Here is a 67069-nt window from a genome sequence, read left to right on the forward strand (position 1 = left end):
AGAGAAACAGGCAAAGATCGCGTCGGAACAGAACGCTGTAGAAGCCCGCAAAAGCAAGCACTCGCCGAATAAGGCACACGACGTAAAAGTCATCAGCAATAAAAATAGCCGTGTACAGAAACATGTGAAACTCGTCGAACTCAAGCGACAACAGCAACAACCGAAGGACCAGCCCGATGCGATCGTAAAGGATATAAGGCCACAAACTCTAGCTCATCCCCCCTCCTCACCTTCTAACTCGTCTCAGGTTGAACAGTCTTCTGTCGAAAAAGGAATGATCGTAACGACACCGCAACGCACTAAAACTCCTCGCAAACAGCAACTCATCCCTACGAAGCTCGATTCAGAAAACAGCTTTATTCAACCGACCCCACAGAAGGCTAACCAGAGAACCGCACCGAAACTATCGGTCAAAACCTACCATCCGGGAAAGCGGACAGCTACTGTGCCCCTGGCAGCATCATTGAAAAGTGAAAAAGTACGCGCCACCAAAAAAGCAACCAGCAAGGTGCCAACGGCAACGGCGAAAGCCAACGTGGCAGACAAACAACAGGAGAATGCACCAATGAACCTGGTGACGGAACCACCACTCTCGAATCCGCCAAAAGAGATGAAATCAAATGTGACCGTTCGCCAGGATGCAATATACGCCGTGTTGGAACAACTTCACGGTAAATAGTTGCAATACGTCTCACGAAAACTTATTACAAAGTTATTCGGTTTTTATTCAATTTAGTTGTTTTTACGAAAGACTGGCTTGTATGTTGCATAATTGGTTATGTGCATCATCATGTTTATTTATATGCAGTTTTTTTGTGAACATTTTTAAATTTTCTTTATAAAGTTTTAAGTTCTTTCGAGAAAAAAAGATCATCCTTGCATCGGGCACTACAGCTAATCAGTCTCGTCCATAATTCGTCCCATTAGTAGTCATTCTAAGTCGCGTTATTACGGCATGCTCCATGGTGCCGTTATGGTCCAGTTCGGATTGTGCGATATTCCATTGCACGACCAGGACACCGGCACCAGATAGTCCACGATCGAGTCGCCAATGTCGGGACAATTGCGGCGCGCGTAGTATTCCATGTTGTACAGGCTCAGGTGGAGCCCGTTGCCGATACAAAGCATTAACCACAGCAGTACGTTACCGACGTCCTTGTTCAGACCCCGGGTGACCACCATCAGCAGCAGGCCCATGAACTCGAACTGCACAAACATGACCGGGTAGAAGAAGCGGAAGCAGAACGCTAGTATTAGTTCGTGGAAGACCGACGAAACGGTAAACACAGCCACGGTGGCCAGCGGGCGACAGTTGCGGAACACGTGCTCAACACAGTCCTTGTACACGTACGTGTACAACCAGTCGTGCACGACCACATTCCAGGAGCGGATATACCCGGCGAAGGTGGACTCGTTCCACCAATCCCGGTAGAACATCCGATCGGCAAAGCGCAACAGTTCTGCCGCCCCGTTCATCCACGCGTGCAGCAGCGAGTAGAACGCGCACAGGAAACACAACGACCCGGGCATGATGCTACCGAACAGTGAGAGCACGAAGCTGCCCGAGCTGATCTTTGCGTGGCCAAACTTCTCGAACAACGGTGCCAGGAAGCGCTCCAGGATGAAGCTGATGTAGAAGATAACGCCGACGACCTCGAGCGCGTGTCTGGCTACGATGCGCCAGCGGATCTGCTTGGTCCGAGGATACTCATCCCGATAGACCAGCGTGGGTGCGAACAAAAAGTATGCATACTTCCCGAACGAGGGCAACTGTCGCCCGTACGCATCCGCACTGGCCGGTTTTGAGTCGGCCGTTTTCTGCCCTCCCATTCCGAGGGCCCTCGGAGCGTTACTGCGAACGAACGCGTGTGCCTTCATCAGGAAGCGTGTCATTTCCATTAGAAAAGCCACCGAAGATGCCGGTGGAAGATCGTACAGCAGCAGTGCCTTGATCGCGACAGTCATGAAAGCACACTGGTACATGAGAAAAGTGACCAGCGCAGCCAAATCCCACAGTTTTTGCACGCCCGAACCTAAAACGTAAAGTAAAGTTATATTATTTCATGATGAATCGATGGAGATGATTCTTAGGTGCTCTCGTACCTGTCGAGAAACGTTGACGAGCGGACGCCCACAGCCGGAAGCATGGGTAGAGGAGGAACGTGGACAGTTGCATGCAGGCCCACAGCATAAGTGCCAAGTGAAATTTTCCAAATCCGGCCACTATCGGACGGAAGCCAAGGTTGATACTGTAAATAAATAGAAATAAGACCAAACATTGGTTATTCAAAATGCTACTTCTGGTATTTGATCACGGCAATATTTTCTCCCACACATATGACACACACCTGCCAGTATCAACAAAATCGTGCACGACCGTGTTGAGAAAGAGGATGATCAGGATAACAATAAAGATGTGGTAGATCGTCTTGATGTGCTTCACCTCGAAAAGATCCGTCAACAAGGAGTTTCGCGCCACAAACTCCTTTTCCGGCAGCTTTCCATTCGTTCGACCCTTCCGATGGATCGTTGCGCTTTTGATGGACGATTTCTCGTTGAACAATTGCTTTAATTCGTAGTTTTTCAAATTAAACTGTTTCACCTCTGCAAACAAATCGTCTACCGCAATGTCCAACTTTTTCTCGACGTCCTTGCCGACTCTGGCCACAATTTCCTGCGTCCAATACAAAAAAGAGTAATGGGGTAATGTTTCGTCTTCAGTGGACCCGACAAAGGGACTTACATCCATCTTCTGTTTCATTTTCTCTATTGCCATGTCCTTAACTATCTCCTCCTTGTATTCGCGTTGAGCTGAAATAAAAAAAAGTAGCTTTAATGAAACATTGTAAAAGTGGAGCATAGAATGTCTTCAATGTAAAATCTGATCTACAAAATCTATGTCTATGAAACAATAGTTTGTCTTTCGTTCTTTTTTGTCAGTCACAAAATCGAGATTTGGTTGGAAAAAGGTTTCCTTCTTTTACTTATGAAAAGATATCTTTCTCTTAAGCTGCAAAACAAATGTTAAAAGTTCACAATACTGTTCCAATTGTTTGCCCGCCTTTTTCGAAAACTTGTGATTTTGTGAAACGACATCAGCTCAATTTTGTGTCATATTGTATAGCACATTGTATGAAGTTGGTAATGATTTAAATACGAAGAAATTAAGCCGATTTCACGGACAGAATAGTAATGCAATAATCTAATATATTTTACCAACTTGATAACTAAGCAACTTGATTGCATAAGAACGTTGACCAAAAACACATTACGAAGCCTTATAACTAGATGGTTTCTTCTTTATACATAAAGTGTCTTCTTACCACGATTATCGATAGCATTTTGTACACCAGCTCCAGAAGAGCCAGAACTTTCACTTCCACTGCCGGTATCGCTCATGGTTCCCAGTACAAACGAGATACGACAAAAAAGTGGCTTCAACAGACACAGAACAAAATCACAACGAGGAGACGAAAATGAAAAAAATGTCCGACAAAAGATTATCCTCGATCCTCAATTCTCGATCTCCTATAAGAACGAAACTACAGCGTCGTTAGCTGGCGGATGATTCTCGACCCGTCGACGGCCAATCTACAACTAAATCTGCTTCGACGCCTTCCCGGTGGAGTAACGTTTCCTGGCCGATGACTGATAGGCCGTAATCGACTTACATACACGTCCCCATCAGTTCTCCACTCATCCGCCGTCTTGCTATTCGCTGGAAGTTACGATCGATGCGGGCGACAGCTTGTGGAGAATGAGGACAAGGGGATATTGGTGGTGGTCGGCAAAAGGGCCGGGACAATGAGATTAGACGTCCCACTAGCACCGAGTGCAGATGTACTCGAGTTGTTTCCATGACGAAGCTCTTGTGTGCGGGCACTAAGCGACATAAGCACTTGCTGTTGGAGTAACCTTGCACTGGAAAGGATGGAATCTAAACATACAGATGGGTTGGTTTAGTCATCGGATAACGCGGACATTGATAAAACTAAGGTATCAAAGCTGATCACCCGCTATAGCCTCGTCATGCCGGTATTGCGCCAGATTGGACTTTGCCTTTCGGGTTAAGTACATAACACCTATGTTCCCAAAATAATCACCGTGGGAACTTGACAACTACCTGGAGGACGTTTAGTGCACCGTTAGTACTTCAGTGCTCAGAGCCTTACGACCTTGAGAGTCATGTTATATTAAATCAAACAAATCCAAATCAATTAAACAATTCAAGAACCGATAGCAAACAAAAATGCACGCGAAGAATTATGCACGCGTGGGATTCCTGTGGCGCGTAAAATCAGCTGTTTTCTTGCGTACTATGAATCGAGAGAGAAAGATTGATCGTAAATCAGCGAGCATAACCTGCGAGAGCGACGAGAGAGTTTACAAGAGTTTTGTAAAGGAAAAAGAAATAGCAAACACACAACATCATACAGTGGCTCGCACAAGTGTTCTTACAAATGAACTTTCTTAACGGTCTACGATTTCGGTTGAATTTTTATGCCTATGAATCGTCTAGCCTTATCTGTGGATGAGTTTCATATCTACTTTACCATCAGTCCGATACTCGTGCCGTTGCGCGAAACCCCTAACCGCAATGGCGTTCCGTGGGAAATAAAATCAATACAAACGGAAGCCGGCACCGACAACGGCGTTCCGCGCAGGTGTTGCAGTTGGCAACTGGAAAGCATGGCGAGTGGATGGAGGGTGCCGTTTGCTTTCCGTGCGCATTTTTTTAAGGGCCATAGCAGACTAGCGCCGGCAAGAAAGCTTCAGTCGTTCGTTTACTTTCGATGGGCTCGCATGTTTAGCGACTGGTTCACGGTGACCTGGTCGACATGAAACGATCGTAGTTTTTGCTGGACGGAAGTTTGCACAGGCATCTAGTGGGCTATGTTTAGGCGAATAATGCTAGTGTTTGCTTGTTGAGTGAATCTATTAGCGCCTGCGGAAGTCGTTCCTTCTCGAGGAAAACCCAGCAAATAGGGTTGGCCGAAGTGAAATCAATGCTCCAGTGATTTTATCAGCGTTTTGTTTAGAAGTTGTGTGAAAATGACTATACCAGAAAGGTAAAAACTTGTAGTAAACAAAAACAGTAGTTTGACATTTAGATGGTAAAAAACGGAGAAATCAACAAATGACGTCATCGATTGTTGTGCTGTTAAAACTTTGTACAACTTCCCCAAAATAGTATTTGAATCTCAACAGTTGTCTTTGCAAAAAAACGTTTGCCTTCCGCAAAACTCGTTTTCATTTCGAAGCGTTCACGCATCGAGCGCTAATGCAAGCAATGACAAGGCTGGTTTTACGATAGAAAGCACCTTCATCAAGCGATTTGATGACGACAACCGAACCCATCTGTTAATTGGCCAAGGTTATTGGTTGATATCTTATCAGAGCACATTGGTTTATTGAAGCATCGATTGAAACGTGGGCTAGAAAATGTGACGGTAATGTTCGCTGCGATTAGAAGACTGAACGTATCCTTCCTCTGTACCTCTTTTCTAGCCACTACACCACACCGGAGGACCGATGGAGGGCGGAGGGGACCACGTATCTGCAAGAAAACGAAATCATGCCCGGTGATGGTGACTCGATGACATCCGGGAATCAGCAACAGGCATTCCAAACCGGTTCTTCGTTGGCTCCGTATGGCGATAGATTCAGCGGGAAAGGATCAACCCCCGAGGAGAAGGAACCGTTGCGCTATGATAAACAAATGGAGGCACTAAAAGACGAGCGATGCCGCAGGGAGGGAAGTGAGAAGCGGCAGCTAGAGGAGGTGGTTGCCGTATCGACCACGAGGGGTGTATTTCATCAGGTTGGTACACTGAACAAGATTGGGCAATTTGCCATTGAGAGATAGTTTGAGACATTTGAGGGCTATCGGAGGGTTCTCTGGGAAGATAAACCTTCAATTCTTTGGTTTCATATCAACAAATGATTCAACCCACCTGATCTGACAAAAAAAACAACACTATCACTAAAACGAAATGTCTCTCAGCTACTTAATCTTCGCTCTAATAATTTTATTTGTAGGATATAAGGTATTAAAATATCAAATTTGCACTATAATTAAAAAGCCTACAGCAGTTCAATTACCTTAGGACCGCACACGAACGCAAAGGGTAAACAAATTTATTGCATTTATACTAGACCAGGGCGGCATCGAGCCGTAAAGATAAAAGCTTATTTGCCAACAATCAGAAAGATCATAAGAAATGCTTCCACATCGTTTCATGAGAAAAGGTTCCTATCGCACAGGGCGGAGCATTGTCTGGAAAGAGAAAGGTAATCCGCAAAATCACGTATAGGAAGCAAACAAACTACTTGCCAGTTCCGGTGCAGTCTGGGGTTTAGTTCCGCACAAAGAAAAACAACATTGTAGTATAGGCCATCTTTCCTAGTCATAACAGTGCCGCTTTTGTTGTTATGTATTGATTTTTACCTTTTAATGCTCAATCAGCTGTTCGTTATCGTTAAAGTATTATCAATGCTATTTCACAATCATCTGGCGCATGCAAACAAGCGTTCGCTATCAAACACGTGCGCATTTCTATCAATTTCAGGCACTCTTTTCTCAAGAGTGGAGGCTTCGCAAACGGCATCATCACTGTGATGACGTAGAAACTTTTATAGACTGTCCCCCTTTAGGTCAAGCACGCACACTTACTTTACAAAAAAAAAAAAACATATTCGCCCCCGGGGGCGAATGGCTTCGTACGGTCAGAGGAACGATCGTTTATCAAAGGCAGAGCTGATTTGCCTTAATTGCAGCAATCAAACAAGAATCAACAGCAGAATCGAAAAACCACAAGCAAAATGTATGACAACGGTTGATTGCTTTAGATTGAATGGTGTGTTAAGAGATAGTGCCACGATTTTTTGCGCGAAGGTCCAACTGAATTATTTAAATTCCCAAATCTCACTTCTACTGATACAATGCGGGACTATGTCTTAAATACGAAACGAAGAACATTAGTTATCCCTTTGCCTAAAATATCAGTTCCATGCATACTTAACACATGATTTTTATAACATTCTAGTTACTTCTCACTTCCGCCGTGCTTTTACTGGCGGCGGGTTGTGGTATGCCAATAGGATACTCGGCGGTGCTGTTGCCGCAGCTGTACGACGTGAACGAAACACTGACCATCGATATCGAGATGGGCTCTTGGATCGGTATGTAAACGGATCTATATTGGCTAAAATGAATGTATTTTATCATTACTCTATGACCCTTCCTGCAGCCAGTGTCCACAGTCTCGCGACTCCAATCGGTTCGTTCGCCTCGGGACCGATTATGGACCGTTGGGGTCGCCGTCCAGCACTCCTGATGGCTATCGTACCGCTGTTCACAGGATGGATTGTGCTAGCGACTGCTTCTTCCCACTTTCTGCTCCTTCTCGGGCGTGTTGTAGCTGGAATTTCGGTGGGGCTGATTGCGGCCCCCGCACAGGTTAGTTTCATCCGCAAATGACAAACTCGGCAAAGGTTGTACATTGGCTTTCGTTGCTTTCATTGTAGGTCCTCCTGGCAGAAATCGCCGAACCTCGGTTACGTGGACTTCTGGTCGGAGCACCGTTCGTTTCATACTCGATGGGAATCCTACTGGTGTACGCACTGGGAAGTCAGTTGCACTGGCGTGCGGTCGCCTGGGGTGGAACCGTGCTACCATTACTCTCCTTTTTGGCCCTGTTCTTTGCCCCGGAATCCCCAGTCTGGCTGGCCCGCAACGGTCAGCCCAAACGAGCTTCGGATGCCCTAACGTGGCTGCGCGGTTGTCCAGCGCAAGCGAAGCAAGAACTGCACAAGCTAATCGAGCGTTTCGAGGAGGAACAGCAACAAAACAATGGCAGTCCGCAGAGCTTTTGGCGTTCACTTAGCGAGATCTCCATTATCAAGCCGCTCGTCATTATAAACGGGTTCCACGCGCTGCAGATCCTTTCCGGTACCTACCTGGTGGTTTTCTATGCCGTCGACATCATCTCGGATCTCGGAGGCAGTGACATCAATTCCATTCAGGCGGCGGTATTGACCGCGATCGTGCGCCTTGCTTTCACCTTCCTCTACTGCTTCCTGCTGCTAGCGATGCCACGACGTACCATGGTTACCCTGAGTGGACTCGGTTCGGGTATCAGCTGTATTGCGATAGCAGCCTTTATGTACATTCGAGCCGGAGAACAGAAAACGACGCTCGACATGTACATCGCGGCCGCACTGATACTGGTGTACATCGGAGCAAACACCGGTTTCCTCACGATGCCGGGAATTCTGATCGGGGAGCTACTGCCTGCCAAAATCCGTGGCCAAATTGCTGGCTACCTGTTCACTATCTTCAACCTGCTACTGTTCGGGGTGGCGAAAGGATTCCCGTACGCGAAGGCCGCCCTCAAGACGCAAGGCCTGTTCCTGGTGTTTGGTTGTGCATCGTTCGGTGCATCGCTGCTTCTCTTTCTCCTTTTGCCAGAAACGAAGGGGCGCACATTGCACGACATTGAAGATTACTTCCAGCAGCGTAATTGGTTGTGGATGAGTCGAAAACGGGTGGCTACTGTGCACGATCAAGAACCTACCGAAGAAGGTCGGCGATTATCTAAAAAGTAGCGATTTTCTCAGTGTTCCAAAAAAGGGGACTGGAATTATCACTTAGCATCAGGTCGTAGCGGAACGGACATATTTTAAATGTGATATTTTAGCTGCATAAGCGGGATCTTAAAGATGAACACTACATATTCCTAAAGATAGGTCATCTGATGGTTCGATGTAGGGGTAAGCAGTCGTTCTATTGTCGACCATCCTCGAGCATATCGGTCAATGTTTGTAATGCTAAATTAGAACATTAGAACTGAAAATAACCAAGACCTTTCAGGCAAAGGACATCATTTTAGAAACTCGTTGAGTTCTTTCTGTCTATCCGAAAATGAAATAACGATGGAGGATGTTTCAAACCCCGCTTCTACTACCTGTAGCCCTGGACATTGGTCTGTAGTCATGTGAGCGCCAGGGGCGCGACACTGGTACCATGAATGGTTCACAGTTCGGAAAATATGCAGAAAACGTGCGACGAAAGCGTTCCACTCCGGCATGATACGGAACCATGGTGGTCCACCAGAGGCGATTCTCCTGCACCTGAACGTTGTTGAATCTTCGGTAGAATTTTTGCATCAACTTGCTAGCCTGAGGAAATTACATAAACATGTTGAAGGCAGGCGTGTATAAAATCTTCTCCTCGGAAAACTTACCATTTCTTCAAGCTGAATTTTGTAGTTCCAGTTTACTGTAGTTTTCAATCCAGTATCTCTCCTTGTGGGCCACCGGACTCCAGTGACACGTGGGACGAGTGTGTCCCAAAAGATTTTACTCTCCTCCAGGGCGGTTGCACGTTCCCGATGGCTTACTGGAACCCCGTACCGATCGCGTGTCCATGCTATCAAAATGGGTAACTTATCAACCTCGGGAAAAGTGGCCAGTATGTACATCGGATGATCGGCAAGCTTGCGAAGGGCACGCTACGAAGGAAGAGCAATATGGAAGAAGAGAATTTTCGATTTTTAAGTTATGTTACTCACTTTCAACAGTTTCTGCAAAACGGCTACGTCTTTGGTGGTAACATATTCCATATCGAGCGGATCTTTTTCTACAGGTTGCTGCTGGCTTTTCGCCATTTTTTCATTCATCAGCCGTTCGTTTTGTTGCTTCAGCTCCTCTTGCCACGTGTTGCGCACAAAGTTTACGATCAAACGGTCGATGTCAACGTTGCCGACGTCGTCCTTCCCGCGTAGCGCACGTTGGATGGCACGTTTTATGGGACACGCGAGATTTTCCTTTCGTCGTTCATCATCGTCGAATATTTTAGCATGATCAAATTCATATGGCTGAGCTTTATCAATGCACATTTTGAAATACTGCTGCGTTGGGTGAGCTTCCGGTGGGGTCGGAATCGTGGCCAAGTCCTCTGAAATCGCACAAACACACTTTTGCCCGCTACGAAGCTTCTGTTGCATGTCGAATCGTTGCCAACATTTGGGGCAACTTCCAACAGGTTCGAGTATCGCCAACGCCACAGCTTCATCGACTAGCCGTCCCAGCAAATTGTTCACCTGTTGTTTTCCTGCCGTAAGGAGCTCTTCTTCTTTCCACTGTGCACACTGAGAACGCACTGATGCCATCAAGGCCTCGCGGACGGTGGCGTTACCCTGCAAGTGTTGCAAAATATTCGAACATCCTTCGCCCAGTTGGTGGTGTTTGGGGCACAGAATTTGGCAACATTCCACACGGTCCACCATGTTTCGTACATGCTCATCTAGCAGTGTCTTTACGATTGCATTTGCACTTTGAAATGACTCGCTTTTGATTTCCGATTCCATCGTATCGTCCGTTGCGGAAATATATCCCTGGTAGGAAAACTTGTTTCTCCCAGATCCACTGCATCTCGCAAACCATCGGGATTCTTCATTGCGGACGATAAACTCCGGATCCCGGTAATGTGAGTAGCGTCCAAGGAATTCATCTCGGTGTAGTTGTATGTCAAGAGGAACTGTGTATCCGGTTAATTTTATCATTAATGGTTTTTCATATGGCGACCTACGTGCAGACGTTTTCGATGCAGGACTTTTTGTGCCGCTTCTCTTTTCTTGTGGATTGATATTTTCAACTTTCCTTGGAGGAGGCAAGACCATATCCAAACCACGTAATGTAGTAACCATATCCAAGTGGGCAATGGAAGAGATGAGTAACCGTTCGTTGATGGAATATCCTGTCTCGTAGGGGGCTTCCGACTTACGAGGACGCCGTATGTACCATAGTTCGAGAAGGAGCCACAAGAAGGATATATCATTACGATTGCAAAGTATCAACGCGGTTCGAATGATTCTGTCTTGACAAACAGGAAAGACGCCTAGCTTTCGAAGAAGATTCTTCGAACGATGAAACGTAGATTCGTCCAAATCATCCCCGATAGCATCCAACATCTGGTCGCAAATCGAACATTGCTCATCGGTCAGCTCTTGAAACCACATAGGACTGCTTCGCTTACGGAGAATTTTTAACATGCTCCTTTCTGAAACATGGATACACGGAACCATTACAGACTTGTTATCATGTGTATCATTGTCGTTCAATACAACGACCAAGTACCTTTTTCTTTCAGTACCAAATGTAAACCTTCCATGTAATTATGGTATGATTTAACAGCTGATTCATACTTCCTATCGAACGAGTCATCCTTGCCTAGCGATAATTTGTGTTTCTTTGTCTAAAACATATTTTATTTCAGTATAGCGATTCAATCCATCAACCCAATGACTCACCTGTGAGAAACTGGCTCTCTTTGTTTGCTTGGAACAATCCTGAAACATATTGGTTCTTTACGCAAATAAAAAGACCAACGACTAGTTAACCAAATAAAATAACCAAATGATGGAATTTGTACTGTAGAAGGAATGTTGTTCTTAGAAGCCGAATGATTTTAAAAATCAAGGCCATCTGTATTCCTTTAGTCTAGCATTTTTAAAATGGTTGTGAATATGATGGTCATGTTTTTCATACATATTAGCGACAGTTTTCCTGCTGTATTCGTGATTAAGTTTTTTGGTAATTTGTTTCAAAGATAACCGGTGTTTAACCGCTTAAAATATAAATAATTTGAATTGTTTGAAATTTCGCTGGTATGTGCGTGACATTGTGCCAACCGGTTATTGTGCGTGAAATTGGCTCTTTTCTTTTCAACTTCAAACTTGCATATTGAAAATACAATTTATGATCTATTACTATTGATTTCATCAATAATATTGAAGCGCAGCGTACTGCTACTCCTTTATAATATACTCAACGTAATAAAAAGTCTCTTATTTTGTGTACAGTTGCAAATTATTTGCACTCCAACTCTACGATTGTCAAATAGAATGACAGCGTAGTGGAGGCTCACCTGCTAAACTATCTCTCCTTTCCGCGCCAAGACATAACCTACCTGGTCCCTTTTGTGTATTCCTCAGAAAATCAAACAATCTGCCGCCAGTAGCGATTAAATCGCATTTTCAAAGGTTTTTAAGTGCAGTGGCACACGAAAAAGCTATTTAAAGGAAAAAGGTAGTAACCCGTTCTGTATTGGACGAGCTAGTTGCTCAAAAGCAGCAGAAACCATGGCAGACTTTCTTGAATATTCCTCGATCAGCTCCGAAGTTCGCGGCGCAATGGTATGGTACCCTTTCCTTCGTTAAATGGCGTAAGGAATTTCTTTTACATCTACTATAAATGTGCTTACTTTCTACGGTTACAGTGCCCAGGAAAGCTGAAAATGACCGACACAGCGATCGTATTTAAAAATGACAAAACCGGCAAAGTCGAACAAATCAACTCAAGCGACATCGACCTACTGAACTACCAGCGCTTCGTGGGAAGTTTCGGTTTGCGTGTGTTCTTGAAGAACGGTTCATTGCATCGCTTTCTCGGGTTTACCGGCGACGAGGGCAAGATTGCGGAGTTCGTAAAGAAAAACTACAAACTGGACATGCTGGAAAAAGAACTATCAATGCGCGGCTGGAACTGGGGATCGGTACAATTCAAGGGGGCGGTGCTCAGCTTTGATGTGGAAAACAAGACCAGCTTCGAGATCCCGCTGAATCACGTATCGCAGTGTAACGTCGGGAAGAATGAAGTGACGGTCGAGTTCCATCGGAACGATGATGCGCCGGTCAGCCTGATGGAGATGCGGTTCCACATTCCAACGTCCGAATCGGCGGACACCGACCCGGTGGAGGCGTTCCAAGAGAACGTAATGAAACAGGCATCCGTTATATCGGTGTCCGGCGATGCGATTGCAATCTTCCGTGAGATCCACTGCCTTACGCCGCGTGGTCGCTATGACATCAAGGTGTTTCAAAGCTTTTTCCAGCTGCACGGTAAAACGTACGATTTTAAAATCCCAACCTCCTCCGTACTGCGGCTGTTCCTGCTTCCCCACAAGGACAATAGGCAGATGTTTTTCGTAATTTCGCTCGATCCCCCAATCAAGCAGGGTCAGACCAGGTACCACTTTTTGGTAACACTGTTCCAGATGGACGAGGAGACCAATATAGAACTACCGTTTACCGAGGAGGAGCTAAAGGAGAAGTATGAGGACAAGCTGACGAAAGAATTATCCGGGCCAGTGTACGAGGTTCTGGGGAAGATAATGAAAGTCATCATCAATCGTAAGCTGACCGGTCCCGGCACGTTTATCGGCCATTCCGGTACCCCTGCGATCGGCTGCTCGTTCAAAGCGGCCGCTGGCTATCTCTACCCGCTGGAGCGTGGCTTCATTTACGTTCACAAACCACCGGTACACATACGCTTCGAGGAGATAGCGTCGGTAAACTTCGCACGTAGCGGTGGATCCACGAGGAGCTTCGATTTTGAAATCGAGCTGAAAACAGGCACGGTGCACACATTCAGCAGCATCGAGAAAGAAGAGTACTCGAAGATGTTCGACTTTATCACGTCGAAAAAGCTGCACGTCAAGAACACGGGCGGCAAGGCGAGCTACAAGGACGACTTTGCCGACTCGGACAACGAGGGCGAACCGGACGCGTACCTTGCGCGGGTGAAGGCGGAAGCGAAGGAGCGTGACGAGGACGACGATGGTAGCGATTCGGAGGAGTCGACCGATGAGGACTTCAACCCGAACCAGCAGGAATCGGACGTGGCCGAGGAGTTCGACAGTAACGTGGAATCGTCGTCGGACGATTCGGATGAGGATGGCAGTGGCGGTGGCGGGGACAGTGATGCCAGCGGCTCCGACGATGGGCGATCGAAGAAGGTCGATAAAAAGAAGGAGAAGAAGGAAAAATCTCCCGTAAAGAAGAAGCCCAAGGAGAAGAAGGAGACCAAACCGCGTAAAACTAAAACGAAAGACTCGGGTGCACCGAAGCGACCGTCCACGGCGTTTATGCTGTGGATGAACGCAACCCGGGACCAGATTCGAAAGGACAACCCTGGACTCTCGATCACTGATATCAGCAAGAAGGGAGGCGAACTCTGGAAGGAGCTGAAGGATAAGAAGGAGTGGGAGGCAAAGGCGGCGAAGGCGAAGGAGGACTACGCGGAAGCTATGGCCGCCTACAAAGCGTCCGGCGGGGGCGGCAAAGGAGCGGATGATTCGGATGGTGACGATAAGGGCAAGAAGCGGAAAAAGAAGCCAAGCCCAAAGAAGGTGTCCGCCGGGGCGCCGAAGAGTGACGATTTCAAGAGCAAAGAGTTTATCTCCGGCGACGATTCGTCCAGTAGCGAGGAGGATAAGAATAAGAGCACAAAGAAGGCGAAGCAACCATCTTCGGACAAAAAGGTAAGCTGACAAGGGCCACAGAGTATGAATCGATTCAGCTTCACTTTCACTTTTTTTTTATTTTTTCAGAAATCAAAAAAATCAGAATCGGAATCTGAAATGTCTGAATCGGAAGAGGATGATGAAGAGTTGAGCGAAGGAAGTGATTAAAAACGAGACACGTGTTACGAACATCCCTAGGATCTATCGCCGGGAGCGAATGGAAAATATTACATGAAGCATCAGTTCGGCCCTCACAACGCTGGTGGGTGGCGTGTTTGAATTCCATCATTTGTATTACCTGCAGTACCTTTCATGATCTGTTGCCCATCCGAGATGATACATACATGTGACTGTGAAATTAAGTCGCAAATGATTAATCGTTTAAATGGAGAATAAATTACCTTCTACTCACAGTACATACGTCATGTTCTAATTTTTCTTGTAAACGATTTTTTTCCGAATAAGACTACTTATGTGTTCTGGGGTATAGGAAGTTTGATTTATATATGAATATCAAGTTAAGTTAAAAAAATTGCTAAAGATTTTCATCTGTACCCTCTATGGGACAAATAACAAAAAAACGATGTAACGGCTGCATCAACCGGCGTCTGACGCGCTATTACGCGCGCCATGAGCCTCAAGCGCGATCACACGGCGTAAAAATATCCTTTCTACACAAACACAAGCATAAGTAAGCCAACTGCCGAACCAAGTTCTCACATCCCCTACACAACTGGCTTGACAAAAAGTGTTTACCAACGAATGCCGGCCCCTAGGAAGAAGGGCAAACGATAAGGGCGCATTGGAACGGACGAACAAAATAACAGTAACCACCACAGCTGGCCTTAGTTTTCGAAACTTCCTTTCTACCTCCGAGATTTTCTGAGGTACACGGTATGCACCAACCCTCCGTTGCATCGGCTGCGTTCGAGAAAAAAGGACCCGCTTTCTTCCCTCGGAGCTCGTTGCAGAGGGCTCATCGTAAACGACCCATTGTAGACCCTTTACGCCGAAAAGCAGTGCCGCTTTGTAATTTCATATGTTTCTAGTTTGCGCTTTTTTGCTTGGCTTGGTTCGGTACAAGGAAGGGTCCTTGTTAGAGATTTTCCCATACCACCGATACGTAACCGTTTTCTCTTATTTTGGCGCAAAGAAGCATCGTCAGCTCGAGCGTGATAATAATCTAATTTCTTAAATTTTCGTCCATAAGACTAATAACTAATGTTCGTCAAAGTACGGTTAATAAAAACACTGCAAAATATACCCAAAACCAGAACGTAAACGGATAGCATTTGTTCAGCGTTACAGGAGGTCCACCAAAGTAAACTTTCCAACGGACTGTTAGCTGAAGAGTTGTTTCCTTAAAAATGATGAAAATTGGTTAAAAATAGAACTTTGCTCTTATAAATATGCGAATCGAGCTTATTTTGTAAATTCTAATGGTTTTGAATTCGTCATGAACAACATCTTTTCTAGACAAACATACGTGCCAAAGACCATCTTTAGAAAATATTTATGAAATGCATGATTTTTAACATATAACTGAATAATTTTGCTTTTATTACAAATTTGGAATTCGATGACCGTTTCCAGTTTGTTGGTAAAATTTGAATTTGCATCTTCAGTTCGCTTTGTTTCTGCAAATTAAATTTTGTATGCCCTCAATTGCATGTACCGAATGCATTCTCCCTTGTGGGGTGCAGCGCATCGATACCTTCACAACATTCCGCATTGCTAGCGGCAGCGTGCATTGCATATGCTGTGCGTTCAACAACGCCAAACATATGCGAAAGACGGCGTCAGTTGTGTGTTTGACAACAGCACACGCGATGCGATCAAACTGACATTCGCCGGTTCGCCGGTTCGGATGCCCTTGAATTACCGGTTCGCCAACCGACGGCGAATAAATCCCGTGAAACCAGAACACATTTTACCGTTTCGTTCGAATGAGGTGTCAGCGACGCACACAGCGGCACGCACACACACCCCTCAAACGGTGGTGCGCCTGTGTGCGTCTGGTGCCACACACGGCCACATCGGTGAAGCAGACAAAGCTGAAGTCCCTTTAGCTCGGGGTATTCGAAGTGCTCTAGCAGTTCAGTTCGGTTCGAAGTAAGTGTTCTCCTGTCCATAGGAAAAAAGTGGTCATAAATTAGTGCATTTTCTGCGCCCAATTTCTCCAGGAACTTGCTCCGGTAAGTCTAAAATCGCCTTCCACGACTTATGGTGACACTATTCAAAGAGTATTTTTCGCGCTGACCACAAAAATCCATGGTGGTTAAGGGGTAAAAAATCGCCAATTTCCGAACGCTTCGCTGGCGTGGGTTCGCTCAGAAAATCTTCTATGGCGGCATATTGAAAATGTATGGCGGCTGCGGTGGCCGAGAAAATGGTCCGATTACGTGCGTTTCTCGCCCGCCGTCGAACGGTGGCGATTGAATTCGTTTGGTGAAATGTTTTTCGCACCCAACACGTCGCTTTTTGCGTCGTTTCGCTACCGTCGGTGGAACAGAAAAAATTACCGAAAGTCAAAATGGCTGGGTCGCCCGAACTATGGCTTCCACTGGTACGGTCGCAGTAAATATGGGTGGGATTTTGAAAAATAATTTTCCTCTACCGATCGCGTCGGAGCGGCGAAGTGTCTTCCATAATCGTCCTACTTTTGCCTCGCGCATCGATTGGCATCGGTACCCCACGGGGTACGGTGCAAAATTAGTGAAATTGGCCCTTTTCGCGCCAAAATATTTTTCCCATATATTGGCTTCCATAGGCGAACATTCGTCCATCTTTCTATGGACGAGGCAAAAAGGCAGATTCGCTCAGGTTTTTTCATTGAAGACCGTCACTCACCGTCCCAACGATAAGAGGCGCTAGAGTGCTCTTTGGTAAGGTAACTCCGGGAATTTTTTATGCTCGTGTTAGGTCACGTAGCAATTGCGAGCTGCGCGTTCGTACGAACCACGGAAGGCCGCCGTGTCCCAGGGCCCATCGAGTTTGCGTGTGTATGAGTGCGCTTTCGCTTTGCTGCTGCTGGCTAGCGTTACTGTGCAGAGAAGAGTTGGCTGGGTATCGAGCACTAAATGGCGTCGGTAGGATTTTGAATTTGGCCGTCCAAAATCGGTTATCAATGGCGGTGCGTTGTTTATGTGTCGCAACATGAATGATTTTTTCAAGGCTGCCAAGCAGTTGGTAAAACTACTTATACATTAAATAGTGGGAACATTATTACCTTCATTTGTTTAACATCAACGCAACACTGGAATCATAACAAAAATATTTTTAAAACAATTGTACGCATCCATCGTACGGGTGATGTAGAATTGTAATTCAACAGAAAGTAGGGATAGTTGGCTTTATTTGACCAGATCGTAGATTATTTTGATGAATCTATTTTTCCATACGATTCGCTCCGTTGTAATTGTTACAGGAAATTTAGATTATTACCCAAAATACACCCGGTACCAGCGCTCGTTGGATGCCATTTTCCCGCTCTTTAATGGCTCTTGTCAGTCGAGCATGCGTTGCCTGTGGTCTTTTGTACGGCCAAGCAAATGGCTACCAACGCCGTTCAACGAACGGGACACAGGTTAATTCATAGCGCTTTGAAGAGCATCTCTAACATCATCTTGCGTGCTTGCTATGGGGATGAGAGATCTCGATGGTGTGCGTGCGTACTGTGCGTACTGAGTTCCTTGGAAGCAACGAAGGCTACCAACCGTCCAGACCAGTTCGAACAAGTCAGTTGCAGCTCAGAACGTTGCTCGGAACGGTTGTGTTTTTTCCAAAGTGAACGGTGTCTTTGAGGTGAAAAAGTAAGTGTCCATTCTTGAACCAACTCGGTGTCCTAGAAGGAATAATTGGATACATGCTTTAATCTTTTGTAAATATTTTGTAAATTCACGTTGAATTTTGAACTGTGCTGCATATGACCGGCTTCGATTGTGTTTCCTTGTGTGTGCGTTGCTGAGTTTTCAACTTCGAGTAGCGTGTGCGTCTCTGTGTGCGTGTGTGCCCAACGGTCTCTTGTGAAATGTATGACGCGCACGCAGTGTTGGCTCGATTTTGAATTATTTTTACTTCTGCGAATTAAACGCCTGAAAGTCGCACAATACACTTCAAAGCACATTTAGCAGCCAGTGGTATAAACAAAAAGTCCAAGAACGGAAGAAAACGCCTCAAAAGATGGAAATAGGCCAGCGAAAGTTACTCAATACTGCGTACCCGCAAAGCGGCATCTTCATCAACGGCGGCTTGGGTAGCGTCGTAAAGGCGCATTTTCAAATCGCCTCATCGTTCCGAGAAAAAGATATTTTCGAGTTCGTGGAAATGCTCTTCCTTGCTGGAAGCGATTTTTACACAGATTCGAATTTCCGGCGAATTTTCATCGATTTTTGACATACTTCCGTAAGATGCTAGGAAAAAAGAGCGCGAGTTGACGTTCTTCCAAGTAGTGCGACCGTTGGTCGCGGCTTGATGATGCTGGGTAAATGTGTGCGAGACCTGTGGCGCGGCTTCTCTAACACAAACGCGCGCGCACGCTTGGTTACGGGTGTGTGATAATTTCTAACCGATGCTAACGGTAACGCCATGAAACGCCTTGTGTAACGCTTCTGATGGTTTCATGAAAATTCAATTTATTTTGAACATTAAGTAGAGCAATGTTTCTTTTTACTAGCTAGCTAAAATTAATAAATCACGCGTCAAACAGGCGTGCTGTAAATATAAATAACGCTTCAATGCGTGTCGTCCATTTTGTTGGTGTACACATGTATACGCTATTGGAAAGGCATCTTCTTCGAAGTGCCGTAACCTCGCTTTTTGGCGTTATTTTTCAACAGATTCAAAATAAAATCTATTCTCATAAGATTCTTTGATGGTGTTTAATTATGTTAGCTAGTGATGCCGACGTTCAATTACATTAAATGCGCCATCCCATCTGCAATCAGATGAAAGCTGTTGTTAGCAGCGCGTCTTGATTTGAAAAAGCGCGCGCATTTTCCCGCCAGTTCCTTTAGTTCTATACTGCATTTCAATTTGTGAATGCCCGAACTGTATGAGATTTAACGAACGTTTGTGAAGCAATAATTTTCATCAGTTAGTTTCTCATAATAAACGACAATCTTTGTGCTCATTTTTGGACAATATGGAGGATGAGCGATAATTTTTTCCATACGTACACGTGTCGTGTAAAATTAACCAGATTGGTTGGTGGCGTTTGAGTGCGAAGCACTAAACGGAAATGGACACGACGCTCAAACTCTGTGCCCAGAGCTCAGTCTCTGCCGTTCTCCAATTTCATCATCGGAAGGTGGCAGCAGTAGCTCGATGTGTCGAATCAACGACGACCACAGCACACCGCGCACAGGATATTCCTGGTCCATGTGTTAGTGGTGGGTAGGGGGGGACAAGGAGAGAGGAAAATGAGAGCGTTTATACAGAAGTACCACCAGGGAGGACGGCTGCGGAGACCCGGCAGCAGCAGCTGCGTGTGCGCGTCGCGTCCCATAGCATCATCCATCGCATCATTTTTAACGCGCGTCGTCCCATTCCTACCTCCCTGCCAACTTGAAAGCATAAAGTAGTAGTATTATCAGCGACCTAAGCGCCGATATACATACAGAGAGCCCGTCAAGAAAAGGTAGAGGAGCGCACACGAGAAAAGACGCAGCATATTCCGATGAGTGTTTTTCTTATTCCTGTCCATATTTCTTGCCTCTGTTTGCCTTCTCTTCACGGTGCCCGAGCGCTTCTGACTCTGTGGTGTTGTGTGGTTTTGGGGGGGTTAAGTGTTCGCCTTTCAGCTTTCATCGATGGGTTTGGTTCGGCTTGCTCTTTTCTGTTTTCGTGGACACACACACGTATTTTGCTTGGAAGAAAACGAATTTCTCGACGGCCAACTTCGATGGCGACGGACACATCAGCATTGAATACCACACCACCATCGACGTCATCATCTTATAATATTTTCTCTGCGATCATTCGCCTTGTTTTTTTTTTTTGAAGAGGGAGAACAGTGAAATTTAACTCTTGTCGAACCCACTGTCTCATTTGTAGTATGTTTTAAATGATTTTTTCTTGCACCAATAATACTTATGTTTATAAGTGTTAATTGGTTATAAGTTGATAACAATAAAATCGGGGGTGCAATCCGTTCAAAATCGATTGTTCCTTCGTTTTCATGGCTGCGTACTTACGCGGGAATGTGGTTTAATAATGACGCAACCATTCGTTCCATTTGGAAGGCGTAACGAACGCCAGATAAAAGAACGACTAAATTGTATGTAGGGATGGAAAATTGTATGGAAAATTAAGCACCCTAAAGGAGGACCCTAAATCGGCCCATGAGCGCCGGGGCTGACCACCTCGACGGCGTGGGTTCGAATCCCAACCGAGACCGGACCCTCCCCTGTACGAGAGAACTGACTATCCACGTACAACAGGGAAATAAGTCTCGTAATCCCTTAACGGGCACAGTCAAATGACATCAAATCTAATTTGGATATTTTCTTCATTTTCCCCAGGATATTTGTTTGTGACATTCGTCCCATTAACTGTTAAACAAAGAAAATGGCAGAGAAACCAAAACGCCCGCTGTCGGCGTACATGCTGTGGCTTAACTCAGCCCGCGAGCAGATCAAGAAGGAGAACCCCGGCATCAAAGTCACCGAAATTGCCAAGAAGGGTGGAGAGCTGTGGCGTGGAATGAAGGACAAGAGCGTAAGTATCGCTGTAAGAAAACGTTTTCAAATAGTATTACTATATCTTTGCCCGCCCTGGAAATAATCTAGTGGAAAATTTAGAGGATCTTCCATTGCATTAACGCACTTTCTCCGTCTCTGTCAATTGTGTGTTCCTTTTCTGCTATAGGAGTGGGAATACAAAGCCGCCAAAATGAAGGATGAGTACAACAAGCAGATGCAAGACTACGAGCGAAACGGCGGCAGCAAGGAAACCGTCACCAAGAAAAAGAAAGGTGCTAAGAAAGTTGCCAAAAAGAGCAAAAAGAAGGATTCGGAGGATGAAGATGACGAGTCTGGAGATGAGAGCGACTGAACTAATCACTAACCTTAAAATAATTACTTTTAATTTATTGTGTAAATGTTCGGGGCCTTACTTCAGCAACAAATCACTACGGCATCTTTCACACACCAAAACTACCATCACCTCTCTACACACTTCAGACAAAATGTATCATTGTCGTCTCCCCCGCGGTCTACTATCCTGCGCCCCGTCAGTTCAATAACAAACAGATGAAAACAAGCTTTGTCAGCATTAACATACTCTCTCTCTCCCCCCCCTTCACCTAAATCCGCACTACTCGTAACACGGCCACGCCAATTTACACAAAATGGAGAAGAAAAAACAAACTAAACGTAAAATGACATGTGAAAAATAGAGTTTTACCTATTGAAAAAAACCAACAAAACCAGGCTAGTAGCATATTTTTTGGGATATCGAATATACCACCAGTAGCCTAGCCCATGTCTCATCACAACGACAATTTCGCTAGTGGGGGGAGAAACACAAGATGGTCCATGGTCCAAAAGCCTTGTGTGTGATTTCTTTTCGAATTCTAGGGTGTGGGAGGTAACCCGGGGACGTCTCTGCATCCGTGCGCGGATCGCATTAGTTCCCAGGAAGATGCAGAACTGTCGGTTTGGAGGGAAAAAGTGTCATCGCGCTTTTACCGCTAAATCGTTTTCAAGTACAAACATGAATGTATGTGGGCGTGTGTGTTAAGTGAAAATTTTCAACCCCTAACCTGCCAGCTCCTTGTATGATGATGTTGGCAACACCATGATGTGTGAGGTTGCTTGTTTGTGTCCTACTGTCCTTTCCTTGACTGTTATTTGCGCGTGTCTTTTTCCCACTTTGTGGTCTTTTGTTTATGTTTCGAACTATTTCGAAAGTGGGAAAGTTCTTCCCACTTTTGCGTGTTGTCCCGCGTTGTTACGCAAAGTAATCTAAACAAGCTTATTGTTCAGAATATTACTTGGAAGGCATTTCGGGTTCTGGGGTGGTACCTACGTTGGTGGATGTATGTTTGCTAAGCGAGCCTATCGTACTGAAAAAGCATTTATCAGAGAATGTACCGATAAAGCGGTTTTTCACTGTGAAAGAATGATGTGCATTTCATTGGCATATAGGCTCTTGTCTCATGTGGTCCATCGACATGATGCTTCTGGTTTCGTTCTTATGTTTCCACACGCATATGCCACTAACGTAAAGTACAGAAGCAAAGTAGGAAAAAGCGCAAACGAGCGTGTGAGCATTTATACAGTAATGTAGAAACACCATTCCTACCGATCCAAATTGTAGTAGAAAGCAGCCCACTAACCGACAGTAATTTTTTCCGAGCCTCTAGAACTACTTGCCAGACGTTAAAACGATTCAAATCAGTACAAAAAACAACGCCTCACCTTCCAGAGCCCAGGCATCTCTCCTGACGTTTTCCTCCTTTTATATTTCGATTAGATTTGTTTGAATACCGCAAACATATTTGCATCTTTTACTAAACTTTTGCCAATTGATCTCTTTAATTTACGTGTTTTTTTGTTTCTTCTTCAAGGCAGGTCGTGATTAATTAATGATCTTTGATAAAAGAGATGAAAAGAGCATGATGATGAAGAGACAAGAGCAAATGATGAGGAGTGGAGTGGAAGCCGAAGGAGAAGAAGCTGAGAGAGGAGAAGGAGGAGGAGGGGAACAAGATAATTTCGGTCGGCAAGATGTATGAGAGAAATCGTGAATTGACATGATCGTGCTTTTTTCTTTAACTCGTTTAAGACAACCTGACACACAAATCTTACACAAATGAACTCGTAAAATTTACTAATGAGATAAAATTATTCTTAGTGGTATTAAGAGCGCGGCAGGTTTAGGAAAGGGGCGGGAAAAAGTGTACCACAATTGCGTTGGTACACTATTTTTATACACACAATAAGTACAACATTTACACATACACACACACACACTCACACCTAAGCCACACCCACAAACACACACACACAAATACATTCAATCTCAAATCCATCAAGTCATCCCATGTATCTCACAATTGCGCTAGAAGTAGCCCCCTTTTTGATTGAAGTAGGTGACGATGATGCTGCTAGGATACGCGAGTTGTTGGTAGGATCCAGGAAAAAAGGAAATAGGCAGTGATCAGTGGGAGGTGGGCAAAACCAGAGCAGACGAAAAGCTAGTGGGATGATAGGAGTCGGAGAAACGGATACTACTTTTCATTATGGGTTTATGTTACATTGTAAAAAATTGGCGATTCGCTCGTATTTTTATGCGAACGCGCGTAACATCGCTGGTGGCAACACGTGGCGGCGGCAGCGTTGACTTTGCGACTCATACCGCCCAGTTATGTGACAAAACGGGAATGGTATAAAAAAAGAGTAAGGCACGAGCAACAACAGCAGCAGCAGCAACATCAGTAAAACAACGGCAGCGCGACGAAGCACCAGTGGAAGCAGCAGCAGCAGCAGCAGCAACAACAAAAAAACCAGAACGTGTGTGTGTCAGCCATCAACATAGTTGTTCGTTCAATGTTTGAACTCGATCGAACACACCCCAAATGCCATGATAAATCGTGTGTGTGTGATTGCACGCCGCGTGTTTTGACAAATCTGAACATCAGTAAAAAACCGAGAGTAATAAAACAATAAATTCTTTACTAGTAAGGAACAAGAAATACAAAATAATAAGCCATTGTCGCAAAAGGAGTTTTCTTTAAACATGCTATGACACAAGCGTGGGAAATCGAACAACGAGGCGAACGGTGTGCGGATAGGAAGAGCATATAGGAAAAGATTTCTAGTTTTAATACCTTTAGTTCAAGTTTATAGATCCTTGGGGTACACGTGGACACAGGCTAGTTCGGGACGATGGAGAGTAGAGTTTTTTGTACATACGCACGAACCATATACTCAATTCATGTGAGCGAGAAGCACTCGTAGTGCACTTTCTAACAGTCAAATCTCATATCCGTCACAGTACACAGCAGCACAGGACACGTTTTAGACCGACAAAAACCAACCATACGACTCCTGTCGTCCTCCCAAGATAACATAAAAACACAAGTTCGTGAAAAGTTGAACAACAGCACAAGAGAGGAACCCTTTGGAACGAATGAAAGGCCAGCGAAAATAAGGAAAATTCAGAGTTCGATTTTAATAAAAAGGATTCGTGGAAACAAAATGTGGATGTGAAGTCCTTGGTCGGTAAACAATGTCCCTCTACTAGGGTGGGTTGATCACTTATTTGGGTGGGTCAGAGTATCCCTCCGCGTATTGTTGGATGCCTTGCTACAGCGATGGGATGAATCCTGTTTTCTGGAAGAACTTATGCATGTAAATCGAAAGAAATTATTCTTTGATCATAGCGTCCTTATGATCAATCGTGCTTTATCCTTATGTTTATATTGGGGATATGCAAATCTGTTTCACTTGTTTATAGCGACCTTTCCTTAGATAGAAGTTGTTTGATACTTGTTTAATTATATTCTAACTTAATCGTCTGTTCCCTGCTTCCTGTTTTTCTCTTATACCCTGGATCTTTATGGCACATTCAAAACTTAAGAAGAGAGGAAAGGAATTTTCCAAATCTTTTGTAAGTAAGTAAGAGTGAATATCAGAGAGTTCACATCCGAAACGGTCATTTTAAAGTGATTGGTGTATAGGCGGTTGCGATAGGCAGCCCTGTCGGTACGTCATGTTGACGATTTATTTTAGAAATGGTTCGTTCTGGTGGTGGGTAAATTATATCCCTGTAAGGACTTGAATCTTTGAACCCGAATCCCAATCCGTCATATCCTGCGTGTTCACCTAACTTGCCGATTTTTCATATAATTTGTTAAAGTAATAATTAGACGATCAAATGTTGAATTGGTCCTTGACTTTCACTGCCAGAGCAAAATCGACTCGCGAAATTGACCAAAATCAATTCTTCCTGCCTTGAGCCCTATGGGTGCGTAATAAACGGCCTCGTTAAAAAGTGTTAAATCGCGCAAAACACTCAATCTATGATTTCGAATGATTTAAATTCTAACTAATCAAACCTGATCCGAATCTGTCAAATGTGACTCAATCCTTTAGAATCCGTCAAAAGATCTAGTCCCGATTCTGCCAACACTACAGGCCAGTGCTTCACAAACAGTTCCATCTTTTCCTTCGCGTAAACTTGCTGCAGCTAAATTAGCGCAACTTGTCTGCTACTATACATTTTCTAGGCAAGGATACTCCTCGAGTGCGGGTGGCTGTTAGAAAACGGGCGCGTGGAAGAACGAAGGGATAAAAATTGATTTTTTCGCTCTCGGGCTAGGTATTAGTTGCTCTCTCTGGGCAAAGAATCGGAATATTCGGCAACAGGACACCACGAGCAGGCATTTGGGAAGTTGAAAAGTTTAGTCCATGTCCCGTCGTTCGTGTGCATAGTGCTCTGCTCCTCGAGCCTACCTAAGGTCGGGGAAAACTGTTACGATCCTTGCATTTTTTTTCCACCTTCATTGGGTGTGTTTGTGTATGCGAAGTGCATAGAAGAGTGCAGTTTGGGAAGATTTTCCACGGCTGTTTTGTGTGAAACCTCCGTCGCGATATCGGATTGGCTCTGTGACGAATAAATAGTTGAGAAACTCGTTACAGGATAGCAAATACTGAGCAAAGTATGGACGTGTAAGTACCGATTCACAAGGCAAAAGATTGGATTGTTTTCCGGTTCGGTGTGAGGAAATCAAAGTCTCTCGAAGAGATTGTAATCGGGATCCTCATTGCATTTTCATTTTTCCTACACAGGCTACTGGATGAGGTGGAATCGCTGGAAGCGATTTTGATGGACGATGTGCAGATAACAAAAAACGCCAGGTAAGGATGCACTGCATACAACGGCGATACCCCTAGAATTATCGATTTGTGTTCGTCTCTTCCGGCGAATGCTGGCGAAGGGTGGTGCACTGTTGTGTGTGCGTGCGCGTGATTGTTGCACAATCCCGAGGACGTTTCAATGGAATCCTTCTGTCGTTCTTTTTGTTTTCACGCTCCTGATATCACCATCTGGACACAACTTTCCATCGTTTTGTGCAGTGGATTTCCGGAGCTGATCGAAACGACTGTATTCCCGACGGTCGGGGAAGAGCTGGACTCGCAGTATGTCTGCATTACGCTGCAGGTGCTACCCCCGGTCGGTTACCCGGACGTGCGGCCCAACATTAAGCTGAAAAACCCACGGGGACTGGACGATCGCATCATCGGGCTGATAGAACGCGCCGTGCAGCAGAAGCTTTCGGAAGCCGTCGGCCAACCGGTCGTGTTCGATCTGATCGACATCATCCGGGAGCATCTGACGGAGAGTAATCTCCCGTCCGGCCAGTGCGTGATCTGCCTGTACGGGTTCCTCGAGGGGGACGAGTTCACAAAGACCGTTTGCTATCACTACCTGCACAGTCACTGCCTCGCGTGCCACATCAATGCGTCGCGCCGGAACTACGAGGAGGAGCTGGCAAAGCTACCCATCTGGAAGCAGAAGGAAACGAAAGCATTTCAGGCCCAGTGCCCGGTGTGCCGGGAGCCGATCGAAGTGGATGTGGAGCCGTTGATGCGCTGCCGGCCGCCTGCGGAACGTGAAAATGCCCCCCGGTTCCAGCTGACGGACGAGCTGAAGTCGCTGCAGGCGCAAATGAATCGACTTTTTATGCATCAGAAGCGTCGCGGCGGTATTATCGATTTGGATGCCGAGGAGAGCAATGTGATTGCGATCGAAACGGAACCTCCGAATGGCGAGGTACGTAAATTGAATTGCGTGAGGATTAGCTCAACAAATAATGAAAATTGCTCTTTTTAGGTGGGTAAAAGCACGAACGAGATTTCTAGCACAACTACCGTGACAGAGGCGCATCCGCCCATGCGAAATGCGCCAGGACAAACCGCATCAAATCACCACGGTAAAAAGCACGCTCCAATTCAGCAACAAAATAAAGGCCCTTCCGGTTCGAAGGGGGCGCATCAAAATGGGCGCCATCGGAATGCATCGAAAAATGCTCTACCTAACGGAACTGATCTGTCAGTGGAAGATCTGGACGCATGCTCCGATCCGGCTTGTACTGGCGCGCAGAGCGACCACCATCGCAGCGGTGGACATCGCAATCGGCGTCACAATAATCAGCATCATAATCATCGCCATCAACGGCACCAGCATCATCATCACCATCATCACCACCAGGGTCGTGGTGCGAATGGTGGTGCGGCCGGTGGAGCGGGTGCTGGTGGTGGGAGTGGCGCTAGCGGTGGTGCATCTTCGTCGGCGGGAGGAGCAGCAAAAAATTTAACTGGCCCTTGTGCTTCCGACGCCAGGTGACAATTGATGCCCCCGGAACACGTCAGTCTAATGCAGTCCAGTCCAATATTCCTCTGCCACCACCGAACAGTAGGACCGGAGTGTCTGCATGACGATAGACATTACCACGCACATCAGCCACCGCATCACCAGTCGCACCGTGGCCTACTTCTCCAGCATCATCAGCATCCTCTGACGCAGCTCCAGGATAGCCACGCCATGCGGCCACTGCTACTGATATAACATTTAATCCATCGCAAACGTAAGCCGATTCTTGTCAAACTCGTAACAACTCTTCGTAAAACAATAATCTACCGTACGCATACTCATCGTAGCCGCGTCGGCATAACTGCCGGCCATCGTAGAAAGTCCGATCGATGTCACCTTCTCTTAGTGTTGGGTTTCCTGTGCACAGCCGATCGATCGATCGATAGGATTCCTCTGTTTTTCCATCGTTGTAGTACAGCTACTAGTATTCAAAGGCATCGAAACGAACGGAGGCCGTTCATGGTCAATTATCCTGTCATGAACGCACTGAGTGTCGTTTGTAAACGACGACTGAAACAAACCCATCACAGTAGGCAAAGGCAAAGCAGGAAAAGCTCGCGGTGGAGGTTAGACAGTGCCTACTGTGAACAGAACTACCGATGGGTTCAGGCGGTAGGAAGGACGAAATACTGCTTCGAAAATGTGCTGCCACACTTCCTATCACGAATGGTCGTGGTTACTTTAAGGTCGTTTTTGCAGTTACAAACCGAATTCCATGAATCCACCTCATATTTGCCCAATAACATGCACCTTGTTAGGGCTCGCATCGGTGTGGCACCTTTACTTTCATTACTCTGACAACAGGTATGCACTTTCTTCCACGCGATCGAATGCTTGCAGCTCCAATTTATTTTCCTTCTTCTTCGGTCGTTTGGCGAAATTGCGACCCTTTTAGCGAGACTACCTTCTGGGCTAACCCTTGTTTCGAAGTCGTGACTTTAGTTTCTTCGATTAGTTCGGTGTAAGGTTTACCGTGTCGAAGGGCACAACGAATGGTCAGTCAAGTGTTCCGAACGGCACACTGGTGGCTGGTCCAGAACCACTTGACGCAGGTCAGGGAGTTAGATATAGCTTTATATTTATTTAATTTTAAAACCGATTTACCTACAGACAACCGTGTTCCGTTGGGGGAAAAGGGGCATGTGGGACGTGAGCCCAGTTGTGTGCCAGTGGAGTGTACTTACTTTAAAACGCGTTAGTTAAGCATTAACCTAAGTTGGAACGTACAAAACCTTGCGAGGGAGCGCAATAAAATCCGTGAAAGGAAAGTGTAGCGATGGTAGGCAGGAGGGAATATAGGAAACGGTTGGTCCATTCCGTCAGTAGACGGAATATGGCCCTGTGTATATTATGATTATAATATAGTTTGGTAGAACACGACGCAGACAAAGACAACTGGGATATTTATTTTTAATCTCTACAGCAGCTAGTTACGTGGTATTCTTTCATAGCAATATATCGGAGTAAGCTGATCACTTGATATTTGTTTGGCGAAGTTACACACACGATAAGGAAGAAAAAGGATACTTTCTTGCGCCCAATCGAACGATGCAGAAGTAGTGCAGTGCAATAAGGTAATGCAACAAGTTGTGATGGTGTCGGAGCGGGTTCCATTCAATTGAGTAGAGATAATTTTATTCTTTGCGTTCTTTTGCACGATCCACTAGCCATTCGTGAATCCTTAACGAAATGATAAAATAATGAAGTCCAGAACGCGGTTTGTGCGTGCCAAAAACGGAATACATGAAAATTAAATATAATCTAAAACAATTTACTACTCTAACCAGTCGGGAACGTCGAATCCAGGATCAAATCAAATCATACTTAATACAGGAAGGAAAGCAAACTGTGCGGTGCTGTGTACGATGTAGACTAATAATTAGTCGTTGACCGACAGATGTGTGGACGATAAGACATACCAAACATATGCATACCAGTTACACAAAAATAACATAAAAGCAGTAAAAGCAACTAATCTATATCACCCAGGAGAGTGGCTAGGGGAGTAGAGGCAGATATTGGCTGACTGAAGGTCGAAAACCTTTTTATGCAGAACTAACGGAACACATTTCTTACTACTTATAGAACATTGGACGATTGGAACTGAAATATTAAACAAGTCGAAATTGAAATATAAATAATGTCATGTATCAAGAAGAGTCCACAAGTGAGGATTAAAAGGATCAAATGAAATGCACACACACACACTTTAATACACATGACAAACTAAACTAATTTGGATTGCCCGTTTCACCGACAAACAGCTACTAAAACTGCAGTTCTGGCAAATAATTCATACGGTCACGGAAATGCCGTTTTTTAAGTCAGTGTATCAGTGTGTCAGTTTAGGGGGAAATTGCTTTGAAAATTGAAACCCGAAAGTCAGTTCTGTCGATTATTGGACTTGGATAGTATATGATATTGTATGTGTTATCTCAGTACATGGATTCCCCGAAAAAGGGTAAAAAAGGGTGTGTTTATCCCAACAAAATAAAGCAGACAATGTTCATGAAAATGTGCGTCCGCTTTCCTTTCCGGTGGCGAAAGAATGGATTGGCTGGAAGTTTTAACAAAAGTTAGCAATCTATGTACTATTTGACTTATTTAAGGGAACATTTAATATTAACTTGTTTTTGACAATATCAATTGTAGTGGAAACTGTGGCGACGACTGTATCTTCGAAGTACCCTGGATGGATATCGCAGGCTGGAACAAAACAAAACACATCGTCCGTTGGATCAAAACAGGACCACAAACCGGCAGGTTAGTTCTAACTTCTTATAGTGTGAATCTTTTTCTTTTCTTGTACAATTAACTACTCCATACCAAGTTGGGTTAAACCTAATTAGCTTATAACCTCTCAATCTATTTAAGCTTGATTTTTAAATCAAATTTCACGCCTGATTTTGAGCAAGAGTAATGCCAATGTTTTGTTTTATAAAGATTGGCGAATAGTTTCATCTGGCCTATATCCAACCTAAGAATCGCTACCGACTTCTTTATGCCCCGTATGTCAACCATTAAGAATTGACCATGCATGAGTCATCAGGTGAGATTAATTGGTGCACTTTAAACACTTCCAATGGGGAATGTACATCCAATTTTTCAACCCAAATGTTTCGACGAACCCAAGTCGGTGTCCACTATGCCTTTAAAGCCCACGTGCCAATCGCATCGGAACCCGCGGTCCACAGCGACTGGAACCTGTTTAATGGAACGCGTTTTCTTCGGTTCGTGGGAGTATCGCACCGGACCGGATCGGGCACTTGCTTTGACCGGCTTCTTGCGGCCTCTTTCGGTGGCTTTTCCGCTGGCGGGTTATGGGCCGTTATCTAAAGTACCCTCGCACCCGAACCCCGGTTTCAACCTTCTCTCTGTTCATGGACCGGCTAGTTCTTACTAGGATTATCCCATAAGTCGATCCCATCGGGAATCGGAGACATGGGAAAAGCCATCCCTAATCGGCGATGGCCCGGGTGACGCATCCGGTTCGGAACGTGCGCCAGACGACAAATTGTGTGATCGACGGTCGATCGTACCATCGAGATCCAGCAGCATATACACTTGACGGAACGACGGTCGTGCGCGATACGGAATGAATCATGCGTCGGAGGCACAACTTGTCCCCCTGTCCCCTCCACACCGCACTTCGGTCGCTTATGTTTGTGTTTGTGGTGGGGCGAATACAGCGCCGCGACGCGGGTTTGTCGTTCCGCGGGGCGCATTTCGTCGAAACGGAACGTGAACCGAGTCAGTGTTGAGCTGAGATCGCAACGGAATGGTTGTACGTTTTCGCTGAAGTTTCATATCTGGCGTATTGATTGTTTTTGCTGGTACGTACCAATTTGCTGAGTTCGTTTGTTTGTTTCACGTTCTTGTGTACGTTGAAAAAGCCTCTAGCCAGAGGCCCCATCTTTATAGTGTTCGTATTTGGTGCTTATGTGATCGCGGATGTAATCATTGTTCCCCAAACAGTGTCCTTTAGGAACGGTATCACATCCAATGCTCTATTTCGATGCGATCGTTTAGCGATTAATCAAATTAAGTGCAGAGAAACCGATTGAGTTTGATTTGAGCGGTTGGTGAATAACGTGGCCTCAAGTGACCTCAGGAACCGAGACTCAGTGATGGATAATTTTCCGTTCGGCGAATTCGTTTCCCATCGCACATTGAGGCAGTTTTGGATCGTGAAATAAATTATGCACCGTATGCGTCATGGAAGAAATGCATCCCACCAAATACGTCTTGACTCTTCTTCCGGTGGCCTTGCGCCACACCATTTTCGCGAACGCATGAATCAGTCTGCAAGTGATCAAAGTGGAAGGGAAAAACAGGAATTTTGCGGTGAAACGATTTGTCTTCTTGCTGCCAGCCATGATTTATGATTGATTTTGTGACACCGCGAGACCGGCAGAGAGATGTTTTATCTTATCAATTGTGGAAAAACTACGTGCGGCGGGCCGGCGTGATAAATTTGTGCGGTGAACAGCGTGTGCTCCTGGATGTGTGTGTGTGTATGTGCTCAATCGCGAGCGGATGTTATCAAATTGTTTAATCAACTGGCTGCTTTAAACAAGCTAAATTCAATCAACTATCAGTTAACAGAGTTGTGCGCGATAGTCCAATTTAGATGGTTTTACTAGAAAGTGTTAAGATAAAACAGCTCATTCGAAGGACTTGAACTGTTCAGTTTATTTACAAGACATATCCATTTGCTAACGACGGTATTTTCGCTGTATTAAATTTAAGATATTATTGTCCGCACTTTAAAATGTATTATTCATCAATTTAATTTAAATGTTTTCCACTTAAGGTTATGATTCAGTTTCGATTCGATTGTCGACAGTTCTGTGTTTGATTTTAACTCTCTATTAGATGAATTATTGCTTTTTAAAAATAGTTTGAACTGTTAGTCCTCAATGTTCTTATTTTAGTTCGATTTTTCATTTCGGTTTCTTTGTACAATTAGGTTAAGTGAAATTATGATTTTTTTAAAGTCTTGGTTACAAGCTACGAGGTTTTGGAATGAAATCATCTTGGGTCTTGACTGCAATTAAAACGGTTTTATTTCGTTTAAAGTCATCATCTAATTTTGCTTACTTTGTTTTAAACTCTGTTGGCTTTTTGTTGTTGTATTCGTAGTCCCTACAAATAACGTTTGTTCTGTACGATGATCACCGACCGAAACGGAACACAAGAGTCTTCCAGAACAGAAAAAAGCCCGTGCGCACGGTGTCACCCACGGCCGCGTGTACGACGAGCAAATTGTGCGCATAAATTGCACTTTGCTTATGAATCAAATTAAGATAAGAACCGAATGAATGAACCGAACAACATTTCGTGGGATGTATTATGAATGGTTCTTGTGTCGTCGATGGGTGTGTTTTTTTTTAATCTCGTCCAGCTGCTCGACAAACCGGTGATGATTGCCCGCTGCGTGGAGGTTCTTATCAAACGATGCAAATGTCTTTTGCCACCCATGGGAGTTGTCGAAGAATTTAGTCTACTCGACGACGCCTTCCAGTTTGTTACGTGGTTTTATTTGCGTTCCAAATCAGTCTCTTGTTTTTGAACTCTCCGAACGGACGTCCCCAGTTCGTTTGTAGCTATGATTGATTTTATTGCGCCCGCACAATTAAAGGTGTCTATTAGTGTACCCTTCCAGTACCAGAGGAACATAAAAAAATGGTTTCGTCCATCGTGCGACAGTTATGATCAAATTTTCCTCGGTACACGTGGGCTTGTTTGTTTCCTCGCTCTTGGAATGCCTTTGCGTATGACTGGTCGGGCAAATAAGCCAATATTATTCCTTCATGTGCCTTTGCGATCGCTATGCTAACAAAGCGTTATCATCGTTTTCTCTTCTGCAGAACGTACGGATGATAAGAAATACTTCTTCCGCTTCTCTGTCGACTGGATGACGATGGTTCCTCCTTGGAATCAAACCGTTTGAATCAAACAGCTCACGTTTGCTCGTTCTGTTCCGTTTCCTTCGGATGCGGCTGCATCATCAAGACATTCCTGTGGCGCAAATTAGTGGCAAAAGCTCGGGGCGTACAGTTCAGGGCTGTTTCCGATCGCGATCGCCTTTGGGCCGTCTCGATGGGGTTCGATCATCACTTAGAGAGGGCAATGAAACCGTGGACGGTCGCTCAAGGATGCATTTTCATTTCGCACCTCCCGAGAGGTTTGTGTCCGTCGAGACACGAAACGGGGGAAGGGTTGTCTTGGAGGAAGCTTGTAGTGCATTTTTTTTTTCGCAGCCGCCGCTCCTTCTCTCCCCTCGGAGTCTCCTCGATGATCAATCGAACTATCACGATCGTTATGCAGTTCCTCCACTCCAGTGGTGCATACACATTTTTTGGACGGGAAAAGGATGGAAGGGAGGGGGGGGAGGGGGGGGGGGATCGGAAGGCTGCGTATTGCGTGTGCATGTCATTCGCCGGGCGCCTTGGTCCGCGTGATTCGATACTTGGGCGACCTGGCTTGTCGTCTAGACAAGCGAATGCAATGGGAAAAAACGAAGAAACAGAAAAAACATAACCCTCTCCATACAAAGTATTGAAAAGCAGGACCCGGGCAGGTAAAAGAAAAAATAAAACTGCATATTGAAGGAATTAAATCACACAAAAAAGAGAGAAAAAAATTAACACGACGAACAAGATTACTTCCTTGCGCAGTGATTCGAAATCTTCTCAGTCCGATGTTACAAATCTGTAAAGTATTTTTCTATACTAAATTTCTATCTGCATGTAACTACTTGCATCGATATAATGTAATTTAATTTGATATGTAAAAAAAGCTACAAACTAGAACTATTTTGATAATTGCTACATCGAATAGATTGCTTTGTGAAGCTGGATGTCCTTAATGAAACATTTCACGTTGCCATGGTAATGACGTTTATTGCTTTGTGGTTCAGAAACCAACGACAATCGAACTCGAAATGTCCAATACGAGTTGCATGTGAAGAAAGTGTAAACATTGAACGCGTGCAAACATCTTCGTATACGAAACAGCGTATTCGCCACATTCTCCGCAAAATGTTGGTGAACATTGTGAAGGCTTTAGCGGTATCATCTGTCTGCCCCGTTGGATCATGTCTTCTCCAATCGACACGAAACACCTTCGTGCTTAAGCGTCGCTTTCCACCGTACCTGTACAAGAAAACCCAAAAACCGGGAAAACTACGTGGCAAACACTACGTGTACGACTTGGTCGAGGACACGACGATAGCGAAGAAACCGATCCTAGAGGTTGTATTGACTACGTTCGTCGAGGGCGTTGGATCGAAAGGGGATGTAGTATCACTGAAGCCAAACATTGCCTACAACAAACTGCTTCTGCCCGGTCTAGCAGTGTACAAAACACCGGAAAGTGTAGCGAAGTATGCTACCGTGAAGGATGCAAAGGTAAAAGAAGTGCACAGTTCCACCTACGCCCAGAGGACCGTGAACAAACTAGAAAGCTTGATTCTGGCTGTCGTCATGAACAAGGATCATCCGTGGAAAATTGAACCGTGGCATATTAAAGCTTCTCTTCGGAAGGCTGGATATTACGTTCCGGAGCACGCAATCACTTTACCGGAAACGCCTATCACAGGACCAGACCTTTTAAAACAAAACAAGGAATTCTACTGCACCATCACGACCAACAATTTGGAGAAGGCTCGCGTGCACTGCAGGATACATCACTGGAGCACAGAACCTAGCGATCGTCTACCGTACGTCTTTGAGCATTGGAAACTGGATTCTGAGCCACTGTTTGGCAACAACAGTACTCCTGCGCAGCCTGAAGATAACCTGAAAAATGTGGAAAAGTAAATGAAGGGTGCAATGGCATTTTTTTCTCGGTCATTTGTAAAATGCTAGAATAAATATTACCTTCAGTAGGATTCATAGTCAACCAGTGAATATCATTTGTTAGTTTTGACTAACATTTCTTCAAGGCGCAATGTAAAAGAGTCACAGAAATAGGTTGAGAATCACTGCCTCAGGCGGGGTATGTCGTTGCCGATGTGGCCGATGACAGCCGGAATTTTAGCATCCGTTCGCACTCAATAATCGATGTGTTCCTACTTCCACTTCAGCGGTTTGCGGAAATCGGTTCGACGTAACATTCGAGAGCTTTCCGGGGTTCGATCGAGTGTACTAAGGCTCGCCACTGTCGAGATAGTGCGACGCGATACGTCGAACCGCCATGGATCCGCTACTTATGCCTCGGCCACTACTCGTCGTCGCGACCAGGAGTCAGGACAAGGCAAACAGGAAAATCGATGTCCAATAGCCCCGGCTCGGTGGGCAATCGATATCAAGCAAGGCATGAAGGGAGATCGGCGTTGATTTATTCGCTCCAGACGACGAGACGAAGCGTACAGGCGATCGGCATGGGGAACATCTTCTCGAGGATCGTTTAATGAATTAATCACTTTTGCAGCTCATCGAGCGAGATTGAGGTCACATTTGGACACAGACTCTACCCAGTTCTAAAACAAAGGATCGTCATCCAGTGCCGGTGCGTAAATCTGTCAGCCCTTGGTAGTTCCTTTCAAGGGCGAAGAGCTTGGTTGGAACGCAATCACCGCAATGGGGAGCAGATGTGGTTGTTTTGCCTCTCATCCCTGCGAATTCACCGACAGAAAGTAAACATCCGGCATCGGCACAAAAAGGGCTCAAGCTGGCATCTGGCGGGCTCGAGGAATGTCGTAATTAGTACCGGCGTTTCATTCCATCCCTGTCCGTGCACGCATCCGGCATCCCTGTCGGGCACCCAAATAATCCGATTACAAGGCATGCGTGTTTCTGCTAGACCGATTAACTGATTGTGGCATCCTTTAAGTAATGCGCCAACGAGCCCGGCCATTTTCGCGTGCACCCAGTAATTGCGCGAGGATGTCAATTAAGGCGTTCCGCGCTCGGGTCTGTAAAAAAAGGGCTCCTACACGCGTTGCTTCTTCGCCTTCCACTCATTAGGCATCGGAGGATCATTACCTGCGGTGAATTCTACATGCCAGGGAGGGTGAAGTTTTCTCCCGGGGTCTTTTCCTTTCCCGGCGACCTTGATTGACCCCGTTTATATCGAAATGGGGCGAACAAACAACGAAGCTAAACGATGGAAGGATCGAATTATAGTGGTTTTCTCCTCGGATCTCCATTAAACGAAATTATATGTCCTTACTCTTAATGTAATCGAGCTCATTAGAGGGGTGGAGCAGGGGTTAGTGTGGGTTTGGGTAGCATGTCTGAAAGAAGGGGTGAAAAGTATCTATCTCGAAATAAATGTCATCTTTCATTAGGACTTGGACTGATGGAAGGTGATCTCTTGGGGAGCCTTGGAATTCCAAACCTTTGGCTGACCCTTTGATGCTATATATTTCTCCTCCGACAGAGGGATTGATCGTGCGATCGTATAGAAATTCCGATCCAATACAGATCGATTCTGTGGGGGACAGAAAAAAAAACAGAAAACCCTCGCGACTGCAACCACTAAGGAAAAAATAGGTATCGACTGCGGTCAATGAGTTCATTCATCCAAAGAAATACCGATCGTGACCGTCCGTGACACTCACGGTTGGCGAGGTTCGTTCGCGAACGGTGCGAAGGAAGGCAAACGGCCGTAGACGTTGGCGACGACGACGACGACGACACTATCTTAAGGCGGAATGGAATGTTTCACCTTCCAAACCGTTGCCAACAAAATCCAAGTCCAGCGCGGGGCGACTATAAAACTTCACCCAAATGATCGCGGAACGATCGCGGCTAGTGGCCGCTCGGTAGATGGCGCCTGGCGCTGTCACAACACCCCTGAATGTCACCTCTGTCATAACAAGAACGTGCGCAGGTTGCGGTGAGTTTCGTGAGGCACCTCCGGTCCGCAGGAGACCCCCACTGTGACTTTGTGCACCTCTCGCTGTCTCTCTCCACTCCATTCCACCCTTGGATACCACTCGGCACGCACGTGAGCATGATTCATGCCTTTAGGGGCAGGCAGAGCTAGGCATTTTGGGACTCGATTGGGTTTGTTTTTTCTTCTTCTCCGTTTCTCCACCGGTTCCGTCGCGAAGGTCTTTCGCAGGGTCCCTCTCTGGTGGGGGTCTTTGCCTTTGTTGTTTGTCTGCTGGTCGGGTGTGTGTAGGCTTAAACACTTCCTTCTTCATCCGCCACTTGATCGAGCGCAGAGTTATAAATTTCGCATCCACACAGCACCTTTCATCCAGAGGCCACGGAGCATGTCCTAGCCGCAGGAGATATAGCGGATCTAAATAGTCTGCCAAACAACTCCGTGCCTCAGAATCAAGTGAGTTTATAGAAAAAAAAACCCGAGGAAAATGGTTTGATATATCCTGCTCGAATGCAAGCCAGGTAGAGTGCGACCCGACGAACTCCAGTATCATATGTTTGGAACGCCCGATACTACCTGGTCTTTGATGGCCGGTTTGGTCTAGCCAAACGGTGATGACTAGGCGCACCGTGATCAGCTGAAAAAAGCCGTTGTTGTTGTTGCTGTTTGGCACAGCGGTCGATTACCTAATTTGGAACATGGTTTATGATCTGAGGAACGCCGTCCCCTCCCCCCGTCGGAGGAGGTTAATGGGGCACGTAAACGGCGAGAAGGAAGGAAATTTGTTGATGGCGAAGAGATATACCTCCCTCCACCTCTACTGTTCCACTTGTCCCTGAGGCAGGTGTGCGCAGGTCACTTAAGTTGATGGCGCGGTATCTGCTCGTGTCAAATAATTATTCAATTATCAGCTGGTTCTGGCGGGTGATTGACGCAACGGGGAGTCCCAGGAGGTGATGATAATGCCTTCCTTACTTCTGGCACTTCCTGGCGTAGATACTGTCGGCTTCAATCACCATATCATCAAGTTTTTTTTTCTTCTTGTGTGTGTATTTGCAAACTACATGGTTAGGTTAGAGCCCCCTTCACCACAGAGTTAGGTTCGGAGGAGCTCAATTATAATCAGTGTTTTGATTAAGATAAGGCGTGAAGGAGATTGTTCACACCAAGTCGGTCAAGTATTTGATGAAGTTTTGTACCTTTGCACGAAAGGTGATTAGATAGTTTATCTGCATGAAGGACGGACTGTCTATAGACCTCCACCAAGTCTAGAAAACTCCTACCTATGTACTTGGCGAACTTTCGCAATATCTGATCCAAAATTTCTGTTCATGCAATCACTGTTGATCATTGTTGAATAGCATTATTCAAAGTCTCAATGGAATGGTCCAGTTTTTGTTTTGAAATTACTTCATCGAAAAATTGCGTCAAGAAATAATGTTTTCAATAATTCTGGAGGGATTGAAATGGTAGGTCTCAACTAGCAATTTACTCCCTGTACCAATTCCCAAACCAAAACCAGAACATGACCGCAGCTATGAACCACTCGCTTTTGTCTTTACCATCGGAGATTCAACTGTAGTAAAACATCGAGAAGTTATTAGCGTGTCTTTAACTCGCCGACACAATTCTTTACCATTTCATTTGCATAATTCCCTGCGCGGCCTTGTGTGCACCTCACAGATCACTTGATCATATGCTCCAGCGGTCATACCGTATGCACATGCACACACCTATGCAATGTGTGTGTGTGTGCTTCCCATCTCGTGCACCGCAACAAAGACGGTGCAGTTGGAGTTGACTCTCGAATCCGGACCGCCGTATCGGTTACATTGAATGTGAAGATCAAGGTACTTACTTACCACTAACATATTGTGTGTTGTCACCACGCGAGCAAGAGAGAGAGAGAGAGTTCACTCCGGCGCCAGGAACGAACGGGTTCCGGGGGACCTTCCTTGGGCACGCGCTGTGTCATAAAGTGGCGCCTGAATACTGTTGGCCACGATCGGTTTATGTTGGCCACGACACTTCGTGATCGAGCAATTTATCTCCGGAACCCTCCCGCGCGGTCGCTTTCCTTCCCCCGGAGACGGTTTGTTTTTGTCACACGCTGCTCAAGTCCGCCCCAATCTCTTGGGTGCGTGAGATTTGAGGAGGCATGGGAGGAAGTCGGTGGAAGTCATAATGATCATACTTACTCCCGCAATAAAAAAAGGCGAGAGACGCGAGGGTGGACGCCTGGTGGATGTCGGTGGTGACAAGTGTGCAAGCATATTTGGGCATAAAACTCGTTCGCCAACCCCTGGTCGCTGGCGGCTCGTAGGGGCGCCACAACGACGACGGTCAAGGTCAGACCGGTGGTGGAAGTTATTTGTGGCAAAGTACGGAAGATCGTTTGTTTACATTGATGTGTCGCGCATCATCATCGTCATCATCGACGTCGACGTTGAGAATGGCGTCGGCGTCGAACGAAGTTCAACCAAGGGAATGCCGTCCTTGGCCATCGCCCGTACGAGCGGCTACGTTTTGCGACAGAACTCCGGAACTCCGAAAAGGGTTTCGAAGGTTTTTTCGGTGGGCCCTTTTCGGCGGGAACCACGAATACAGCCAACTCTTTCGATGAGTTAACCATTTTTGGGCACTTGGTCAGCTTTTCGACCGACGTTTGGTTGGGCGTATCTTGGAGCCACAAATATTGGAACTCATCAGTCACCATCCCCCACGTCGCTTCCGGTCATTGCCATTGCGGACAGCGTGCGAGAAAGCATAAACCAAAACTACGCAAATGATCGCGAGCGCACACCTACGCCACGCCGAGCCAGAACTTGGCGTTGGAAAACCGGTCGGCGGTTAGAACTCGTCATTTTTCTCTACCAAGACGGCGGGCACTTTAGGCGACCAGCATGGCCGCTTTTGGAACGCCAGAGGGGGGACCTACAAGCGGGCACATATTAACCTCAAATCTGGATCGTTTTATAATTGCAGCGACGCTTTAGATATGGACGCCGCGCGAGTTTTCCAACAAGGAAGTCGACCCGTTCGGAATGGGAATTGCCAGATCATTTGAATACATCGGACCGGACACACGCTTCGAGCGTGGCGGCACTCGATCGGCGAGATTGGAGATCATTTAATTCTCGTTCTTCCCGACTCGTCGGACGGACGGACGGTCGGATTAAGTTTACGATGATGTTCTGGACGGCAAGTTTGCACCGCCGGATCCGAGTCGCCATGTTCGGCGGGGATTTATTGTTTATGACAACCCCCCCTTGGTCCGCCTGGTCCGATGGTGGCGGCGGCGACGACTCGTGTGATGTCGTTTGCCAAACGCCGCCGACAGAACTCAGAAGTTTGGTTAAAACTATGTCCATATTTGGATCGGCAGCCTCCCCGGGGCCATTGGATTAGGCCGTTCTGTTCTGAGCCCGGTGAGGTTTGTTTTTCTTATTAGTGGCACGAGAGTGGCAAGTGCAGCCGTCCCAGAGCGATCCCGTGAAGACGAGTGTCCGGGCGGCTCGGGGCTTCAGGTGCACAAGGACAAGGTGCGCGGTTGTGCTAAAACCAACAACGGTAGGACTTCTTTTTTTTGTTTGGTTTTGCCTCTGCCTCTGACTTGTCTCTCTCTCCGTATGCTAATGGCTTGATTTGATGAGATCGTTTAAGCAAATGGCATTAAAAATGGCAACTTGTTTACGTTCGCTTCGGGCAAGTGGTTGGCGGGCGCCGATTGTTGCGCGATGGCGAATTACGGAACCGTCCGTACGGCCAGCGAGCTTTATTGATGCTTTATCGACAAAGGTGTAATGGGGGGGATTAAAACATCAACTAAAGTGGTGTCTTGTGTTGAGTAATTAAAAAATGCGAATATGGCACGTTAACAAATTAATTTCAGGCTTCTCGTTTGCCATAAAATGGAGGTATTTTTTTGTTTTGAAAGAGAAAACGTAAATAAGGAAGGATCGATCGTCGCACGATGTTCAAGGTGAACGTTGTGCCAAATATACATAATCCGTAACCTGAAACAAACGGACACGTCCGGAGCCATTCAAGGTCCTCCTTGCTTGCCTACCGAGTGTGTCACTCTAAATCCCGTTAGAGGATGAGTTTTGGAGCGGATTAACGTCCACCGTAGCGTCGCATCTTTGGTGAAACATGTCCACGTTTCCGTACATGGTGCCCTCGGGTTCGATACCGTTTGGCCTCTCTCGGACAGATCTGGTTCACCGGCAAAAAGTCACGTCTCGTTCAGTTCGACGCAAATGAACTTATTATGGCATCGATAGGCCTTGCCGTATCAATACTGGGGGAACTCCATGAGGTTGAGCGCTTAGCCAAGTAAAAACAGGCCCCAACAAATTGGGGACATTCACTACAATTGGAAATGGCCGGTTAAGAAATTGATCGTCAATCGATCGAACACCGAACGTGAGAGAGGAGTCGCCCACACTCGCAACTTTCTTCGGGATCGGCGATAAAATGGAACCGAACGTTTTATGGACAACCCCAAAATGTCTTGTTGATGATGACTGTTGGAAAACATTCAAATAATAATGAATTGATAGGTCCACCAGGCTTGTCGCCATCGCCATTATTGGCCACCGTCGGTCACGGTTCCCACGTGGGGACCACCGGAATGGGACGATTTTTTGTTGTTGTTGATTCTTTCATCCGATCAGTTTGGAAGAAAAGTTGTCTTTCCAAAAAGAACCACTTTCGGATAGCACCTGGGTGTGGACCGTTGCGGTGGTCAATCTCCTTGGCGACACGAAAAGTAATCATCCCTGCAGCTGTAAACCCCGGGCCACACCTTCTTGCACAATCACAGATTTGCGATTTAGCTTTCCTGTGCGCTAATTTCACCTCGATGTTATACTTCCCCCGGTGCGTGGGATCGGATCACCCCGCGATCCGTCTCGGCAATTAAACGCCGACCGTTAGAGTGGCCAGTACCGCGCTCTTGTAGAACCGGTGTGTACCATCCCTAATATGGTCGGGTTTGGTTTCGGCTTGCTTGAATCGGCGAGACACTAATCAGTGTGACAAAATCAAACCAGGAGCAGAGCCGCCGCCGGAGGAACCTGCCGGAGCTTCGGCGAGCTAGCGATCTGGATGGCTGGAAAAGGAGAGAAAGGCAATCGAGATCGACCAGTGTCCAGCTAGAACTGGGTAGCTTATGCGATCGAATGATTCATCGACAGGCTTCATCTGGAGCAGAGAGATGTATCGGGTCAGATTGAAGTTGGGTTATTGTGCAATGGCTCTTAATGGCATTTGGAGCAGGTTTATGGAATCATGACCGTAAGGAAGGTTTAATTGGCAACTACATTGTAGTTGTGTTAACCGTCCCACATTGTAGGATTCCAGCGTTTTACATCCCAGTTAGCAAACCCTGTAGTGCACGTAGAACATCCAACAATGCTAGCCTACTATAAAGTATTTGATGTTGAATCGTCAAATCTCCAAATGGCAACACAAACCGGACAAGTAGACAATTCGTCGCTTTCTAGGATCTACCAAAATGATAGTTGTCCCATGGATGTTTGTAGTAGACACGACCAATCGAGGGGTGCAGGTAAAAGTAGGGGAAATTCTTTGTGATTCGCGCTCGTTTCGTGATGCGAAAAAGCGATCATAGCCTACCTTATCCTGTACCCCTCAACTGGTCTTCTCTATTACAAACATTCAACCGCTAGCAAACATTGCGGTAGATTCTAGAAAGTGACGAATTGTCTACTTGACCCGTTTGTGTTGCCATTTGGAGGGACGATTCAACATCAATTACTTTACAGTAGGTTTAATGTTCTACGTACACTACCGGGATTGCTAACTGAGATGTAAAACGCTGTAATGAATCCTTGCTATAGAGTGAGTGACTAAATTGAGTCAAATTAACAGCTGAATTTATACCAAGCCAAAACGAGGCATAGAATTCCCTTACCTTGGCGTCACTTGTTGTATGCGTCACATCGCCAAACCGCGCGATCTTGTACTGCTTTGTTGCAATCAGTGAAACGTGCGTGATCAAGCGCCCCGATAGACTTTGTTTTGGCGTTCAAATTGCCCTGTCCACGTCCACGAAGGGTTGAGGTGGGGAACTCCTATGACATCATTCACATACGCTGAAAGAAAGGCCGCGCTAAGAGATAACACATAACTAACGACTCACTCGACACGAGGAAAATTATACATAGTCAGCTTTTTCCAGGCTACTGAATGCTGGGAAAACGTTGGGCATGCCCTTTAAGTATGTTCATTGGCCATTGGGGGTGGACATGGGGATAGGGGGAGAACACACTGATGCTGTTGATAGCGTTTAATGTAGCACCTTACCTCGGCATATGCGTTGCGAAAATACTCCTACATCGTATGGGAAAAAACGATGCGCTAAAGCGTCCAACATTTATCATCATTATTTCTTCATTCTTAATTCATTCTTCATTCACAGACTCTTGTGATTGTTTTGCCTTTTTTCTTCCCCCAGCTGAAAGTGAAGACGATTCGCGCACCGAAAAGGGAGACGGGGGAACGAGTGCTTGCCAAATGTATTATTGCCGGCGCCACGTTGCCAGCACGTTCGTTCGTTGTGAAATTCTGCTGCCGAGTGGTGAACGCCGCGACGTCCCCACCGAAGAATAACTTAATCTCCCGTCGATACCACCGTCGGAGTCGATCTTCGGACGCCCCACCACAGTGCAAGCCTGCACGCGACCAGACCGGGATGAGCTGGTAGATTCACCATCATGTACCACCGGCCACTCTCGCAGGACAACTCTGACGTGCCGTTCGGTGTTTGGTGTCGCAAGTGAGTCGCCAGTTCCGTGTGCGTGGAGCGTACTTTTGAACCGGGTGATAGGTGCACAGTTGATTGTCAAGTGTCGCTGGTCTAATAGACGGTCTACCGACCCGTGAAGTTTGGTGTTTTGTGTCGAGTGAACGAGTGTCTACCATTTAAACTCAGCTAGTAAACAGAGTGTCTCGAACTACCAGGTTAAGGAAAGAGCTTCAAATCAAAGAACAGATTCCAAAGAATCAGGATCAAAATGGCAACACTGTTGAAGAACGTTACCAACAGCATTTGCCATGCGTTCAACGCGTTGCAGCAGAACCGAGATTGTTTCGTGAGCAAGTCCAAACTGAAGGTAAGAAATCGCACTGTTTTGCCAAAGAACTAGAGACAATGTTTTTTTAGTTGTACTATAGTGTATTTGATATAAGTAAAATGTACCAACCATTTATGGATCAGGATTAACTCTGTTCGTTCTCTTAAATTAAATCATGTGTTACCGAATTTTTCATAAGGTGTATAAAGTAGCTTTTTCATCTATGATCATCTTCAAATATGCGTTTTACAGTTGGAACATTTCGTATGAGTTTTTTGTAATCAATAAATATAAAATGTAAAAATTATAAAATTTTATTTTAGCAAAGCATAAATGAGGCACAAAAGCAATATCTTTGGAAGATTTAACAAACAAAAAAATCTGATGATTTTAGAGAAATAATATTGGTGTGTAATAAAAGAAAGCTGACAAACAAAAATAATAAAACAGTCCACATGTTTTAGAAAGTGGTGGTGTAATACATGCGAACATTGTTGAACGACTAGAAACCATGACTGAAAACTTCTAAAGTGTACATACTAAAGATAATTTGGATGAATCAAATATGAGCCTTTTAAGTTGAGCAGTTTTGAGTGAATCGTTGACTCATTTACAAGAATGCCTTTTACTTCCGTAGTAAGTAAGAAACAAGCTCTATTCAGATACGAACACTAAGATTCTTTTCGTTATAATTTTTGAAAGTTATTACTACCAATTACTTTTTATTACTTCGTAAATTGATCTAGATGGAGTTTCCGGTAACGGTTATAAATATTCCGTAATAGGGGCTTCGATCGTTGTAGGAAGCTTTTACTACCGTTCTTTTTTTCGAATGTTTAAAGTGTGAAAACGATTTAATTAGCAATGAACCGACTCGTGGTCCCCGTAAGGAAGTGTTAATAGAGCATACCATTTTATTGGGCGACTTTTATTTTGAAGCTCCCTAGCAATTATTTTGTCTTAGACTACTTTTTATATCATTTATTCTTTTTTTCCTACTCAAAAAACCTGTTCGACGTTTGCTTTTCCTCTCCGCCCTCCCCCGCAGGTGTTAACGGCCAACATTGCCACACTGCTGGATCTGTACGGTGTGGAGCGCGGCTTAGATCACTTCCGCTCGACGGCCACACTAAATTTCGAGCACTACCGGTACTATCTGGCGCAGGAAGTGTTTGCGAGCGTTTCGAACGATTTGCCGCTGGCGGCGTTGCGAAACTATGAAACCAAAATCGATGAGGTAAGTGATTGGTTTTGTTTTTTGGTAAAATAATGATAATGAAATATGACGCCATTCGTTTTCTGTTTTTGGACGTAGGTTTGTTGGCTGGTCTGTCGGATGAACTTCCTCACGAACGATGAGTATTACACGGAGGAGGCCATCTATCAGTTGTTCCGGATTTTCTGCCTCGTCGCCGACCTCTCCAGCGACCCGAACGATCCGGACGTGTTCACGGTGAAGATCCACCCGCTGGAGGCGCTGATCATCATCAAGCATCTGCTGAACTCGCTCGGACTGAACTACGATGGCGACGGGAAGTACGACTATCTCCGCACGTCGGACGAATCGCTCGAGTTTGGGGAGCTGCTGGAGATGCTGCGGTTCAAGAACTACGACAAGGTGAACGACTACCGGGAGTCGATCTGCGAGGCGGTGGGCGATATGTATCAGACGTTGATTGAGGACGTGATCAAGAAGGGCTATCTGTTCCGGCGCGGGTACCTCCTGCCGACGTTCCGGGAGTACTTTTTCGTGCTTCAACCGTGCGAGCTGGCTTACTACAAGCATCCAACCGATCGGGACGTCTGTGGCACGATCGTGCTCGACTCGAAGTTTATGGTGAAGCCGAGCCACTCGAGCTCCGGCAAGCAGGAGAAGGTGCAACGGTTCACACTGGTGTCGGGCGATCGGACGTACGAGTTGGGCACGTTGGACCACAAGACACGCCTACAGTGGATCGCCGCCCTCCAGCTGGCCATCACGTACTCGACCGGACGGGAAGGGTTCCAGCGGGATACGGTGAACCGGCGCAAGCAGCAGCGTGAGACGGAGCAACGGCGTCGGCGGGAGGAGGAGCAACTGCGCAGCCAGCATCTGAAGAAGCTCGAAGAAACACACGTCCAGCTGGAGCAGGAAAAGTTGGCCCGCTTGGCGGCGGAATCGCAGGCACGGCAGTACGAAGCGGTCGCCCGGGAGGATTCGCGGCGCGTGGCCGAACTCGAGGACGTAAAGTTGTGCCTCGAGAAGATGCTGGAGGATGAAATTCAGGCCAAACGGGACGAAGAGATTGTCCGCGCACTGCAGGCGCGTGTGCTGGCGGAGGAATGGGAAAAGCGGGAGGAGCTGGAGCAGCTGCAGGCCGAACAGAAGAGCCTGCTGGAGCAGGAGCGCCAGAAGCGTATCGAGTTCGAGTACCGGCAGCAGGAGAACGAGGAGAAACTGCTCGAAGCGGAAAGCATGCTGCGCCAGCTGGAGGAGGAACGGAAGCGGTTGGATCGGGAACTCAAACTGGCGCGGCAGAAAATTCAACTGTCCGAAGACAATAAGGGTATCGTTGAGGCAAAATTACAGGTGAGGGCGTACGGGAGGACTCCCATTCGCTAGCCAGAGGATTAACGATCCGTTTCCTTGTGTTCTCTTGCAGGCCATGTCTCCCACTTATCGTACCAGTGCTGGCGAGTTCATGATCCGCCGGACGCAATCCTTCGTGGCGGCAGATAGGCCCGTCCTGGTGGCCGGTACCCGATCATCTCATAGGTTTAGCTAGATGACCCGCTCCGTTCGATTCCCCGAGTGGACACACAGACCTACACACGCCAATGTAACTTATTAACACCACACGTACGCGTTACTTGCCTATGTTTTATTTGTGTTATATACGTATTGAGTACTTTTAAGAACTAACCACTCCACAGCTAGCGCCTAAGCATGCAATAAACCCGGAACTAAAAGAAGAGGAAACCGTCCGCCCGCTCGCTAGGCCGTATTCTGTACCATCGAGTAAATATCCGATGTCTTCGCCCGAACGCCCAGAAGCCGATCGTTGCGGATCGCGTTGCTGAGGTTACCCTCGATGCAGGTGACGGGGCGCCGTTGTCCGTTGGAGCGGAACCGGACGGCCTTCCGGTTGGCACCGAGGCCACGGTCATCCACGATCACCTGCTCGTCGATGCGTACCAGCTTCTCGATCTTCATCGACGTTGGGCGCTTCGTTAGGAGATCCTCGTGCGTTTCCACCGGGCCTCCGCTGTTCATGTTGACCGTAATGAGGTAGTCCTTCAGGTGCCCCTTTAGCTGCTCATTTCGCTCGATGAGCTGCTGCTTCTCTTCGCGCAAACAGGCCACATCGATGCGTGCCTTATTGAAGCGCATCCAGAAGTTTTCGAACAGTTCCGCCGTATCGAACACCTCCCGCTTGAAGCTTTCCATCGTACCATCGATGAGGGCCACTGTGCCATCCGGTTCCGATGTAGCCTCACCGTGCTCGCTCGTCGCCTCGGAACCCCCGGAAGACGAGGGAACCGCTCTTGGAGGAGCCTTCCCTAGGGAGCTTTGCACAAACGGCAGCAGGTCTTCCGATTCCGTTTCATACTTTTTGCAAAATGTCGCTATCTGGAAGATGGATTTAACCTTCTTTAGCACCCCCTGGAGGTGCTTGATCGCATCGTTACTGTACACGGCGAGCGTCTTCAGCTGCTCCTGGTCGAGCCGACTGCCCACCTCCATCTCCTGCTTGAGGTTCTGCACCCGCAGCTGCAGTTCCGCTTTGCTCTTTTGCATCTGCTTCATGTTGAACTCGTGCTCCTCCTTGAGGGTGGCCAGCTTGAGCCGCAAGTCGGCAATCTGATCGCTCAGCCGGGCCACCTCGGCGTAGTGGTCCTGAATGTTTTTCGTATCGCTCGAGTCCTGATCGCGCAGCGTGTTGTACTCGTTCCGGTACTCCTCGGTGTTGCGCAGGTACAGATTCAGCACCCGCTGGAACTCCTTCCACAGGCGTTCCATTTCCCGCTCGCGCTCTTTGGTGATCATTTCCAGCTTCAGTATCATCTAAATGAAGGGAAACAAAAATTAATGTTGGTTGCAAAGCTTCCAAGAGCCATTCAATGGATCATGGTGGAGTGGTCATATCGTTTACGATATGTAAGCAGCCACCGCGGAGGTCACAGTCAATTAACGTGTCAGATTTGCTGATGATCTCTCACCGGGCTCCGGTTCGAGCAAATAGGCCTATTGTTGTTGATTCTGACAGCTACAATTCGTCCGCGTCTGTCCATCAACCGGTGGATTAAACGGCGGTCTATATAAACTCACACCATCACCGTCCAGGGGCCAGAGTGTAGTGAATCGGATTCTTGTAGTTCAACCAGTTCACGGTGGGATAACGTGCGAAGCGGAATGTCGAAGTCGTTCTAACAGCCGAAGTGATGACCTGGAAGAGGGGGGCAGCTACGGTAGTGGTCGGTGGAGTGATTTTGCTGATGTTTCTGGCCGGCTCGCTGCGTCCAGTGGAAGGACTTCGGTGTCGCACGAGTGAAGGTCCAAGCACCGAGGATGTCAAGCGGATCGTACAGACGTGCCTGAACAAGATAACGAACGGGGGTGAGAATCGTTCGAGCGATGAATATCCGAACTATGACTCATCGTACACGGACGACTCGAGCGAGGAACAGCATAGGATGGGGGAGGGTGGTAAGATGTCTGGCAACAGGCGTAGGTCTAGCCAGTCCAATGCGGGCGATCGAAGGATGGGCCGTCCGGAAGAGGGTACCGAGCGGAGGCAGATGGACGGTAGAGGCCAACGCAACGGTGAGGGACGCAATGGACGTCCAAGGATGGAGCCATCCCAGGATCGGGGTCAACGTGATCGGTACGACGATGACAACATGATGATGATGCGTGACTACGAGAGACAGCAGCACCAGCGTCGCAAGCGCCAGTACTACTCCGGCGGCCAGGGGCCACCGATGGGTGGTGGAGGAACTGGGGGAGATTTTTCCAGCAGCTTCGGCCACAACACTCCCGCCCAACAATCGACCGCTGGCAATGGATCGCGCAGCGGAAACTCATCACTCGAGCGTGATCGTGCCTGTCTGATGCAGTGTTTCTTCGAGGAGCTGAAGGCTACCAACGCGGAAGGGTTCCCGGAGAAGCATAAGGTGATGCACGTCATCACGAAGGACATCCGGGAGCGGGAGTTGCGCGACTTCTACATCGACTCGATACAGGAATGCTTCCGGATGCTAGGCATGGACAACCGGCTTAAGGACAAGTGTGATTATTCGATGCGCTTTGTGACGTGTCTGACCGATCGGTTTGAGTCGAACTGTGACGATTGGGACGTCGACACTTCCGCCATGTTCTAACTTCTTGTTCGTACTTCTAGTGTAGTTTATCCACACATCGAGCACCTCTTCGCGCCTCTCCGTTCGGGTTAAATAAATGTTAATCTAGCAAGACGATGAAAATCGTACAACGAACTGGTTACCGAATTCTTTAGCTCGTCCTTCTTCAGCATATGATCTTCGTCGTTCCGGAGCCGATCGGTGCGGGCCTTTTCCACCAACCCGTAGAACACACACTCCAGGTCCTTCTGTAGACCGAACTTCTTCGACTTGTACAGATCCATCTCGCGCTCGTAGTTCTCGATCAGCTCCCGCTTGTCCAGCTCGTACAGCTGCATGAGAAAGTTAACGCGATCATTGTGGATCCCTGCGGTAAAGAACAAACCGGGTTGGAACACTCTCGTCGAATGGGAAATTGCGTCCACAACCTACGTATAATCTTCTCCACCCGCTCCATATGTGCGTGCAGCATGGTCGAGTAGAGATCCTCCGACTCGTCCAGATCGCACAGCAGCCGCTTGATGACCGCATTCTTGTTCTCGATGCACTCGGTGCAGGTTTTCTCGACCGCCTCCACCTCCTCCTTCAGCTCCTTGCACTTGATGTTGCGCAGTATCGTGCGCCACTCCTGGTTGATTTTGGCCAGATTCAATCGGGCGAATGCATCCTCCCGTTTCAGCTTGTTCTGTGGTGAAAGAAAATCATTACCGATAGTTACCCAAGAAGTTCCAAGAGATGCCGTTCGGACCAACCTTCATAAACGTCGCTATAAGCTGCTGCTTCCGACGGCGTGCTTCCTCCTCCATGTCGGCTCGATGTTGCAAATACCGAGCGCGCTCCTCCTCGGACATTTTGGCCAGCTTGTTCTTATTTCCTCCCTTTTTCTTTCCCATTTTGAGGCCGTCGTTATTGTTTGCGTTTTTTGGCGATTAGTTTACACGTCTGTTTATCTGATAACCTACTTTAAAGCGGACGACAACGCGGTCACGATACCGGTGGTGTGTCAGTCAAGTTTTGCTAATCTAGTCTGTTGAACGCAAAGTAGGCTGACTTTGTTTATCGCGGAAAAACAACCCCTCCGAAGTTTCGATTGCGTTTCCCGGGGAAACCGATCGCAGTGTGCGCAAACTCCGATACTTTCTGTAGTTGCTCATATCGGAGGAGGGTCTTCTTGAACGATGGCGTCGTGCGCGGATGATGGATCGTTGGTGGAATATCTTTTGGCAGAAGAAAAAGCTGGCCGAGAGAATTTGGACTTCTTTCTACAGAAACATCGGATTGAGGAGGTTTTCGAGGAGTTATTAAAAGATCTAGAAGCCCTCGGTAGGGTTGAGTTTTACTTCGGTAAAGGACAAGAAAATGAGAAAGATCTTTGGAACAAATTCAGAGATGCTTTAGAATCCCAAAGAACATCGTACGAAGATTTAAGGAAGCTTCTAACGGAATTCGAAGGAAAAATAGGCAAAGCAGACAGTGTGGAGGATGGAACATCACCATTTTTCCAGGAGATCCTACAGAGAATACAACATGTTGCCGACAAATCCCTTCTACGGTCTCCAAGCCCTCCGGTTGTCATTAAAAATCGTGCCGAGCAGGAAACATTCCGATGGACACGGCTAATAATGTTACAAGAAACTCAACTGGAATCGCTAAAACGCAAGATTGAGGAATACAAACGGAAAATAGCCGAACGGCAAACCCAACGCCGGGAGCTTCAGCTTCAAAGCAGCCAAGAAAAGGATTATCAAACGTCCGCATCCAATGCAGTGCTGGTGGATATAAAGCTTTCCGGTGATGGAGTTATTCAACGTCTGCAAGAGGAAATATCAAGCCACCCGCCGTTTGAAAGTACACCAGAATACCAGGCTAGTTTGGATCGGTCCGACCAGAAGCGGAAGCGGATTGCCAAGCTGCACGTGCAGCTGCAACTGTGGATTAAAAAGTATGACAAGTTCATCGGTGAACCGATGCCGTCGTTGCTTGAGCTCGAGGAGCGGATGGCCGGACTGGAGGAGTGGAAGGAAACGGTCCTGAAACCGCAAGAAGAGCGTTTGCAGGAGTTGAAAGAGCAAGTTGGGGAATTTGAGGCGATTGCTTTCGAGGAAAAAGTGGAAGAGATGAGGAAACTGCATGCGGTGCGTGTACTACAGCGGGCTTGGAAGCGCACGCTTGAAGTGAAACGGTCGAAAAAGTCGAAGAAGGGCAAGAAAGGTAAAGGAAAGAAAAGAAAGTAACAACCCATCGGAACATGAAACATGCAAAATTATTTTTGAAATCCATACGAATTCAAAACAAAATGTTGAATACTTTTTATATAAATCCATACACCAGTGGGAATTGATTTGCGCAAGTACGGTTGCTATGGTTTCCATGGTTGCTATAGATCGATTTTGAAAGCGTCGTTTGTTGAAACCTTTAGCGAAACAGATTTGATACAGAATACCTTTTACTTTCCTAAAAATGGGCGACAGCTTCGAGGCGGTGTGTGCTGGAGATTCCGAGGAAGATGTGGCCGCGGTCAAGACGATGGTCGAGAAGATAACGTCCGAAATAATGGCCCACGGTGAGGAGGAGTACGACTCGTACGATCCGGAGAGTTTGCAGAAGGTCGAATTCCACATACAGATCAGCCGAGTCGGGACCATCTTGGGCGAAATGACCCAAACGCTTGAGGTGCTGTTCTGTCTGCCGATCATCTGCAACAATGAGACCCTGTTGGACGGTTGCTTCGAGGAGGATGATAAGAATGTGGTCAAATTTTTGAGCCAATACATTGCGTCCAACTCCGGCGCGGGTATGACGAAGAACGATATCGACGTGGATCAGCTGAAGCTACCGGGAGGACAGTTGATCGAACTGGCTACGCTTTTGTCGAAGAAGGAACTTCATGCGGCCACCGCCGGCCACGTAAAGCAGGCAAGACCTGGATAAACCACGTTGAAATGTTTCTTTCTTTCATGAAATTGCTTCAGCTTCCAGGGATGTACAGGCGTTTCCTGTCCAACATTCGGGAATTCCGTAAATTTACCATCAACAAGATGAAGCTGACGGCTCAGAAAGATCTGGCCAAGGAGAAAATACTGCACCGTTTGTGGACACGCAACGAGCGGAACAAGAAGGAGATTCGCAAGATCGAGGACATACTGGTGATGAAGAAGGAAAAGCTGGAGGAGTCGGTGCAGGAGAAGTATGCCGTGATCGAGCGGTACACCAAGGAACTGGAGGAGCTCGGCCAAAATAGTCGTGAGGAAATCATCAAGTACATGTAAGGGTGACGAGGATTTCGAAAGGGAACGCATGGTTACTCGTTTTTCCTTCTCCGTAGGAATGATTCCGACCGGGAAATGTTCCACTACTTCGAGCGGAGTGATCAACGATACGATAATCTGCTAGAGGAAGCGGCCAGTACGATGAAAACGTACCAGCAGCAGCTTCAGGAGGATTTGGCAGTGGAAAAATCGAACCGCCTGAAGAAACTGAAACTAACCCAGCAGCTTCAGTCGTGGTTGCACAAGTACGACAAGGACGCCGGCGAAAGGACGCACGAGCTGAAGGAGCTGGTGGCCAAACTGAACACTCGCCAACAGGAGTACGACCGTTGGAAGCGCACCATCTTTGATCCACAGGAGAAAAAGTAATCCTTACTGTTGGCTCATGGAAATTCATGCAAGACAATCTGGTAACATCGTTTGATTTTGTTTTAGATACTTTGATGCGATGGAAGAAAAGCGCCAGATCGAGATTCGCGAGCAAGAGGAACGGATCGAGGCGTTTATGATGAATCGTGCGGCAAAGGTGCTTCAGAGATGCTGGCGTTCGGTTGCAGAGCGGAAGCGTAAGATGCGTGGCAAGGGTCGTGGTCGTAAGGGAAAGGGAAAGCGCAAGTGAGATCTGGTCCCTTGATACCGCAATTGATATTTTTGTAATCACGTATGTGTTTGTGCGTTTGAGTGGCAAAAAAGATTTCACAATTTTCATAATACCATATGTGTATTTAACTCACTAGGGCGCATTTATCACAGGGCTTTCCGCAGCACTATTGTTAGCGTCGGAAAATCTTCAAACTATCCTCACACTTGAAGATACACAAACGTAAGAAGGTCAATCCAAGAAGCAGTGATTGACCTAGAAATTCACGTTCAGCGCGATCGTTCTCCTCGTACACAATCTTCAATCCGGACGGAATGGCCAAACGGGACTGGATCGATTCGAGTGCTTCCTCGTTCGGACCAAGCTGTCTCTCCATTAGCGACCGGATGACGTCCTCTGATGATACCCGTTCGTTACCGATAAATATTCCAAACAGCCGGGCGGACAGGTATTGCTTAAGGAAGAAGACATTGCTTCCGATCGTTCCGTCCGTGGGATGTTCTACGTTTCCGGTCAACGGGGAAGGTCGGTTGGCTAGCATAAGCATCAGCATGCCGATCAGCTGCGACCGCTGCACGTTGATGTTGGTCTGCACGGCCGAACCCATTGCGGAGGCTTGCGCTACCGGGGGATTTTCCACCACGTACACATCGGCTTCCGGAATCAGCCGGTTGATTTGGGACACGTTTCGGATCAGCTCGTTGATGTGCAGCTTGCGGTCGCTAATGTTGTAGCTGTTCCAGCCGGTCAGCGAGGTAGGTTGATCTTTATCCAACTTAAAGCGGGCCCATGTCACATAGTCGAGGCCAATGTACACCGACACACAGCTGCCTATCTTCGGAATCACTTGTGGGCTGAGGGCGGGAGTGGTGAATTTGACCTCTTTCTTTATCGCCTTCGGTGCCACATCCGCGTCCTCCTTTGGGCCGTGCACGATGGAATCGTAAAACTTTCTCAACACCGTAACACCGAACCCATCCAGCTCGAGCACTTGCTCGAGCGAAAGAAAGGCACCGAACTTTTTGCGCCATCCTTCGATCTTTTTTAGCCGGTACTTTGAAATGTTGTACCTAAATGGAAATGATAGTTGGAAAAATGAGGCAGATTAAACTTGTTCATATAATTATGTTCGGATATCGGACTCACTTGTACAGCTCTTCGACGTCCTGCTCGTTCAGGGTGTTGAGAATCTTTTTCGTTTCCTCGTCGGAGTAGGCGCACGGAAACCCGAGCTTCGTCGTACTGTCCACATTGATGGGACGTGCCTGCGAGATGAAGGCGACCCGGCCGGAAGTTATTTGACGGCGGAGCAGCTGTCCAAGCATCATTGATGCCATTTGCTTGCGACTGGGCCGAAGGAAATGGGATAAAATATGCTGCACTAACAAACTAAACAATCCTTACAGTCACCATCCGAGAGCGCACGTAACTTTGTTTTGATTTGAAAACAAGGTGTCAGTATCAGGTTTGGTCAATACGATCCTGTGTGACATTTGGGTGGATGAGTCAACCTTTCCCATAGGAAGTTGTTTAGCTTTCGGTAAAAAAAAATCCAAATTTGATTAACCGTCACCCGTTCAACCGCCTACCCGGGTAGTTTTTGGAGTTTTGTTTTGTTCTAACTTATGATTGGATTGACGTATCGGCATGAAATTTTTAGAATACCTAGAAAAATTCATTTTCGATCGTTTTGCTAAAGAAAAAAAATTTTCCAAGGAATTTAAATAATTTTTATTTGCGTTTTTCGGTTGATACCCCTCAAACGTTCAACCGGACTACCCGGGTAGTCCATACATTTTGTATGGGAGACTCCGTTTTGCTGTACTTAAGACTTAATAACTTTTTATCTAGATGTCGGATCGATTTGAAATTTTCAGTGAAGATACTTGAGGGTGTTTCCCAAAATATTGTGTAGTTTTTATAATTTTAAAAATTCATTAAGTATGTTAATTTGAGGTTCCAAAAAAATTCACCATTCACATCTACAACCATTTATCTGTGTAGTTCATATAATTTACATAGAAGTTTGCTTTTTCTGTATTTTAGTACTGATATATTTGCTCGTAGATACTTAACTACTTGAAATGTTTTGGAAAATTGCATAAAATATTGTAAAAATTAATAAACTCTCAGTCGCTTCATGCTATCTTCATGCTTCAACTGAGAACAAAGTTTTGTCCGTTATTTAATTCTTTTTTCGTCAGAAATGCTGTTCCTAGTAATTCTTCTATAAGTCTGTTCGGTTTTATCTATTCAAAGAATTGAGTTTTTCCATAACGCTCACTTTTACTTAACTTTTGTTGTACTTTGAATCACACACATAGTCGACTAGAAACGGATTAATAAACGTGTTTGTGGCGCACATTTTCTGAACAAAATGATGTGTAGCATACTTGTGTTTAATATTAGACTAAGATTTTAATGCCTAAACGTAAGGCATAAATGTTTAAATTATCGGATTCGTGTTTTCGAATGAAACAATCCTACTTGAACATTTCTAAAACATGTTTAAAAAAATTTAATAAATTTCTGAAAATTTCAAGTAATTAAGATTCAATGATCAAAGATACGTATACTGAAATACAGAAAATGCAAACTCTTATCTAAAATGTTGAAGCTACACAGGTTTCGGTCATAGATGTGAAGGGTGACATTTTTTGGAACCTCAAATTAACATAAATAATGAATTTTTAAAGTTATAAAAACTACACAACATTGTGGGAAACACTCTCAAGTATCTTCACTGAAAATTTCAAATCGATCCGACGTCTAGATAAAAAGTTATTAAGTCTTAAGTACAGCAAAACGGAGTCTCCCATACAAAATGTATGGACTACCCGGGTAGTCCGGTTGAACGTCTACGTATGTAGGTTTGGTTGAACGGGTGACGGTTAAAAAAGGAAGCAGTAATGAATTGTTTAGTCTTTTAGAATATTGTTAGTTCATAGACTGTTCAGAATTGATGCTAATAACCACTTTCAAAATCGTTTTTTAAAGTCGAACCGGTCAAATTTCCCAACGCACGAACCTCAACAAGATACTTAAAACAAAGATAAATATTCACCCGGAATGTATGCAATGGCATCACAAAATAAACGCTAAATTTATGCAACCGTTGAACAGAATGAAAAACAGTTGATCCTTTTCATTTATTTAATTAATTTTAAAATTACTATGCGTTTTAAGGAATACTGTTTAAAACTATGCCCTTTGTAGGCATAGTATTTTCTTCAAATAAATAAAATGGCCCCTCAGAACGTTGCGGCTTTTGAGGGTTTGATTCGAGGCTTCTCATGCTTTAGTCAATGATTCGTAAAAAAAGGATCAAGTTTATTAACACATCAACCGTGGAGCCTGCCAACGGATTTTTCTGACTTTCCTCGCACTTTGGTGGCTATGGTGTAACAGTCTATGACATTCAGATGCTTTGTACGAGCGACGAGGCTTTGCGTAAGATGAAATCGACACCGACAGGACACTGACGGAATGCCGATCTTTTCATTACCGCCACTCTTTTACCGGGATTTTGTGCGGGTTTTCCTGTCTTATCGAACATAGTTTCGTCGTTCCTTAGTATCCCTTAGTAACTTCGCACACACACACACACACACACACATACCTGTGGTTTGATGGTTGGACCGAGATAGTTTCCAAAGGGTACATTCCTAATGCGGCCAGTGTGAAGAAGTGAAGGTCTGTTCAAAGGATCTCTTTGAGTTTGTTCAAACGCAAGCTTTACGTGGTTTGGCGAGTAGTTTTTCTGACCATCGTGTTTTTAAACAAAGAAAATTTGGGTTCATCTTTCAGTAGCTCTTTCCGCAACGGAGTGCCACAAAGGGCACGCGCGGGATCAGTTAAAAGAACGTATAAAAACATAGGCAAAAACTGAACAAGTTGATGAAATGGTGCTTTAGTTTGCAGTTAAAACGAGTGATGGTTTTGGGTGAATCTTTAGTACCTTAATTTTCGAGGGACTTTTTTTAGTATGGAAATGTTCTTGCTGGAAATCATTAAAAATAAATATGATTATCAATTAATAAGATTTATCAACAGCATGAAGCCATATCGATACTCTTCGTAAATGAAGATTTTATGCGGCAAAAGATCAGCTCCCCTCATTTCCAGTAAACCTACTTTAGGTGATTATAAATGGCTTACCGAACGTTTTAATTCATCAAACGAGCTTACGTGCGAAAGTAACAAGCAATCGTCTCCACGTGGCAATGGTCTCCAATGTGAAGGGAGATAGTCCTGTGCACGAATTGGAAGGATTGCGTAACGTGCGTTATGACAACATTGGTCACATTGTAAGGTGCGTCAGATTTCGGAGCTCCATGCTCATTATCGTGTTTCGGTTGAATTCTGCGTCATTGGAGGTGATTGAAACCAATTTTAATCCCTTTTCGGTACAATAGGCTATCGGTAACAGGTTAGGAGGGGCAAAATTTAAATTAATAAACTATAGCCTTACCATTTATGTTGACAATTTTTATTGATATTTCATGTTATTGTAAGACTGTTTAACAGCCTACATATTTTTCTTTTTTCAAGTATCCTTTTTTGACGATCTTGCTTCTTCGACCATCACTATGAATCGGTAACGCATACGGGTTGCCAGCTAGTGGTTTATCTCCTTCACAACGTCATATGCACGTGCGCCAATATTTATCCATCGTTATCGATCCAACCTGTTCACAGCACACACCTTTACGCAAAATTGAAGCCCAGCTTAACTCAGTCGATGTTTTCCCCCCAAGTGATGTGTGGATTCCCCCGTTTCTCTGCTGGAAAACTGGACGTGGCGTTAGATATCAGCTGTGCGGCAGATTGCGTGAGCTTTCTCGCATATAAATTGCGTGCGTTGGGAAGCATGAGATAAAATGGGTGAACAAATGTTTGAAAAACACTTCTCGAGTCGTCGATTCGTTCAGAGAGCATAGTTCTGCAAACGAACACAATTGGTTTTGATTTTTTTCTACAAGAATTCTTCTTTCCCAGATTTTTTAAATGCAAAACTGCGAAAAAGGAATGTTTTGAAAATTCCTATACTTGATTGTGCTATTTTTATTTTGATTAGGAATTATTCCTTTCTTTTTGTTGACTTCTGTTCTTTTGGATATGGATTCCTTTTTAGGTTTATTTATTTCATATCCATTGTTTCCCACAACATCTTCTTTGGCAATAAACCTGTTTTTCATTTTTACTGTGAATGGTGTGTGATTGTGTGATTACCTATAATTTGACGATGGCCTTTTAATTCGACGTTAGTCAACACAGTCTCCCACTAGCCGTCTTTGCTGTTTCGGGGGAAGATATTTGATTCTTCTCTGGACACTTTCCGGTCTTTTACGTCGCAAAGATCAATGAAAGGAAGTTGTTTAGAAGAAGTAGATAAACAAAAACAGCCAGACTCCCGAACGTTCGTTTTGAATGGCCAATTTTGAGCCTCTTTATTAAACGTTATGATGGGAGCGAATTTGGCCAGAGATCAAACATTCGTGGTCGGCGCTTAGTAAGAACATAAGTGGAGATTATATGTGGGCTTTTTTATTATCATCTTTTCCATTTTTTGTTACTTTTTGAGACACAGAATAGAACCTGCATTCCGTTCGTGCTAGAATAAACAGAAAGGGAAGAGATGAGGGGGAACAATTTTCCACACGTAACCAATCCGATCTTCGAGGTATTCGGTCCGTTCCATCTTCGGTGGCAAAGTGTTTTGCATGCGTGAGGAATATTTCTCTAAATTCCCTTTTGCTTTCCATGAACCGTTTGCCTCGTTCTTCCCCGTGGAGCTTATTCTAACGGGTGTTTACGCTTTCTTCCGCCTTCGGTTTGGGGTTTTGTTTTTTTTTTACCTTACCTCTACCGTATCGCTTAATGATGCTTAAATACCACATCCGTTCCGATTTGCACCAGCGAAATGATACATCTTGGCTCGGACCATAATTGTCCGGCCGTCTAGACGGGGTTTTGTCCATTCGGTAGCTAGTAAGAACGGATTCCAAAGTCATTGTTTCAGTGTGAGTAATTTTCTTAAATCGGTCACTTTAAAGCCCCCGATGTTTCGTTGAGAGGAATTTAAATTGATTCCTCCGCATTATTGAGAAACAATTTGTCTGATGCCTTTTGCGGATCGTAGGAACCATTTAATTTAATCAACACGCGATTTTTTCCCCCATTTGATTTAATTATGAGACAGAAATGTCTGATTGGCCTATGATTCAAAGATCTGCCCGGAAATAGAAAAGTGGCTGAAATTATAATAAATTCGTTTATGCTTGCAGTAAATTATAAAAAAAGGAATCGACTGGGAAAGCGAACATGCAATACTTTGATGATGATTGGCCGTAGGGCAAATCATAATCCATTTGACGACTTGCTCATCATCTCTTTGAAGTAACACCACCTTGTTTGGAACCCGGAACGATCGGGGAGATGTCATAAACTTCAAGATGTCTTTCACGAGGCAGACCATTTTCAGCTTGCTTAATTGTTGCCGAGCGCTTGTTTCCGGTGTCCGTTTTTCTCTCTCTCTCTCCCTCTACAGGGTGTTAAACGTGAGTTGTGTCCTACCGTATCCTCACAACGGGGTGAGTGATCCTTAAGCACATTACCCGAGCCCGAAACATTGACATTAAAGACGTTTATTAGCGGAGGCTTTGCTCGCCGGAGGAGAGGGTGAGGACGGTGCGAGGGGGGGCTATAAACTATCGTAAAAAAACGGTATTCCCATCCGGAACGAACATCAAGGGACGAACGACTCCTGATTAACTTAATACAAATAAACGGATTATGATTTTATGCTCGTGCTCTCTTGGTCGTTACGAAAGGTGGAGAGGATACGGGCAAAGGGAGGGAGGAAGGGATGAAGGCAACGGTGGACACTTTTCCCATTCCGTTGATGATAATTGCTAATACTCCCGGGGGGCCGAGCAATGGGAAGGGATTTGGTTTGGAGCCTTATTTTTGTGTGGTGTCAAAAAATGTGAGGTTAGAGCTGGAGCTTCAAGGAGGAAGGTCCTTAGAGTTACGTCCTTCAATCGTTACGCTAAAGATGGCGCCCGGCCGCCATCGGGATTCGTTCCCGCGAAATGGCACCATCGTAAAACCCCAGTCTCTTCGTTCCCAGTCTCTTCCCGGAGGATCTTCGCCAAGCGCGGCGCTTACATGGCGCGTTTTGTCTTTCGTCTTTTTTATCGCACGTCCTCGTGACAATTTGGGCCGAATCGGGGGCTCGAGGCTGGAGGCAGAAGGGACCGGGAAAAATACACTACAAAACGGAGTAAAATAAACACGAAACTCGAGCGGAATAACATAACACAGCGGCCGTTATGAATGGCGAACATTAGCCGTTATTATTATTACTATCGCCATCATCGCCATCCAGTCCCTGTCCTACTCCTCCTTCTCCTCCACCTTCTCCAGAGAGATCGTCCTCCCGAGTAATGGTAGCCACGGAAGCCATCATCTCCATCCACACCCTGGTTGGGAGGGCTCATAAAAGCTTCATCTTTCGACGGCTGTCGAAACTGCTAGAGATCGCTCCTTGAAGCGTCCGCGCGTCACTTTTCTCGGTTCGCGGACCTTACGGGGTTCTATGTATCTCTCCATCGTGGAAAACCCCGTTCGAAATTACTGCTGGCGTCGCGAATTTGACTGGTGGACATCGTAAAGTTTTTAGCTGATTTTCGCAACACTGTAGCAAGTGGACTTTGGTTCTAACGAGACGCTTCCAGTCGGGCTCCATCATGAGTAGCTAACGAGTTGTTTTCCTTTTCCGTCGGAGTATAGTAGCGGAAAATTTGTGGCAAACCTGGTTTTCCGTCCATTGGGGGTTTTATTGATGGTCGATGCGAGGTTGGCTTAGCTTTTGGGATGATCGAAAAACGAGGTCAACACAAGGCCGACGTTAAAAGCACATGTCGTTGGATCGTTTAATGTGTTTCTGTGCGTCCATTAGTTTAGTATACGAAGTTTTTCTGACTCGTGTCACCGACCAATGCCAACGTAGTCCAGTTTCTTTAAGGTCATGTGGTTTCCATTTGGTCTCAGGCTTAAATACTTAACATAAATTAAGCAATATTTTTCCGTTAAATTGATTCAAATAATCCAAAGAAGTCTGTGGAAAAATTATTAAACTGCATCTGAATGTTTAAACCATAAAATTAAGCAAATTAAATTGAATTTAAAATAGTCACACTATAGCATGAAAGTTACTACATAACAGGCATGGCCTGCTTTGCAAGGTTCCAGTGATTAGCGATGGAGAACAGTCCGTCATATCGAACCGGGTGCGGCGAATGATTAAAAGGGATTTGGATGCCGAGTCCAAAATCAGTGCTTCAACTGTGGTGAGAACTCTCAGAATTTCTCTGGCCCTTAAATTCTTATCGTATCCATGGAAGATATGTAAGGGAGAGTGCAAAAAACACTTCTTCATTTTTATTATTTATTTATGTGGCACGACATCCCCTAGTGGGACAAGGCCTCTCTCCGAAGAGAGTTTGTGTGACCGAAAGACGGTATATTATAGATCGGTGGTCAGCCGTTCGTAATACCGGAGGGTGCCAGACTCGAGATTCGATCCCACACCTGTGGTGTGGTGTTTCCTCGCGCTACCGCTGCGCCATGGGCACCCCCCTTCTTCTTCATTTTTACTTTTGTTAAATATTTGTTGCTCAAAAAGCATATATTTAGTATTTGTTTTCTGTTGTTTTGTGTTATCCATCAATGTGTTATCCGTAACGGATTTTCTAATGTTTCACTATTAAGTTGCACATATTTTTTAATCGCATTACATTGACATGCGCAACAAAGCTTAAAGTAACTTTTTGCCAAAGTCGTGGAGTAAAACCAAACATTGTAAAAACACACGAAATCAATAACTCTCTCAAGTATGACGACCAGCTTCGTTCGCATCTGGTTAGGAAAAAAAAGCTCCGAAATAGTTCATCATTTCTGCAGGGAAAAACGATTTCCATCCTCTTGCCAACGCCAACGGGCGGAAGCTACGCCAACAACGACTGGCCGTTAAAACTTTTCCCATCAAATTACACAGTTCGGTTGCGTTATGTCAGTGTGTTCCGTGTGGGAGTGAATTCATCCCACGTCAAAAGGATACACTGTTATTCTAATATGGGCCAAAAATGGCGTCACATGACCCGGAGGAAAAGCGGTTGCGCTTTTTTACTTGATGGACAGCGTTTGCGTGTGATGAAATGGTTTGTTTTTTTCTTTTCGGCGCAACACAAATTTCAACGTCCATCGACGGAAATCGGAGGCGCTTCGGAAGCTTGTTACCCGGAAAGTGTCCAACTTTTCCCAGGCAATCTAACTTACCACCTGGTCGGATTTACTAGTTTTTCCGCATGAGTTATGAAGTTCTATGAGTTTATTCTATGGCCTACTGCGGAGAGTTTTGATCATCCTACTTCGCACAAGGAGCCGCTCATCTTCATCATCATCATCATCAACGTGTTTTGTGCGCAAGAATTGACCCGGATTGAAGCTTTATTCAATTACCTTTCGGCGATTGGCAGATGCCGATATTTTTGGCCCAATTCCGGTAACACCAAATAGGAGTTGCCGACGCGAGTGCGTGGTAGAACGCAATCGGGTGGCCCCAAAATTTATGGCAATTCTTTCGGCTCATAAAATGTGTAAAGAAACACATCGTGGCACGCGCGTGGATAAAGAACTTCATCGTGGATATAAAAGCCACGGGCTATGGTTTATGTTCAATGAACTCTCGGAGAAGGATGCTTAAAAGGACACCTTATTTCACATCCCCCCTCTTCCTCCGTTTGGTGGGAACTAGTGCCCACAAAATTTATGACCCACCAGCGGCCACGATCCCGCTTGGTGACGTCAAGAGGAAAAAAGGGAAAAGAATCGGCAACTTTCCACCACCGGTTCGATGGGAGTTCGATCTAACAAACAAGACAGGGAAGTTTTCCGAGAGAAGGTGAGAATAAGTTTTGGTGGGACCATTTTTCGGGAACTTTATTCCGTTCCAAACGGGTGTTTTTTGGTAGGGTGGTTTATTTTTAAAACTTCCAGGACACGTTCTTCACACTTTGGGTAAGGACATCTTTCGTTTTTTTCGGACACGAAAGTTCGGGAAAAGAATAAGGAGTTACCACCTAGGTATGACTGGTTGCTTGGGGGATCCTCGATTTTCCAGCTGTGGGTGACAGTTTACAACAACCACATACCTGACGTGGCTGTCACATTCGGCTTAAAAAAAGCGGGTGAATCATTCCGTGCTTGGAACTGTAAACTTTGGTATTTCGTTGCACTGCTGTTGAAGTTGTTCAAGGCTTCAAAAAGGACGGAAAGTGCAGGACGAATAGATTAGGCAAGTTGTATGTTTTGAAGCGGCTTAAAAATTGCAACGAATTGCAGTCGAAACCTGCAAACTTCTGTGACTTTTAGTTTTGCTGTTTATAAAAGGATGGACCTCAAAATGGCATAAAATAATAATAACCATTCGTGACGGCTTAATTAACTACGTCATAAGCCTTCGACGACCTGGTGCGAGAAATATTTGTCCCCGAGACGAAGGAAGGACCGATGTCGATGTAATATTTAGTTAGTTTCTGACTCTCTCTCTCTCCGTTGGTGTTATTTTAATCTTTTCCCACCACGGTTGCATCGTCGTCGAAAAGCGCGCTTTAATCCCGGTTCGCTGCTTGCTCCTGTCAGCGGATGCCTCACTTTTGTCTTCGAGACGTCAAAAGCCTTCGCGCTGGCCCGGCCTTGCCTGGGCTTTTTCGCGCGCCGAACAGTGCACCACGGTAAGAGGATTACCGGATCCAGAGGTAGCAAGCAAATGAGCATAAGTAAGTTGTTGCTTGTTGGTTGGACCCAAGCGGGTCACTCGTAAAAGATGGATGATTTATACTTAAGCAAAATTAAGCAGGGGGTGCCCATGGCGCAGCGGTAGCGCGAGGAAACACCACACCACAGGTGTGGGATCGAATCTCGAGTCTGGCACCCTCCGGTATTACGAACGGCTGACCACCGATCTATAATATACCGTCTTTCGGTCACACAAACTCTCTTCGGAGAGAGGCCTTGTCCCACTAGGGGATGTCGTGCCACATAAAAAAAAAAAAAATTAAGCAGACTGATGAATGGACCGATTGGGTTTTGGGTAACAGTGCGCATTTTTGCTGTATGACATCATGTTTGAAGAGAATTGTGCATCGATCAAGTGATTGAGGATGTTGGATTACAAATTTAGAATGCATTTTGAATACTTATACACCCACAATTATTTGCATAATATTTACTATATTTTACTGTATTTTAATGTTTTAAAATGTCCGCTATAAAGATTTAACGTAAAGCTGATACCAATTGAGCACAAACCAAAAAGTAAATAAATAGAATCGCGTTTTAAGGCAAATTTAACCTCTTCACAGTCCTGCCAAGTTGAGAATATGGCTCAAAAAATGGTCACACTGTTTTTTTTTACATTTTTGTACAGGTTTTGGTTTAGAACTGAAGAAAAAAATTATATTTTCCTAAAAAAAGGTATTTTATTGATTAATTGATGGTCAGTTTGCATACGTGTTATTTGTGATTGTGATCGGGAATAATTTGACGCAGCGAAAGTAGAATAAAAACGGGCGACAAGAAACTGCCCGAGCAAAACTGTGAGGGGGGTTAATAACAGGATATCTTTGGGGGCAATACTATAAAAGTTAATGAAGTATACAGGAAAAGTTGAGTTACCAAATTTAAAGCGTCTAACAAAATGTCAACTATTTTTTAATTAGATGAGGGTATCTTAGAAAGGATTAGATTGATTTATTTCACAGACAAACTTTCTCGTAGTTCTCTCATAGATTCACTGTTTGGTGTATTCTGGCAATGCTTTTTATTTTCCATTTTCCACATGAATCATTAGAGAACCACAACCGTAACGGATTATTTTGCATAGATCCTCATGGAGGTGATTTTTTATTGCGCCATAAAAGCATTATCAAATCAATAACACCCTCAATTATTTCCTGGGTTTTAGCAATTCGAATGGGAAAAAAATCTCTAAAAAAAAAGGTTAGCAATATCAATAAAGGTAATTAAATAAAACTCAAGTAGGAGTTATCGATGGATTAAAAAGTATCGCGGATATCGAGCGACGGTCAGGCGTGCTTGATAAATTCGTCCGGATTAAAACCGGCCCACCAATGGACGGTTACGCAATGCCGGACCGACATAAATCTCCTCCACCACACACACACGGTTGTAACAGTTGCAGGTTGCAAAACCGGTGGGCAAAAATAGATTGTGCATCGCCACCATTCACAACCTTCGTACCAACGCCTAGCTTAGAAGTACGGGACCGGTTCCGATGGGTTAAGGGTAGAGGAGGGTGGAGGGGTTGGTGTGTGGCCGACAGCCCTGTCCGATCGCGTGGACCGCGTAATTCAATGCTGCGACATTAAGTAGCGCCGATTTATGGGCACCCATTTGTTTGGTCCGTCAGCCGTGCACATCAAACAGTTTAGCACGCGGATTCCCGCACACCACCTCCTCCTCGTGTGTGTGAGTGTGTGTCGGATTAAGAATAAAAACGTTGGGAAAACCGGTAGGCCGGGTCCAGGACCAGGGCGTGGTGTGGATATGAAAAACGATCACCGCCCGGAAAGTGCAACCGATGCACCGATGCACCGATGGTGCCCTATCTTGAGGCTACGGACTTTTCCGGGAGTTCCGGGCTCGGCAAACAAGTGCAAACAGGATCACACTCTCGGACGCCTTCGCCTTCCCAACCTGAAGCCAGCAACCGGCTCGGTTCCGGTTCCTTGGTGGACCACGCCACTGGTGGACCGGAAATGGTGCGAAATCGTCACGTTACGGCCGGGCCTCTGCTGGTTACGGCAAGTGATTTGTTTAGCGACAAACCGGTGTCGGGTCGGACTCGGCGTGCTGATGGCGTCATAATTTCCGAAATAAATTGTTTCTGCAATCCGAACGTGTGACCGAACGCGGCTTTGGATAATTCCTACCGTTTGCCGGAACATTCGGACAATGTTCCCCGTACGATATTTCACGATTCTAATGGTCGATCCGTTCCATTGGTTTGATACCATGAATAAGTAATGAAGTGGTTCGCACTAGCGGAGGAAGTAATAAATTGTGGTTTCAAACACCTTTTCCTTGGGCGGGGTGTGTTTTTCTCCCCTTCTCAGGGTCTTATCGATTTGAGCTTCTGGTTCAAATA

At 45.7% G+C, this 67069-nt stretch overlaps 12 protein-coding genes across 12 annotated transcripts; 8 read left to right on the plus strand and 4 right to left on the minus strand.

Moving 5' to 3' along the window:
* Nucleotides 1-776: 776 nt before the first annotated feature.
* On the minus strand, nucleotides 777-3756 carry LOC131272310 (sterol O-acyltransferase 1). The gene is made up of 5 exons (XM_058273998.1): nucleotides 3324-3756; nucleotides 2744-2811; nucleotides 2349-2674; nucleotides 2104-2249; nucleotides 777-2033 (listed from the first exon to the last, which is right to left on the minus strand). The coding sequence occupies exons 1-5, from the start codon at nucleotides 3397-3399 to the stop codon at nucleotides 949-951; spliced, it is 1701 nt and encodes a 566-aa protein (XP_058129981.1). The 5' UTR covers nucleotides 3400-3756; the 3' UTR covers nucleotides 777-948.
* A 927-nt stretch (nucleotides 3757-4683) lies between these two features.
* Nucleotides 4684-8887, plus strand: LOC131271603 (facilitated trehalose transporter Tret1-2 homolog). Its single transcript, XM_058273090.1, has 5 exons — nucleotides 4684-5069; nucleotides 5509-5821; nucleotides 7047-7182; nucleotides 7251-7459; nucleotides 7528-8887. The coding sequence occupies exons 1-5, from the start codon at nucleotides 5053-5055 to the stop codon at nucleotides 8605-8607; spliced, it is 1755 nt and encodes a 584-aa protein (XP_058129073.1). The 5' UTR covers nucleotides 4684-5052; the 3' UTR covers nucleotides 8608-8887.
* A 59-nt stretch (nucleotides 8888-8946) lies between these two features.
* LOC131269437 (uncharacterized) lies at nucleotides 8947-11360 on the minus strand. Its single transcript, XM_058271795.1, has 5 exons — nucleotides 11313-11360; nucleotides 11140-11257; nucleotides 9573-11062; nucleotides 9246-9512; nucleotides 8947-9180 (listed from the first exon to the last, which is right to left on the minus strand). Exons 1-5 carry the CDS (start codon nucleotides 11358-11360, stop codon nucleotides 8947-8949), a joined length of 2157 nt encoding a protein of 718 aa, XP_058127778.1.
* Nucleotides 11361-12001: 641 nt separating this feature from the next.
* Nucleotides 12002-14721, plus strand: LOC131259218 (FACT complex subunit Ssrp1). The gene is made up of 3 exons (XM_058260659.1): nucleotides 12002-12197; nucleotides 12281-14323; nucleotides 14393-14721. Exons 1-3 carry the CDS (start codon nucleotides 12144-12146, stop codon nucleotides 14471-14473), a joined length of 2178 nt encoding a protein of 725 aa, XP_058116642.1. The 5' UTR covers nucleotides 12002-12143; the 3' UTR covers nucleotides 14474-14721.
* Nucleotides 14722-16354: 1633 nt separating this feature from the next.
* On the plus strand, nucleotides 16355-21743 carry LOC131259226 (mobility group protein 1A-like). The gene is made up of 3 exons (XM_058260667.1): nucleotides 16355-16500; nucleotides 20827-21022; nucleotides 21173-21743. Exons 2-3 carry the CDS (start codon nucleotides 20873-20875, stop codon nucleotides 21356-21358), a joined length of 336 nt encoding a protein of 111 aa, XP_058116650.1. The 5' UTR covers nucleotides 16355-16500; nucleotides 20827-20872; the 3' UTR covers nucleotides 21359-21743.
* A 3804-nt stretch (nucleotides 21744-25547) lies between these two features.
* On the plus strand, nucleotides 25548-30104 carry LOC131259222 (E3 ubiquitin-protein ligase RNF25). The gene is made up of 4 exons (XM_058260662.1): nucleotides 25548-25980; nucleotides 26101-26169; nucleotides 26389-27085; nucleotides 27146-30104. The coding sequence occupies exons 1-4, from the start codon at nucleotides 25973-25975 to the stop codon at nucleotides 27656-27658; spliced, it is 1287 nt and encodes a 428-aa protein (XP_058116645.1). The 5' UTR covers nucleotides 25548-25972; the 3' UTR covers nucleotides 27659-30104.
* A 4552-nt stretch (nucleotides 30105-34656) lies between these two features.
* LOC131259225 (large ribosomal subunit protein bL9m-like) lies at nucleotides 34657-35522 on the plus strand. Its single transcript, XM_058260666.1, has one exon. It carries the CDS (start codon nucleotides 34729-34731, stop codon nucleotides 35506-35508), a length of 780 nt encoding a protein of 259 aa, XP_058116649.1. The 5' UTR covers nucleotides 34657-34728; the 3' UTR covers nucleotides 35509-35522.
* Nucleotides 35523-44282: 8760 nt separating this feature from the next.
* LOC131259219 (differentially expressed in FDCP 6-like) lies at nucleotides 44283-47560 on the plus strand. The gene is made up of 4 exons (XM_058260660.1): nucleotides 44283-44664; nucleotides 45674-45862; nucleotides 45941-47194; nucleotides 47268-47560. The coding sequence occupies exons 1-4, from the start codon at nucleotides 44566-44568 to the stop codon at nucleotides 47388-47390; spliced, it is 1665 nt and encodes a 554-aa protein (XP_058116643.1). The 5' UTR covers nucleotides 44283-44565; the 3' UTR covers nucleotides 47391-47560.
* Nucleotides 47561-47599: 39 nt separating this feature from the next.
* LOC131259220 (dynein regulatory complex subunit 2) lies at nucleotides 47600-50858 on the minus strand. The gene is made up of 4 exons (XM_058260661.1): nucleotides 50718-50858; nucleotides 50398-50650; nucleotides 50109-50332; nucleotides 47600-48670 (listed from the first exon to the last, which is right to left on the minus strand). The coding sequence occupies exons 1-4, from the start codon at nucleotides 50856-50858 to the stop codon at nucleotides 47600-47602; spliced, it is 1689 nt and encodes a 562-aa protein (XP_058116644.1).
* A 285-nt stretch (nucleotides 50859-51143) lies between these two features.
* Nucleotides 51144-52199, plus strand: LOC131269447 (uncharacterized). The gene has a single exon (XM_058271809.1). It carries the CDS (start codon nucleotides 51144-51146, stop codon nucleotides 52197-52199), a length of 1056 nt encoding a protein of 351 aa, XP_058127792.1.
* Nucleotides 52200-52425: 226 nt separating this feature from the next.
* Nucleotides 52426-53853, plus strand: LOC131259223 (dynein regulatory complex protein 10-like). Its single transcript, XM_058260663.1, has 4 exons — nucleotides 52426-52881; nucleotides 52938-53230; nucleotides 53291-53599; nucleotides 53670-53853. Exons 1-4 carry the CDS (start codon nucleotides 52426-52428, stop codon nucleotides 53851-53853), a joined length of 1242 nt encoding a protein of 413 aa, XP_058116646.1.
* A 67-nt stretch (nucleotides 53854-53920) lies between these two features.
* On the minus strand, nucleotides 53921-55236 carry LOC131259224 (uncharacterized). The gene is made up of 2 exons (XM_058260664.1): nucleotides 54982-55236; nucleotides 53921-54905 (listed from the first exon to the last, which is right to left on the minus strand). The coding sequence occupies exons 1-2, from the start codon at nucleotides 55170-55172 to the stop codon at nucleotides 54008-54010; spliced, it is 1089 nt and encodes a 362-aa protein (XP_058116647.1). The 5' UTR covers nucleotides 55173-55236; the 3' UTR covers nucleotides 53921-54007.
* Nucleotides 55237-67069: the final 11833 nt, after the last annotated feature.

Source organism: Anopheles coustani, chromosome 3 (assembly GCF_943734705.1).
Source record: "Anopheles coustani chromosome 3, idAnoCousDA_361_x.2, whole genome shotgun sequence".
NCBI classification, from domain to species: domain Eukaryota; kingdom Metazoa; phylum Arthropoda; class Insecta; order Diptera; family Culicidae; genus Anopheles; species Anopheles coustani.

Bases quoted from the DNA above. Each gene is read 5' to 3' on its own strand.
- LOC131272310 (XM_058273998.1), bottom strand. From the start codon at position 3,399: ATGAGCGATACCGGCAGTGGAAGTGAAAGTTCTGGCTCTTCTGGAGCT. The intron at 2,675-2,743 runs GTAAGTCCCTTT...TATTGGACGCAG, and splicing joins AAATGAAACAGAAGATGGAT to GAAATTGTGGCCAGAGTCGG. The intron at 2,034-2,103 runs GTACGAGAGCAC...TTTACGTTTTAG, and splicing joins TCGTCAACGTTTCTCGACAG to GTTCGGGCGTGCAAAAACTG.
- LOC131271603 (XM_058273090.1), top strand. The intron at 5,822-7,046 runs GTTGGTACACTG...ATAACATTCTAG, and splicing joins CGAGGGGTGTATTTCATCAG to TTACTTCTCACTTCCGCCGT. The intron at 7,183-7,250 runs GTATGTAAACGG...CCCTTCCTGCAG, and splicing joins CGAGATGGGCTCTTGGATCG to CCAGTGTCCACAGTCTCGCG.
- LOC131269437 (XM_058271795.1), bottom strand. From the start codon at position 11,360: ATGTTTCAGGATTGTTCCAAGCAAACAAAGAGAGCCAGTTTCTCACAG. The intron at 11,258-11,312 runs GTGAGTCATTGG...AATATGTTTTAG, and splicing joins AGAGAGCCAGTTTCTCACAG to ACAAAGAAACACAAATTATC. The intron at 11,063-11,139 runs GTACTTGGTCGT...TCCATGTTTCAG, and splicing joins TTTGGTACTGAAAGAAAAAG to AAAGGAGCATGTTAAAAATT.
- LOC131259218 (XM_058260659.1), top strand. From the start codon at position 12,144: ATGGCAGACTTTCTTGAATATTCCTCGATCAGCTCCGAAGTTCGCGGC. The intron at 12,198-12,280 runs GTATGGTACCCT...CTACGGTTACAG, and splicing joins CCGAAGTTCGCGGCGCAATG to TGCCCAGGAAAGCTGAAAAT. The intron at 14,324-14,392 runs GTAAGCTGACAA...TTATTTTTTCAG, and splicing joins AACCATCTTCGGACAAAAAG to AAATCAAAAAAATCAGAATC.
- LOC131259226 (XM_058260667.1), top strand. From the start codon at position 20,873: ATGGCAGAGAAACCAAAACGCCCGCTGTCGGCGTACATGCTGTGGCTT. The intron at 21,023-21,172 runs GTAAGTATCGCT...TTTCTGCTATAG, and splicing joins GTGGAATGAAGGACAAGAGC to GAGTGGGAATACAAAGCCGC.
- LOC131259222 (XM_058260662.1), top strand. The intron at 26,170-26,388 runs GTAAGGATGCAC...CGTTTTGTGCAG, and splicing joins CAGATAACAAAAAACGCCAG to TGGATTTCCGGAGCTGATCG. The intron at 27,086-27,145 runs GTACGTAAATTG...TGCTCTTTTTAG, and splicing joins CGGAACCTCCGAATGGCGAG to GTGGGTAAAAGCACGAACGA.
- LOC131259225 (XM_058260666.1), top strand. From the start codon at position 34,729: ATGTTGGTGAACATTGTGAAGGCTTTAGCGGTATCATCTGTCTGCCCC.
- LOC131259219 (XM_058260660.1), top strand. From the start codon at position 44,566: ATGGCAACACTGTTGAAGAACGTTACCAACAGCATTTGCCATGCGTTC. The intron at 45,863-45,940 runs GTAAGTGATTGG...TTTTGGACGTAG, and splicing joins ATGAAACCAAAATCGATGAG to GTTTGTTGGCTGGTCTGTCG. The intron at 47,195-47,267 runs GTGAGGGCGTAC...GTTCTCTTGCAG, and splicing joins TCGTTGAGGCAAAATTACAG to GCCATGTCTCCCACTTATCG.
- LOC131259220 (XM_058260661.1), bottom strand. From the start codon at position 50,858: ATGGGAAAGAAAAAGGGAGGAAATAAGAACAAGCTGGCCAAAATGTCC. The intron at 50,651-50,717 runs GTTGGTCCGAAC...CTTTCACCACAG, and splicing joins TTATAGCGACGTTTATGAAG to AACAAGCTGAAACGGGAGGA. The intron at 50,333-50,397 runs GTAGGTTGTGGA...TCTTTACCGCAG, and splicing joins GCGGGTGGAGAAGATTATAC to GGATCCACAATGATCGCGTT.
- LOC131269447 (XM_058271809.1), top strand. From the start codon at position 51,144: ATGGCGTCGTGCGCGGATGATGGATCGTTGGTGGAATATCTTTTGGCA.
- LOC131259223 (XM_058260663.1), top strand. From the start codon at position 52,426: ATGGGCGACAGCTTCGAGGCGGTGTGTGCTGGAGATTCCGAGGAAGAT. The intron at 52,882-52,937 runs GCAAGACCTGGA...AAATTGCTTCAG, and splicing joins CCGCCGGCCACGTAAAGCAG to CTTCCAGGGATGTACAGGCG. The intron at 53,231-53,290 runs GTAAGGGTGACG...CCTTCTCCGTAG, and splicing joins GAGGAAATCATCAAGTACAT to GAATGATTCCGACCGGGAAA.
- LOC131259224 (XM_058260664.1), bottom strand. From the start codon at position 55,172: ATGGCATCAATGATGCTTGGACAGCTGCTCCGCCGTCAAATAACTTCC. The intron at 54,906-54,981 runs GTGAGTCCGATA...ATTTCCATTTAG, and splicing joins GACGTCGAAGAGCTGTACAA to GTACAACATTTCAAAGTACC.